This window comes from Bombina bombina, chromosome 1 (genome assembly GCF_027579735.1).
Source record: "Bombina bombina isolate aBomBom1 chromosome 1, aBomBom1.pri, whole genome shotgun sequence".
In the NCBI taxonomy this organism is placed as follows: domain Eukaryota; kingdom Metazoa; phylum Chordata; class Amphibia; order Anura; family Bombinatoridae; genus Bombina; species Bombina bombina.
The window spans coordinates 1,537,735,006-1,537,807,094 of record NC_069499.1 but is presented as its reverse complement, the minus strand read 5'-3'; positions in this window follow the sequence as shown (position 1 = coordinate 1,537,807,094).

Genomic DNA, 72,089 nt, shown 5'->3' with positions numbered 1-72,089 from the left:
TATGAAAATAATGATGAAAAATAGATAATAGAAGTAAATTGGGATGTTGTTTAAAACTGTATTCTCTATCTGAATAATGAAATAAACTCATTTGTGTTTCATGTCCCTTTAATGTTAAATCTCATTGTATATTTTGTTGTTAGTAAGCAAAATACCATGCTCCTCATTGTGTACATGAATGTGTGACAATATAGGATGTTACAACTCAAATACATATAATACTGGTGTGTGGGATGTTACTCACCAGCATGCTGTGCTGATGTTGCAGCCCCTGAGTCACGAGCCCCTGGAAGTCCACGGACTGCTGTGAGGCTCAGGGACCTACGAATGAGCTCCTGCCACTCATTGTATTCCGCCTCATAGTGAGGCCCACCTCCTGTTGCCCTCTGGGACATTGCTTCCTGGCCCATCTTCTCCTTGACTCTCCTCTTACAATCATTCCACCTCTTCTTTAGGCCATCAACATTCCTCCTCTGTTGGGACACACCATCGACGGCCTCCACCACCTTCTGCCAAGCATCTTTACGCCTACGGGCAACTCCTTTGCCCTTCTCTTGTCCAAAGAGGGCATTATGGTTCTCCAGGACAACCTGGACTAGAGCGAGGTTTTCTGCAAAACTGAAATTAGCACACCTCATACGCTCCTCGTCCTGGGCCGCCTGGCTCCCTCCCTGGGATGTCCCTGGTTTGGGTTCCTCCCTATCCTCTCCCTCCTCCCCCCTTCTATCCCCATGTGCACCCTCTATCCCTCTTCTAAGTGTGCCTGGCCTTGGGGCAACCCCACTCCCATCCTCCCTTCTGGCTCTCCCTCTCCCCACTCCGCTCACTCCCTGACGGGGACCCTGCTGCTCCTCCTGTCCATAATCCTCTCCCTGCAACTCCCCTTCCCTCCTCCCCCCAGCCCTAGCTCTCCCTGACATCCTCACACTACACACACTCACACACTCACACACACTCCCACTTCAATCACACACAATCACAACCAGACATGTGAATTTTGTATATGTGTGTATGCAAAATGTGTGCAATATGAAAAAAAGTGTAAGTAAATGTACAGGCTTAACAATCCAACAATCTGACCTAACTAACTTAATGAAATGCTCCTTTCTCTCTACTCTTACCACTAATCTCTCTACTCACTGTAGTGTGCTGTAGCTCCAAGAACCAACCAAACAAACTAAAGAAATGGCGGCTGCGCAGGTGTTTAAGTATGATTTTTGAATCTCGTCATTACGTGGCGCATCTCTTAGAACTGGCGTTATTTTTTACGAGTCGTAGGCTAATTTGCATAAAACTACACTTTATTGAGACTTTACGTGAACAAAATACAGGTGCAAGTACTTGCGACGACTAAAAGGTGTATTTGCGCACATTTTGCCTGCTCGTCGTTTTTTCAGACTTACGCCAGTTTAGCATCTGACAGCGCTGAATATTGGATAGCTCGAGTTGCGAGCTGAAACTGCGGGCGACGCGGGTTACCTCACTTGCGCCGCAAACTACGATCTATATCGGATCGCGCCCCTGAAGCGCGAGCAGGAACGCAAAATAGTGCTGCACTCGTAATCTAGCCAACGTGTTTTAATGAAATAGAGCATTCTATTTTTATGCTAGAAATCAAATCACACTATGTACATAGCTATAATACAATAATCAGAATCAGCTAGATTACAAGTTGTGCTTTCGTGTTTTAACGCTGAAAAAATGGCCATTTCAGCGTTAAAACAGCACTGCAGCCATTACAGGTCTTGTCGGTATAGCTGTACCGCAAGCCTTTTAGTCTGTAACGCAACGTCAGTCCCGCACACATAAAAATTATGTTTATTTCATGGGTCTTCCATAGTGCAGCAATTACGAGTTTTGCGGTGAGGCTAAAAAGCTAGCATTGCAGCCTATACCGACAAGATCTGTTCCGCAATCTAAAAGCAGTAGTTATGAGTTTTACGATACACAACTGTTACATAAAACTCATAACTAAACTGCTACAAAGTACACAAAATACCCATAAACTACCTATTAACCCCTAAACCGAGGCCCCCCCCACATCGCAAATACTATATTAAACGTATTAACCCCTAATCTGCCGCTCCCGACATCACTGCCACTAAAAATAATTATTAACACCTATTCCGCCACTCCCCGACATCGTCACCACTATAATAAAGTTATTAACCCCTAAACCACCGCCCCCCGCATTGCAAAAACTATTTAAATATTAACCCCTAATCTGCCATCCGCCCACATCGCCCCCACTGTACTAAAGTTATTAAGCCCTACACTGCCGTCACTATAATAAACCTATTAACCTCTAAACCGCAAGCCCCCCACAACAAAATGTATTAAAATAAACTATTAACCCTTTAACTCGAAATTAAACCAGTAACCCCTAAACCTAACGCCCCCCTAACTTTATATTTCCCTAGCTTAAAATAAATTAAAACTTACCTGTCAAATTAAAAGAACTAAATTTAAACTAACAATTAAACTAATATAATTCTTAAACTAAAATTAAACTACACATAAAAAAATCCTAACACTACTCTAAAAATTACAAACTATCTAATTACAAAAAATAAAAAATAAAAAATTACAAAAAATAACAAACACTAAATTACGAAAAATAACAAATAAAATTATCCAAAGTAAAAACAATTACACCTAATCTAATAGCCCAATCAAAATAAAAAAGCCCACCCAAAATAAAAATAAAAACCTAGCCTACAATAAACTACCAATAGCCCTTAAAAGGGCCGTTTGTGAGGCATTACCCCAAAGATATCAGCTCTTTTCCCTGAAAAAAAAATTAAAAGACCCCCCCGACAGTAAAACCCACCACCCAACCAACCCCCAAAATAAAAAACCTAATTCTAAAAAAAACCTAATCTACCCATTGCCCTAAAAAAGGACATTTGTATGGGCATTTAGCTCTTTTGCTGCCAAAACCCTAATCTAAAAAAAACCACCCCAAAAAACCTTAAAAAAACCCTTACACTAACCCCCGACGATCCACTTACAGCTTTTGAAGTCCCGCTTGAACAATCTTCATCCAGGCGTCGAGAAGTCTTCATCCAGGTGGCCTCTTCTATCTTCATCCAGGCGGCAAAGTCTTCATCCAGGCGACCTCTTCTATCTTCATCCAGGCGGCATCTTCTATCTTGATCCCGGCGGAGCATCCTCTTCATACGGTCGCCGCCGTACACTGAATCTTCAATGCAAGGAAGCCGTTTCAAAATGGCGTCCCTTGCATTCCTATTGGTTGAAAAACTTGAATCAGCCAATAGGAATTAGAGCTGCTAAAATCCTATTGGCTGTTTAAATCATGGATGGGTTTGTAATGTTAGTGGGTCTTTGTAATTTTTTTTCAGGTAAAAGAGCTGTTTAACTTAGGGCAATGCCCTACAAAAGGCCCTTGTAATTTTTTTTAAATGGGTATCAGAATAGGAATATATATTTTTTTTTTTTTGATAATTTGTTTGTTATTTTGTGTAGGGTGGGTTTTTATTTTTAGATTAGGGCTTGGGCACCAAAAGAGCTAAATGCCTTATTTTTATTTTGTGGGTTTGTATACTGTTAGGGGGTGTTTGTTTTGTTTTGTAGCAAAAGAGCTGTTAACTTTCGGGCAATGCCCTACAAAAGGCCATTTTAAGGGCCCCAAAAGGGTTTATTATAGATTAGGATTTTTTTTTTAGTTTCCTTTTTTTATATATTTTTAAAGGGTATTGGAATAGGAATAATTGTTATTGTTTTGCATAATTTCATTTCTTATTTTTTGTAATTTTAGTGTTTTTTTATTTTTTGTAATGTTACGTTTTAGTGTAAGGCAGCTTAGGTTTTATTTCACAGGGACGTTTGTATTTATTTTAACTAGGTAGTTAGTAAATAGTTAATAACTATTTACTAACTAGTCTACCTAGTTAAAATAAATACAAACTTACCTGTAAAATAAAATAAAACCTAAGTTAGCTACAATATAACTATTAGTTATATTTTAGCTAGCTTAGGTTTTATTTCACAGGTATTTATTTAGTTTTAAATAGATATTACTTAGTTAATAATTGTAACTTTAGTTTAGCTCTATTTTAATTTTGTTAAAGTTAGGGGGTGTTAGGGTTAGGTTTGGGGTTACGGTTAGGGTTACGTTAGGGTTAAGTTTAGGGGTTAATATAGTTTTATTTAGGTTGTTGCAATGTGGGGGGCTGGGGGTTAATAGGGTTATTTAGTGGTAGTGATGTGGGAGGCCAGAGGTTTAGGGGTTAATACCTTTATTTAGTGGCAGCGATGTCGGGGAGCGGCGGAATAGGGGTTAATAACTTTAATATAGTGGCAGCGATGTTGGGGTGCGGCGGAATAAGGGTTAATAACTTTAATATAGTGGCAGCGATATCAGGAGCGGCAGATTAGAGGTTAATAACTTTAGGTGGCAGCAATATCGGGAGCGGCAGATTATTGGTTAATAACATTTTGTAGGTGTCTGTGATGTCGGGGGTGGCAGATTAGTGGTGTTTAGACTCAGTTTTTATGTTAGTGTGTTAGGTTTAAACATAACTTTTATTGTCCCCATAGACATCAATGGGACTGCGTTACTGAGCTTTTCATTCGCGATCGCAGGCTTTTTTCTGACCCGTTCTCCCCATTGATGTCTATGAGGAAAGCGTGCATGAGCACGTCAAAACAGCGCTTGTATTGTGTGGGTTATGGAGCTCAACGCAACCATATTGTACGCACAAGCCGGCTGTTTGAAAACTTGTAATGGCAGCGCTATAGAGGGTTAAATAATGCAACTTTTGTTGCGTTCGTTAATAGCGTGCATAACTCGTAATCTAGCTGAATGTTAGTCTATAACGTATATAAAATAGCAGCAGTTAAATGTGTTAAAAATACTTTTTGTATGAAACAAGATTAAGTGAAAACTGGTTAGTGCATAGTTGTGTAGAAGTTGTGTCCAGTACTCTAATGCTTCTTGGGTGACAGGGACAACTCATGAAGACGATTTTGACTTATGGTGAACAAAAATATCTATTTAAAAGAAGAAAAGTGTTTAGATGGTGCAGAGAACCTTTTTTTTTAAAATTGTGTCTTTTAAAGGGGCACACAAGTAAAAATGTTACTCTTATTGTTCAGACAGAACATGGCATGCAGTTTAAAAAAAAAATACTTTCTAATATATAAAAAAATCCTGTTAGATACAATACAATTGAATTGTAACCATTAGTGGTGCATTGTCTATTTGCATATAATTACAGTGATCAGTCAAGCCATACAAACAATAAATATACGCTTTCAAATAATACACAAAACCTTTGGTAAACACTCCCAAAAATAAATTGAGGTCATATTCGGAAATTGAGCCCTAGTGGAACTCTAGATTGCAGTTTACAGGTCCAAAAGACCTTTTGTTTCTCTCTTTTTTTTTTTTATCTATCACCCTCTTGTATAGGAGGAAGAAAATGTTCAGTAGCCTTCCACATGCCCATCCATAACCTTATTAACCAATCACATCTGGATTTTAATTTTTAAATAGAAGAAGACACTAATAAAAATCAGAAGATGGGAAGGATGAGAAAGATCTGGACTCATAGCAGTTTAATAGAAGAGGCTGAAGAGCGAAGGTTTTGAAACTAACTTCATTTAAACTTTAAGGGTGAATTTTGTTTAATTATTACTTTAGTGTTTTTTTATTTTTTTTTATTTTGGTGGCATGGTTTTAACAAGGGGTTAGATGTTGGTAGAAGGGATTACAGATGAGAGTTTTAGTGTAAAAATTAGATGCACATTTTGTATGCCTTTAAAGGGATGGTAAACAGCCATTGTATTAATGATTGTATCTATGTAATCCCCTTCACATTTCACTTTACGGTTCCCCTGATGTGCCAAGTAAGTATTGTGTCTTTAATAAATGTCATCATTGGGCCATAATTTTGGCTCTGATGAAATTTGTTTCCCTTTTTAAATTATATTAACAAAAGCTAAGTTTGAATTCCCCAGCAGTATTCACACAATTGTGTGCAACTGGATTATTTTATTACTCTATACACATGTCTGGGTGTGATGGAACGTGCGTGCCTGGGTGCCCTAGTGGTAACATTGCCAATGTTGTGTATGGGGAGTTACTGAATGTATACTAGTACGAGAACATAAGGACATATATGTTTAAAATCAAAGGGTTCCCCCTGCAGACACTGGTATCTACACTAGGGAAACCACATTATATAGATTACAGCAGGTGGCTTTTATGTTCACATTAAACCCAATGTACTTTGTCTTTTTGCCATGCACATTTTGGTGTAAATTCAGATTACCCCACCCAAGTGAGTAGGAGCAATTGATATCTATTATATAGCACCAATTTGTTGTTTACAGAATTTAATCATATTATATGGAAGCTTAGAATAAAATATTGGAGAATATTTTTTTTAATTTTTAGGCTCATACTTTGTATATTTATGTGTATCTTCTACAAATTAAATTGAACTTTGTATTTGTTCTATTTTAAATAAAACTGAAAAACTGTCAGCTTCAGTTTGCTTTATTAATTAAAGGGACAGTATACACAAATTTTCATATTACTGCATGTAATAGACACTACAAAGAATAATATGCACAGATAGTGATCTAAAGATCCAGTGTAAAATCTTTTAAAAACTTACTTAGAAGCTCCCAGTTTAGCTCTGTTAAAAAGGTTAGGTTGGGACACCCACTGAAATGGTCTGGAAAGCAAAAAGAGCATACACCCCCACCCCTGCATATGAAAAGACCCTTTACACCAGTATTTCCCAAACCCAGTCCTCAGGACCCTTACTCAGGCCAGATATTTTATATCTTAACTAGAGCACAGGTGAAATATTCAGCAGATGGGTGAGCTGATTGTTTCACCTGTGCTCTAGTTAAGATATAATGAATATCTGGCCTAAGTAAGGGTCCTGAGGACTGGGTTTGGGAAACACTGCTTTATACAAACATGAGCAAGCTGGAGTAGGTAGACAACAGTCTACTTCTAAAACGTTGGGGCTTGGTTAGGAGTCTGAAAATAAGTTCAATATTATTTAAAAACAAGCAAAACTATACATTTTTACAAAAACAAAAAAACTGTACTTGAGGTCACTTGGGTTGAGAAACCCTGTTCTAAGGTCTTTACTGATGCATTGCAGTATTTTTATACCACACTTTCTCCAGTCCTCACTAACTAATAAGATTAAAAGGATTTCCTGAGTTCAGGAGAGTCACTGGCAATGGCTGAGCTATTGAACATTCCAAGAAGGGAAGCACATTGGTCTATAAAAGCCTTTTGTGAAACTAATATCTGCCAGAAAAATAAACTCTCTGCAACTCACAAATTGAGAAATTCATAATGATTTGTACCCATCCCACTCAGAGGGATGCCGGTATAACAAACGCATCTTTAAAGTGTTACAGAACAAACACATTAAATAAAAAACCTCCCTTTTTAAAACAGAATACTTTTATATTTATATAAGTTGAGCATGCCAATGTCCACCAATAGGGCTGTGTGAGTTGTCTTTATTAGCCAATGAATAATCTATCCTCAGGGTTGTTAGTCTAACCATTATTATCAAGGCTTGGTTAATTAATTAAAGGATAAACTAGAGTTGTAAATCCTGGTTAATTGTAGCCAATCCTAATATGTTATAAATGACTAATTAATTGATAAATATAACTTAATGATATTTGACATCAACAAATTAACTGCATTTAGTTTTACTTAGCACAAACAATTTATTGGGACAAGAGTAAAATACATTTGATACTGTGTGTCAATTTGACAAATTGTGTTTTGCAGCTGTCAACAATGCTTAATTTATCACTCTGTAAAATATTTCCCAGCCTTCATATAAGTTGGCTTAGCTTTCTATTATGACAGCCAACATATCTGATCTTTATCAGTCTAGGAACAGAAAGCATGAATTCACAAACGCGCTTGAGGTGACTAAAAATGTGCCTACTGCTTTTGTCCATAATTTACTGTAAAAATCTCTACGTTTACTTTTTTTAAAACTAATTGTAATGTTGTGTAGAAACCAGAACATACTAAAATGACTGAGACATTTCAAAATCATCCTAAAATAATTCACTCTCTTAGAACCCTTCTAAAATTAGCATAAAAGGTAAAATGAAATAATTCACCCTAAGACTTAAAACAAATTTTACTTTAAACTAGATTGATTGTTTTCTTTTGATATAACCCCCAGAAAAGATGCAGGGGTTATAGGGCCTAATGATTTACAGCTCACCAAACTGTATAATTCACCAACACTGCACACCTCATAGGCAGAAGTCAATATTTACTGCTGTATCATCAGTACAAATACACAAAAAACACAGCAACATTTTGGTGCACCTGCTCATTTGTCAAGCTATCATATAACACCTATTCACAGCTAATTAACCCCCAGAGCCAAGTCCAACATTAATCATCGTACAGTAGAGAAGCCAATATAAAGCTCTTCACTCAGATGAGATGATATAAAATGACCCTCCAGTACTGTGAGATCCCTTACAAGATTTTAAAAAGGTACATTTTGCTATACTTCTCCAAAGGGCATTCCCTGAACTTCTTGATGTGAAGGAGACACAAGCTCATTATGCAATACACCACTGCATGACATGCAAGTTTTGCTGAATTTACACTTTGTTCTTTGTGTTTTATATTAATTTAGACTTTAGATTAAGTAATTGTTATTACATTTAAACTTTGCACTTTCTATTTTGTGTTTTAATACATTTAGATTTCATACAAAGCAGTTTATTTAGGAATGTGATTTTTAAAATTCTGATTATGTTTTGACAGTGTCTGTGTAACTTTATCAAATTAGGCTCATACTTTGTATATTTATGTGTATCTGTTACAAATTACATTGCACTTTGTATTTGTTCTATTTAAAATAAAGCTGAAAAACTGACAGCTTCAGTTCACAGAGATCTCCATTACTTTCTATGGGCCTGATGATTAAAGATGATTAAAGATTCTCTAGTTTGGAGATAAATTATAGTGCAGACTTCACAGGGGCTGAACTCACTGAATTCTATAAAAAAAGACTGAACATGGAAGTCCTAGAGAGGTGAAAGATGCCTTCCATAGAAAGTAACTAAGCTCTCTGGGATACAGAATTTACAGGAGAAAGTGAAGTTAATATAAATTAAAGGGACAGACTTTTAAACCACTGCCTATTATAATGGGTTGAGCTTGCAGGTAATATCAGATCTCATTATGTTATCACTTTATGTACACACACACATGCTTCCTTATCTTATATTTGTCTGTAAACCTAAGCTCGATACTTAGAGAGAACAATTGAAAATTAACATTTTATTACTTAACTATCCTGCACCCCATTGAGAGTTTAATTTCTTCTGCTGGCTTTACATAGGCTATTCAATAGCCCAGACTCCAGAACAGAAACTTTCAGTATAGGATACCACAGGCTAAATCAGTTATTTCAAATGCCAAAATAAGGGTAAAGGAGCTACTTATAAACAATTTAATATACTCCGTTTATTACATTTCTGTTAGTTTAGTAAGTATATTGTGACATTTTCTTTTGCAAATTTCTTCTGCATACAGCTGGTGAAATAATTCAGTGAGACCAGCTTGTGTAAAATGCTAAAAGCATTTCATGTGAATTGTGAGAGAACTTCAGACAATGGGCCCAAATTATCAAGCTCTGAATGGATCTTGATGCACCTGTTTTTGCGCGAGCCTTCAGGCTCGCCGGAAACAGCAGTTATGAAGCAGCAGTCTAAGACCGCTGCTCCATAACTGGTCCACCTGCTCTAAAGCCGCGGACATCAATCCGCCCGAACCTATACGATCAGGCTGATTGACACCCCCTGCTAGCGATTGATTGGCCGTAAATCTGCAGGGGGCGGCATTGCACAAGCAGTTTACAAGAACTGCTTGTGTAATGATAAATGCCGACAGCGTATGCTGTCTGCATTTATTGATGAGCGGCAGACACGATACGCTACATCGTATCATGTCCGCTGGCACTTTGATAAATTGACCCCATAGCCTGGGAACTCCACTGTTCAGCCAAGGGAACTCTCCTGTCTTTCACAGTTTCTGAAACTGTGTTTTATTTTACAATAGAACAAATACAAAGTGAAATGTAATTTAAAAAAGACATATACAATGTATGGTCCTAATTTCTTAAAGTAACACAGTAACTTTTCAAAACATAATCAGAATTTGTAAGATCACTGCTGGATCTAAATCTAAATGCATTACCTCTTAGTGACCACTAGTGATGTCGCAAATTGTTCGCCGGCGAATAGTTCCCAGCGAACAAAGAATGTTCGCGTTCGCCTCGGCGGGCGAACATATGCGATGTTTGATCAGCCCCCTATTAATCATCATTGAGTAAACTTTGACCCTGTACCTCACAGTCAGAATACACATTACAGCCAATCAGCAGCAGACCCTCCCTCCCAGACCCTCCCACCTCCTGGACAGCATCCATTTTAGATTCATTTGGAAGCTGCATTCTTAGTGAGAGGAGGGACAGTGTAGCTGCTGCTGATTTAATAGGGAAATCGATAGCTAGGCTAGTGTATTCAGTGTCCACTACAGTCCTGAAGGACTCATCTGATCTCTGCTGTAAGGACAGCACCCCAAAAAGCCCTTTTTAGGGCAAGAACATCAGTCTGCTTTTTTTTTTTCCTGTGTAATCTAATTGCAGTTGCCTGCCTGCCAGCGTGTGTGTCAGGCTCACAGCATATACTGTGCCCACTTGCCCAGTGCCACCACTCATATCTGGTGTAGCAGTAGTGTACATTTAAAAAAAAAAAACTTTTTTGACTGTGAAATAATAGCAGACAGCTGCCAGTACCCAAGATGGCCGCCAATAAGGCAGATGGGGAGGGTTAGAGAGCTGTTTTGGGGGGATCAGGGAGGTTGGGGGCTAAGGGGGGATGCTACACCACAGCATATGTAAATATGCTTAAAATTATTTTTTACAAAAATTAAAAAACCTTTCTCTCATGTAATTAGCAAGAGTCCATGAGCTAGTGACGTATGGGATATACATTCCTACCAGGAGGGGCAAAGTTTCCCAAACCTCAAAATGCCTACAAATACACCCCTCACCACATCCACAAATCAGTTTTACAAACTTTGCCTCCTATGGAGGTGGTGAAGTAAGTTTGTGCTAGATTCTACGTTGATATGCGCTCCGCAGCAGGTTGGAGCCTGGTTTTCCTCTCAGCGTGCAGTGAATGTCAGAGGGATGTGAGGAGAGTATTGCCTGTTTGAATTCAATGATCTCCTTCTACGGGGTCTATTTCATAGGTTCTCTGTTATCGGTCGTAGAGATTCATCTCTTACCTCCCTTTTCAGATCGACGATATACTCTTATATATATACCATTACCTCTGCTGATTTTCGTTTCAGTACTGGTTTGGCTTTCTACAAACATGTAGATGAGTGTCCTGGGGTAAGTAAGTCTTATTTTCTGTGACACTCTAAGCTATGGTTGGGCACTTTTTTAATAAAGTTCTAAATATATGTATTCAAACATTTATTTGCCTTGACTCAGGATGTTCAACATTTTCAGACAGTCAGTTTCATATTTGGGATAATGCACTTGAATCAATTATTTTTCTTACCTTAAAAAAATTTGACTTTTTTCCCTGTGGGCTGTTAGGCTCGCGGGGGCTGAAAATGCTTCATTTTATTGCGTCATTCTTGGCGCAGACTTTTTTGGCGCAAAAAATCTTTTCTGTTTCCGGCGTCATACGTGTCGCCGGAAGTTGCGTCATTTTTGACGTTCCTTTGCGCCAAAAATGTCGGCGTTCCGGACGTGGCGTCATTTTTGGCGCCAAAAGCATTTAGGCGACAAATAATGTGGGCGTCTTATTTGGCGCTAAAAAAATATGGGCGTCGCTTTTGTCTCCACATTATTTAAGTCTCTTTTTTCTTTGCTTCTGGTTGCTAGAAGCTTGTTCCTTGGCATTTTTTCCCATTCCTGAAACTGTCATTTAAGGAATTTGATCAATTTTGCTTTATATGTTGTTTTTTCTCTTACATATTGCAAGATGTCTCACGTTGCATCTGAGTCAGAAGATACTTCAGGAAAATCGCTGTCTGGTGCTGGAACTACCAAAGCTAAGTGTATCTGCTGTAAACTTTTGGTAGCTGTTCCTCCAGCTGTTGTTTGTATTAATTGTCATGACAAACTTATTAATGCAGATAATATTTCCTTTAGTAATGTACCATTACCTGTTGCAGTTCCATCAACATCTAATGTTCAGAATGTTCCTGATAACATAAGAGATTTTGTTTCTGAATCCATCAAGAAGGCTATGTCTGTTATTCCTCCTTCTAGTAAACATAAAAAATCTTTTAAAACTTCTCTTTATACAGATGAATTTTTAAATGAACATCATCATTCTGATTCCAATGACTCTTCTGGTTCAGAGGATTCTGTCTCAGAGGTTGATGCTGATAAATCTTCATATTTATTTAAAATGGAATTTATTCGTTCTTTACTTAAAGAAGTGCTAATTGCTTTAGAAATTGAGGATTCTGGTCCTCTTGATACTAAATCTAAATGTTTAGATAAGGTCTTTAAATCTCCTGTGGTTATTCCAGAAGTTTTTCCTGTTCCTGGTGCTATTTCTGAAGTAATTTCCAGAGAATGGAATAATTTGGGTAATTCATTTACTCCTTCTAAACGTTTTAAGCAATTATATCCTGTGCCGTCTGACAGATTAGAATTTTGGGACAAAATCCCTAAAGTTGATAGGGCTATTTCTACCCTTGCTAAACGTACTACTATTCCTACGTCAGATGGTACTTCGTTTAAGGATCCTTTAGATAGGAAAATTGAATACTTTCTAAGAAAAGCTTATCTGTGTTCAGGTAATCTTCTTGGACCTGCTATATCATTGGCTGATGTTGCTGCAGCTTCAACTTTTTGGTTGGAAACTTTAGCGCAACAAGTAACAGATCATGATTCTCATAATATCATTATTCTTCTTCAACATGCTAATAATTTTATCTGTGATGCCATTTTTGATATCAGAGTTGATGTCAGGTTTATGTCTCTAGCTATTTTAGCTAGAAGAGCTTTATGGCTTAAAACTTGGAATGCTGATATGTCTTCTAAATCGACTCTACTTTCCATTTCTTTCCAGGGTAACAAATTATTTGGTTCTCAGTTGGATTCTATTATCTCAACTGTTACTGGTGGGAAAGGAACTTTTTTACCACAGGATAAAAAATCTAAGGGTAAAAACAGGGCTAATAATAGTTTTCGTTCCTTTCGTTTCAACAAAGAACAAAAACCTGATCCTTCATCCTCAGGAGCAGTTTCAGTTTGGAAACCATCTCCAGTCTGGAATAAATCCAAGCCTTCTAGAAAAGCAAAGCCAGCTTCTAAGTCCACATGAAGGTGCGGCCCTCATTCCAGCTCAGCTGGTAGGGGGCAGGTTACGTTTTTTTCAAAGAAATTTGGATCAATTCTGTTCACAATCTTTGGATTCAGAACATTGTTTCAGAAGGGTACAGAATTGGTTTCAAGATAAGACCTCCTGCAAAGAGATTTTTTCTTTCCCGTGTCCCAGTAAATCCAGTGAAAGCTCAAGCATTTCTGAAATGTGTTTCAGATCTAGAGTTGGCTGGAGTAATTATGCCAGTTCCAGTTCTGGAACAGGGGCTGGGGTTTTATTCGAATCTCTTCATTGTAACAAAGAAGGAGAATTCCTTCAGACCAGTTCTGGATCTAAAAATATTGAATCGTTATGTAAGGATACCAACGTTCAAAATGGTAACTGTAAGGACTATCTTGCCTTTTGTTCAGCAAGGGCATTATATGTCCACAATAGATTTACAGGATGCATATCTGCATATTCCGATTCATCCAGATCATTATCAGTTCCTGAGATTCTCTTTTCTGGACAAGCATTACCAGTTTGTGGCTCTGCCATTTGGCCTAGCTACAGCTCCAAGAATTTTTACAAAGGTTCTCGGTGCCCTTCTGTCTGTAATCAGAGAACAGGGTATTGTGGTATTTCCTTATTTGGACGATATCTTGGTACTTGCTCAGTCTTTACATTTAGCAGAATCTCATACGAATCGACTTGTGTTGTTTCTTCAAGATCATGGTTGGAGGATCAATTCACTAAAAAGTTCATTGATTCCTCAGACAAGGGTAACCTTTCTGGGTTTCCAGATAGATTCAGTGTCAATGACTCTGTCTTTGACAGACAAGAGACGTCTAAAATTGATTTCAGCTTGTCGAAACCTTCAGTCACAATCATTCCCTTCGGTAGCCTTATGCATGGAAATTCTAGGTCTTATGACTGCTGCATCGGACGCGATCCCCTTTGCTCGTTTTCACATGCGACCTCTTCAGCTCTGTATGCTGAATCAATGGTGCAGGGATTACACAAAGATATCTCAATTAATATCTTTAAAACCGATTGTACGACACTCTCTAACGTGGTGGACAGATCACCATTGTTTAATTCAGGGGGCTTCTTTTGTTCTTCCGACCTGGACTGTAATTTCAACAGATGCAAGTCTTACAGGTTGGGGAGCTGTGTGGGGATCTCTGACGGCACAAGGAGTTTGGGAATCTCAGGAGGTGAGATTACCGATCAATATTTTGGAACTCCGTGCAATTTTCAGAGCTCTTCAGTCTTGGCCTCTTCTGAAGAGAGAATCGTTCATTTGTTTTCAGACAGACAATGTCACAACTGTGGCATACATCAATCATCAAGGAGGGACTCACAGTCCTCTGGCTATGAAAGAAGTATCTCGAATTCTGGTTTGGGCAGAATCCAGCTCCTGTCTAATCTCTGCGGTTCATATCCCAGGTATAGACAATTGGGAAGCGGATTATCTCAGTCGCCAAACGTTGCATCCGGGCGAATGGTCTCTTCACCCAGAGGTATTTCTTCAGATTGTTCAAATGTGGGAGCTTCCAGAAATAGATCTGATGGCGTCTCATCTAAACAAGAAACTTCCCAGGTATCTGTCCAGATCCCGGGATCCTCAGGCGGAAGCAGTGGATGCATTATCACTTCCTTGGAAGTATCATCCTGCCTATATCTTTCCGCCTCTAGTTCTTCTTCCAAGAGTAATCTCCAAGATTCTGAAGGAATGCTCGTTTGTTCTGCTGGTAGCTCCGGTATGACCTCACAGGTTTTGGTATGCGGATCTTGTCCGGATGGCCTCTTGCCATCCGTGGACTCTTCCACTAAGACCAGACCTTCTGTCGCAAGGTCCTTTTTTCCATCAGGATCTCAAATCCTTAAATTTAAAGGTATGGAGATTGAACGCTTGATTCTTGGTCAAAGAGGTTTCTCTGACTCTGTGATTAATACTATGTTACAGGCTCGTAAATTTGTATCTAGAGAGATATATTATAGAGTCTGGAAGACTTATATTTCTTGGTGTCTTTCTCATCATTTTTCTTGGCATTCTTTTAGAATTCCGAGAATTTTACAGTTTCTTCAGGATGGTTTAGATAAAGGTTTATCCGCAAGTTCTTTGAAAGGACAAATCTCTGCTCTTTCTGTTCTTTTTCACAGAAAGATTGCTAATCTTCCTGATATTCATTGTTTTGTACAAACTTTGGTTCGTATAAAACCTGTCATTAAGTCAATTTCTCCTCCTTGGAGTTTGAATTTGGTTCTGGGGGCTCTTCAAGCTCCTCCTTTTGAACCCATTAATTGGACATTAAATTACTTTCTTGGAAAGTTTTGTTCCTTTTGGCGATCTCTTCTGCTAGAAGAGTCTCTGAATTATCTGCTCTTTCTTGTGAGTCTCCTTTTCTGATTTTTCATCAGGATAAGGCGGTGTTGCGAACTTCTTTTGAATTTTTACCTAAGGTTGTGAATTCCAACAACATTAGTAGAGAAATTGTGGTTCCCTCATTATGTCCTAATCCTAAGAATTCTAAGGAGAAATCGTTGCATTCTTTGGATGTTGTTAGAGCTTTGAAATATTATGTTGAAGCTACTAAGTCTTTCCGAAAGACTTCTAGTCTATTTGTTATCTTTTCCGGTTCTAGAAAAGGCCAGAAAGCTTCTGCCATTTCTTTGGCATCTTGGTTGAAATCTTTAATTCATCATGCCTATGTCGAGTCGGGTAAAACTCCACCTCAAAGGATTACAGCTCATTCTACTAGGTCAGTTTCTACTTCCTGGGCGTTTAGGAATGAAGCTTCGGTTGATCAGATTTGCAAAGCAGCAACTTGGTCCTCTTTGCATACTTTTACTAAATTCTACCATTTTGATGTATTTTCTTCTTCTGAAGCAGTTTTTGGTAGAAAAGTACTTCAGGCAGCGGTTTCAGTTTGAATCTTCTGTTTATGTTTTTCATTAAACTTTATTTTGGGTGTGGATTATTTTCAGCAGGAATTGGCTGTCTTTATTTTATCCCTCCCTCTCTAGTGACTCTTGCGTGGAAAGATCCACATCTTGGGTAGTCATTATCCCATACGTCACTAGCTCATGGACTCTTGCTAATTACATGAAAGAAAACATAATTTATGTAAGAACTTACCTGATAAATTAATTTCTTTCATATTAGCAAGAGTCCATGAGGCCCGCCCTTTTTTGTGGTGGTTATGATTTTTTTTGTATAAAGCACAATTATTCCAATTCCTTATTTTATATGCTTTCGCACTTTTTTCTTATCACCCCACTTCTTGGCTATTCGTTAAACTGATTTGTGGGTGTGGTGAGGGGTGTATTTGTAGGCATTTTGAGGTTTGGGAAACTTTGCCCCTCCTGGTAGGAATGTATATCCCATACGTCACTAGCTCATGGACTCTTGCTAATATGAAAGAAATGAATTTATCAGGTAAGTTCTTACATAAATTATGTTTTTATTTTAGTACTGGCAGACTTTCTGCCAGTACTTAAGATGGCGGGGACAATTGTGGGGTGGGGGAGGGAAGGGAGCTGTTTGGGAGGGATCAGGGGGTCTGATGTGTCAAGTGGGAGGCTGATCTCTACACTAAAGCTAAAATTAACCCTGCAAGCTCCCTACAAACTACCTAAGTAACCCCTTCACTGCTAGCCATAATACACGTGTGATGCGCAGCAGCATTTAGCGGCCTTCTAATTACCAGAAAGCAATGCCAAAGTCATATATGTCTGCTATTTCTGAACAAAGGGGATCCCAGAGAAGCATTTACAACCATTTATGCCATAATTGCATAAGTTGTTTGTAAATAATTTCTGTGAGAAACCTAAAGTTTGTGAAAAAGTGAACAATTTTTTTTTATTTGATCGCATTTGGCGGTGAAATGGTGGCATGAAATATACCAAAATGGGCCTAGATCAATACTTTGGGTTGTCTACTACACTACACTTAAGCTAAAATTAACTCTACAAGCTGCCTACATGCTCCCTAATTAACCCCTTTCACTGCTGGGCATAAAACACGTGTGGTGCGCAGTGGCATTTAGCAGCCTTCTAATTACCAAAAAGCAACGCCAAAGCCATATAAGTCTGCTATAATGGCATGTCTGGCACACAGTGTTGGGGCAAGGGTCCATCTGACCACTGATACCTGGTCTGCAAAGCATGGTCAGGGCAGGTATATCACCTACACTGCGCACTGTGAAGCGGGCGTAACCCTTACACGTAACCCTTACACTACCTGATCGATACAACTTCATACCTGATGTTTTAAAGCACGTTATTCCAAACAATTTAGGAATGTTAGGTGATTTATGCCCTTTATGGATTAAAACCAGACTCTGCATCAACTATGTATTTTTTTTTGCCATGGATCCCCCTCCGGCATGCCACAGTCCAGGTGTTAGTGCCCTTGAAACAACTTTTCCATCACTATTGTTTCCAGAAAGAGTCCCTGTGGGTTTGAAAATTCGCCTGCCTATTGAAGTCTATGGCGGATCGCCCGGTTTGCCGGTTCGCAAACTTTTGTGGAAGTTCGAGTTCTCCGTTCGCGAACCCAAATTTTTAGGTTCCCGATGTCACTGACCACAGCACTTTTCAATTTTCTGACTGTTTGGAATCAGGGCTATTTTTACATTTCTGCAGTGTTTGTGTTTAGCTGTAATTTTCCTCTTACTCATTTACTTTACCCACAAATATTATATACCATCTTTATCGCCATTAAATTGACTTTCTAAAGATACCATTATTTTCATTATATTTTATAATTTACTATAATTTTTTTTTATAAAATATGATGAAAAAATTGAAAAAAACACACTTTTTCTAACTTTGACCCCCACATCTACAACCACCAAAAAACACCCACGCTAAATAATTTAGAAATACCCAATGTTTACATGTTCTTTGCTTCTTTTACAAGTTATAGGGCAATAAGTACAAGTAGCTATTTCCAAATTTTCAAAATTAGTTGCATTGGAACACTGATATCTGTCAGGAATCCCTGAATAACCCTTCACATGTATATACAGGTGAAACTCGAAAAATTAGAATATTGTGCAAAAGTTCATTTATTTCACTAATGCAACTTAAAAGGTGAAACTAATATATGAGATAGACTCATTACATGCAAAGCAAGATAGTTCAAGCCATGATTTGCCATAATTGTGATTATTATGGCTTACAGCTCATGAAATCCCCAAATCCTTAATCTCAGAAAATTAGAATATTGTGAAAAGGAGCAACATTCTAGGCTCAAAGTGTCCCACTCTAATCAGCTAATTAAGCCATAACACCTGCAAAGGGTTCCTGAGCCTGGTCTCTCAGTCTGGTTCAGTAGGAATCACAATCATGGGAAAGACTGCTGACCTGACAGTTGTGCAGAAAACCATCATTGACACCCTCCATAAGGAGGGAAAGCCTCAAAAGGTAATTGCAAAAGAAGTTGGATGTTCCCAAAGTGCTGTATCAAAGCACATTAATAGAAAGTTATGCGGAAGTGATAAGTGTGGAAGAAAAAGGTGCACAAGCAGCAGGGATAACCGTAGCCTGGAGAGGATTGTCAGGAAAAGGCAATTCAAAAGTGTTGGGGACTTTCACAATGAGTGGACTGAAGCTGGAGTCAGTGCATCAAGAGCCACCACACACAGACGGATCCTGGACATGGGCTTTAAATGTGGTATTCCTCTTGTCAAGCCACAACGTCAGAAGCGTCTTACCTGGGCTAAAGAAAAACAGACCTGGTCTGTTGCTCAGTGGTCCAAAGTCTTCTTTTCTGATGAGAACAAATTTTGCATCTCATTTGGAAACCAAGGACCCAGAGTATGGAGGAAGAATGGAGAGGCACACACTGCAAGATGCTTGAAGTCCAGTGTGAAGTTTCCACAGTCTGTGTTGATTTGGGGAGCCATGTCATCTGCTGGTGTTGGTTCACTGTGCTTCATTAAGTCCAAGGTCAACGCAGCCATCTACCAGGAGATTTTGGAGCACTTCATGCTTCCTTCCGCAGACAAGCTCTTTGGGTCGCTGACTTTATTTTCCAGCAGGACTTGGCACCTGCCCACACTGCCAAAAGCACCAAAACCTGGTTTAATGACCATGGGATTACTGTGCTTGATTGGCAAGCAAACTCGCCTGACCTGAACCCCATAGAGAATTTATGGGGCATTGCCAAGAGAAAGATGAGAGACATGAGACCGAACAATGCAGAATAGCTGAAGGCCGCTATTGAAGCATCCTGGTCTTCCATAACACCTCAGCCACAGGCTGATAGTTTCCATGCCACGCCGCTTTGAGGCAGAAATTGCTGCAAAAGGGGCCCAAAGCAAGTACTGAGTACATACAGTATGCTTGCTTATACTTTTCAGAGGCCCAATGTTGTTCTATGTACAATCCTTCTTTTATTAATTGCATGTAATATTCTAATTTTCTGAGATTGTGGATTTGGGGTTTTCCTGAGCTGTAAGCCATAATCATCACAATTAGACAAATCACGGCTTGAACTGTCTTGTTTTGCATGTAATGAGTCTATCTCATATATTAGTTTCACCTTTTAAGTTGCATTAGTGAAATAAATTAACTTTTGCACGATATTCAAATTTTTCACCTGTATTTGTTAAAAGAAGACAATCTAAGTTCCTGTTATGTGTTGCTGACAAAAAACACCTCAATATGTGTTCAATGTACGGTGATACCACCCATGAATAGGTTTGTCGGGTTCTCAGGGGGCTAAAAGGCCTTATTTTTAGGGTGCGCAATTCCAGTTTTCCAACTTGGAATTTTCACATCTGTCATCATGCACCCATGTCCTATTTGGGACATTTTTGGGACATTTTTGAAGCTGGCCAATGTAATTTACCCCCATCAAACCATATATTTTTGAAATTTAGACACCCTAGGGTATTTGAAATGCTGGTATTTTAACACTTTCCATGCACTTATTCAACCACCAGTCTTTGTCAAGCTTTTGGGTAGTCATTTGTATGTGTTATTTTTCACACACATTGTACTTTAGGCATGGATTCTCAGTTTCTGTTATGTGTTACTGACAAAATACACCTCAATATGTGTTCAACATAATCTCCTGAGTATAGCGATACCACCCATGAATAGGTTTGTCGGGTTCTCAGGGGGCTTAAAGGTCTTATTTTTAGGGGGCGGATTCCAGTTTTCCATCTTGGAATTTTCACATCTGTCATCATGCACCCATGTCCTATTTGGGACATTTCTGAAGCTAGCCAATGTAATTTACCCCCATCAAACCAGGGTGAAATGCGGGTATTTAACGCTTTCTACAAAACTCTAATTCAACCACTAGTCTTTGTCAAACTTTTGGGTAGTCATTTTTATGTGTTATTTTTCACACACGTAATTTATGCATAGATTATCAGTTCCTGTTATGTGTTACTGACAAAAAACACCTCAATATGTGTTCAACATAATCTCCTAAATACAGTGATACCACCCATGAATAGGTTTGTCGGGTTCTCAGGGGACAAAAAGGCCTTATTTTTAGGGGGTGCATTCCAGTTTTCCAACTTGGAATTTTCACATCTGTCATCATGCACCCATGTCCTATTTGGGACATTTCTGAAGCCGGCCAATGCAATTTACCCCCATGCACTGAGCTACGGAAGGACGTGGAATAGAAAGAAGAACTTGACAAGCGTTTAGAAGTTTTGACTTTCTGACTTCTGTCAGGAAAATCCTCATTTCTAAAGAATCTATTATTGTTTCCAAGAAAGGAACTCTTGTCGACGGAGACAGGGAAATTTTTTCTATGTTCACCTTCCATCTGTGAGATCTGAGAAAGGCCAGAACGATGTCTGTGTGAGTCTTTGCCTTTGAAAGAGACGACGCTTGTATTAGAATGTCGTCCAGGTAAGGTACTACTGCAATGCCCCTTGGTCTTAGAACCGCTAGAAGGGACCCGAGTACCTTTGTGAAAATCCTTGGAGCAGTGGCTAACCCGAATGGGAGGGCCACAAACTGGTAATGTTTGTCCAGAAAGGCAAACCTTAGGAACTGATGATGATCTTTGTGGATAGGAATATGTAGATACGCATCCTTTAGATCCACGGTAGTCATAAATTGACCTTCCTGGATTGTAGGTAGAATCGTTCGAATGGTTTCCATTTTGAACGAAGGTACTCTGAGAAATTTGTTTAGGATCTTTAAATCCAGAATTGGTCTGAATGTTCCCTCTTTTTTGGGAACTACAAACAGATTTGAGTAAAATCCCATTCCTTGTTCCGCCATTGGAACTGGGTGTATCACTCCCATTTTTAGCAGGTCTTCTACACAATGTAAGAATGCCTGTCTCTTTATTTGGTTTGAGGATAAGTGAGACATGTGGAACCTTCCCCTTGGGGGTAGTTCCTTGAATTCCAGAAGATAACCCTGAGAAACTATTTCTAGTGCCCAGGGATCCTGAACATCTCTTGCCCAAGCCTGAGCAAAGAGAGAGAGTCTGCCCCCTACTAGATCCGGTCCCGGATCGGGGGCTACTCCTTCATGCTGTTTTGTTAGCAGCAGCAGGCTTCTTGGCCTGCTTACCCTTGTTACAGCCTTGCATCGGTTTCCAGGCTGGTTTGGTTTGTGAAGCATTACCCTCTTGTTTAGAGGATGCGGAGTTGGAGGCCGGTCCGTTCCTGAAATTGCGAAAGGAACGAAAATTAGACTTATTCTTGGCTTTGAAAGTGTCAGGGATTTGGCTTGCTTGCTCTGTACCTTTAATTATCTGCCATGAGTCATCAAGCCCTGCCTACCAAGGTGATAAATCAGCTGTGTGTACAACGATCAGTGCTTAGTATTTTGTTAGCTAAACAGTATAGCAGCAGCACCACTGAGCTTTATTACTAAACCTCTACTTGATTTATTGCCTAAATCTACAACGTGTGAACTTCCTAACTAAGTCTGTTTTTAGAAAACTTGCAACATTGTTTCCATTGAAGGGATTCAGTTTGTTTCAACCACGCTGAGCTATTTCAGCTACTACCAGGAGAAAGCTGATTGAACTGTGACTTTCTAACCTCTTTCTCTGCAATTAACCGTTACCTCCTGCTTCACAATCTCACTGTATATATTTGCACCGCAATGTTATTTGACCTTTGGAAGGTTATCTCAGATCCGTAGAAGCCGATTCAGCCATCTGGAGAACTCCTCCCTCAAATTCCTCTGATTTTCAGCAGCGTGTCATTTTTTCTCTGCAGCAGTGAAAACAGCACAGAAGCATTCAGGGTAAAAGTAACATCACTCGTTCTCTCCTGAATTTCTTAGTTAACATATTTGTGCTCTGACCTCAGTCACCTGTAGCTTGTATAAAACCCTGCTGTGTGTTAATTCCTGCTTACAAGGAATTTGAATTAGCTTTACCTCTCAGCTAAACTTTGCAATTACTAATAATATCATACAAGTGAATCTTTTCAGACACTGATACCTTTACAGAGACATTCTCTCAGTAGCATACTGTCTTCTACATAATTGGTTTCTCAGAATAAATTCACTCTCACAATCCTGATTGTACTTCAACATCTCTGTGCAATCACATACTGAAGTGATACAAGTCAATATCTGCAGTTGAGCTTCGAACAGAAGTCCTATTCCATTACATAATACTAAGCCATCAACCATGGAGCCAGCGGATATACCTCAACTTGTCTACAACCTGACACAGAGAGTTGATCAGATTGCTCAGGCAGTGAGAGATCTACAAGTGGAGAACCAATCACTTAGAGAGATTATAAAAGATTCTATCGCCGTAAAGGCTACTCATGAGACACCACCTGAGCCTCTGGTGTCATTACCTGAACCATTTACCGGGAATAGAAAATTGTATAGGCAATTTAAAAACGCTTGCCATCTACTTTTCAACTTGAAACCCCGCAGTTACCCCACAGATAGAATCAAAGTTCTTACGGTCATCTCTTTCCTTAGAGGAGAACCTAGAGGATGGGCTGATAACCTCTGTGAACATCAGGATCCTATTATATCTTCTTTAGGGATTTTTTTTGATAATATGGATGAGTTATACCTCGATAAGGACATTCAATTATCATCAGAAGCCAAAATGAGAGACCTTAAACAAGGCAAGAGACCGGTAGAGGACTATATTACCGAGTTTAAACTCTATGCAACAGATTCATTATGGAGCCCAATTGCACTCCGAAATCAGTTCCGACTTGGCTTGGCTGAATCGTTGAAGGACGAACTAGCCAGAATCGATCTTCCTCCAACCCTAGAGGCCTTAATGAGAGTTGCCACGCAGATAGATAGAAGACTCCGAGAAAGGAGATCTGAACGTACTCATACTGAATCATTCTCAAGATCTACTACCTATAACCGGAGTCCCTCTACAACTGCTAGTCAACCTACACCTATGGAGATAGGAGTACTTAGAGGTCCCTTAACGGCAGAAGAGCGGTTCAGGAGAAAGGCAAAGAGTTTGTGTATGTACTGCGCAGATCCATCCCATACTGTCTCAGACTGTCCCATCCTCTCAAGGAATAAGAAACGTAAGTGTTCTTTTATTCATTCTACTCATCTATTTCAAGAAACAATAACTTACTGTAAACTATCTCTCTTATTACAGTGGGATCACAAAAGGATACACACTGAAGCCATAATTGACTCAGGAGCTTTCGGGAACTTCATTGATTCTGAAATTGTATCCACCAATAAAATTCCACTTGTGTTGAAAACAAAACCCTTGGTCATTAGAGTTATTGATGGGTCTACCATATCTAATGGACCTATCACACATCATACAGTACCACTTATGGTTGTTTCAGAAAAAGGCCATACTGAGTATATATCTTTTGATGTGTTGCCTTCACCACACTTTTCAGTTGTGCTAGGCATTTCCTGGCTTCAGCAACATGAACCTTCTATTAATTGGTCTACCTCACAGGTATGTTTTAATTCAGCATATTGTCAAAGCACTTGTTTTCCACAGCAGTTTCTACTTCACTCTCTTACAGATTCATTGCCTATACCAGAAACTTATAAGGATTTTGAAGATGTCTTTAGCAAGACCGAAGCAGACTGTCTACCACCACATCGTCCATACGACTGCCCTATCCAGTTACAACCAGGTGCCACTATTCCCGTTGGACATGTTTACCCTCTCAGCCAACCTGAATTGGAACATCTCAAGACCTACTTGGAGGAGAATTTGAAAAAAGGTTTTATCAGGGTATCTACTTCTCCAGCAGGTGCGGGTATGTTCTTTGTGAAGAACAAAGATGATTCTCTCCGTCCCATAATCGACTATAGGGAGCTCAATAAAAGAACTATAAAGAACCGCTACCCTTTACCATTGATACCAGAGATGATAGAACGACTGTCTGATGCAACCATTTATACCAAACTCGATCTCAGAGGGGCGTACAATCTGGTACGTATTCGTGAGGGAGACGAATGGCTCACTGCTTTTCGGACGAGATATGGCTTATTTGAATACCTGGTAATGCCATTTGGGCTATGCAATGCCCCTGCCACCTTCCAACATTTTGTCAATGACATTTTCCGGGACTTGCTTGATATCTGTTTAGTAGTCTATCTTGATGACATCCTTATATACTCCAAAACACTAGAAGAACATGAGAAGCATGTCCGCTGGGTCCTCTCCAGACTACGAGTACATAAACTGTACGCAAAATTGGAAAAATGTCAATTTCATTGTAACCATATATCCTTTCTGGGGTATGAGATCTCTCCAACTGGTATTAGTATGCAACATAAAAAAGTAGAGACTGTTTTGGATTGGCCTGAACCGACTACTAAAAAGGAGCTACAGAGATTCCTTGGTTTCTCGAACTATTACCGGAAGTTTATCAAAGATTTCTCTAAAGTAGCTAAACCCCTTACACAACTCACCAGTGCTTCAAAGCCTTTCTCCTGGACCAAGGAAGCTTCTTCAGCTTTTAACTTCCTAAAGTTCAGCTTTTCTACAGCTCCCATTTTACGTTTTCCTAATCCGGATATCCAATTTATACTTGAAGTCGATTCCTCTGATTTCGCCATCGGAGCTGTTCTTTCACAAAGACAATCCCTTACTGAACCCCTCCATCCGGTTTCGTTCTATTCAAAGATTATGACTTCAGCTGAAATGAACTACAGTATTGGTGACAAGGAGCTTCTGGCCATCCGAAGAGCACTTGAGAACTGGAGACATCTTTTGGAAGGAGCAAAATACCCCATAACTATATATACGGATCATAAAAATCTCCAATACTTGCAGAACAACAAAACCTTATCAGCAAGACAGGTTCGATGGTGTCTCTTCTTTGCCAGATTCGATTTCCATATAATTTATCGTCCCGCTAGCAAAAATGGGAAGGCTGACGCTTTATCAAGGTTATATACAAAACCTCCACAGATGAACCAGTCAACTCCTATAATACCCTCTGATCGATTCATTGGATTCACCTCAAAACTCCTAACCGATATAAAAAGATCTACACTGGATGACAAAGAGATACCCCAAACCCACTTAACAGAGAAAGATGGTATTTACTACCACAACAATCAGATATATATACCGCACAGCCTAAGATCTTTACTTCTTAAATACCATCATGATTCCCCAATGTCAGGACATCCAGGGGTAAATCGCACGATAGAACTCCTACAAAGGAATTACTGGTGGCCTAAAATGAAACAAACGGTTCAGAGATACATAAAATCCTGCATAGTATGCACCACTGCAAAATCAGAAAGACACCGACCATACGGCCTCCTCATGCCACTCCCAATTGCAAACAGACCATGGGAACAAGTCTCGATGGATTTTATCGTTGAATTACCATCATCTCAAAGACATAATACTATTTTGGTTGTAGTTGATACCTTCACCAAAATGGGACATTTCATTCCCTTTCAAAAACTGCCTACTTCCTCAGAGACTGCCAAACTTTTCTTAGACAATGTCGTAAGATTACATGGAACACCAAAACGGATCATCAGTGATAGAGGTACCCAATTTACCTCTCGCTTCTGGACAAAACTTTGCATGCTATTAAAGATTGACCACCGATACAGCACCTCTTTCCACCCTCAGACCAACGGTCAAACCGAGAGGGTAAATCAGTGGTTGGAGGAATATTTACGTTGTTTTTGTAGTCAACAGCAGGATCAGTGGTTAGAATTTCTACCCATGGCAGAATATGCCTACAATAGCTTAGCAAACTCTTCCATCAAAACTTCACCGTTTTATGCAAACTATGGTTATCATCCATCATTTTTTCTAAACTCAGATCTTGCAAGCGACTCTCCACCTTTGGAAGATTTCATTAGGAAGTTAACCGACAATTTCTCCAGGATCAAACAAAACATCCAAAGAGCACAAGACAACCATAAACGGTTTTATGATCTAAGGAGAAGAACTCCTCCATGTTATTCTGTGGGCGATAAGGTCTGGCTCTCTACTAAGAATCTACGGCTACAAGTACCGTCTAAAAAATTCACTCATCGTTACATTGGACCTTTTCCAATCCTTAAAGTGATAAATGATAATGCAATCACTTTGGAACTACCCCCAACCTTACGGGTACATCCAACATTCCACGTTTCTCTCGTAAAACCTTACCTGTTCACTAGGGTAACTGATCCTGTTCTTCCACCTATCTTATCTAGTGGTGATACTGAAGATTACGAAGTGGAATCAATACTGGATTCACGTTGGCGTGCATCTAATCTGGAATATCTAATCAGATGGAAAAATTACCCCCCTGAAGACGATTCATGGGAACCAGCTTCTAACATCACTGCACCCAGACTCATTTCGCTATTTCATCGCCGTAATCCTGAAAGACCTAAGCCTCGAGCTGTGGGACAGCTCGCTTGAGGAGGGGGTTATGTCAGGGATTTGGCTTGCTTGCTCTGTACCTTTAATTATCTGCCATGAGTCATCAAGCCCTGCCTACCAAGGTGATAAATCAGCTGTGTGTACAACGATCAGTGCTTAGTATTTTGTTAGCTAAACAGTATAGCAGCAGCACCACTGAGCTTTATTACTAAACCTCTACTTGATTTATTGCCTAAATCTACAACGTGTGAACTTCCTAACTAAGTCTGTTTTTAGAAAACTTGCAACATTGTTTCCATTGAAGGGATTCAGTTTGTTTCAACCACGCTGAGCTATTTCAGCTACTACCAGGAGAAAGCTGATTGAACTGTGACTTTCTAACCTCTTTCTCTGCAATTAACCGTTACCTCCTGCTTCACAATCTCACTGTATATATTTGCACCGCAATGTTATTTGACCTTTGGAAGGTTATCTCAGATCCGTAGAAGCCGATTCAGCCATCTGGAGAACTCCTCCCTCAAATTCCTCTGATTTTCAGCAGCGTGTCATTTTTTCTCTGCAGCAGTGAAAACAGCACAGAAGCATTCAGGGTAAAAGTAACATCACTCGTTCTCTCCTGAATTTCTTAGTTAACATATTTGTGCTCTGACCTCAGTCACCTGTAGCTTGTATAAAACCCTGCTGTGTGTTAATTCCTGCTTACAAGGAATTTGAATTAGCTTTACCTCTCAGCTAAACTTTGCAATTACTAATAATATCATACAAGTGAATCTTTTCAGACACTGATACCTTTACAGAGACATTCTCTCAGTAGCATACTGTCTTCTACATAATTGGTTTCTCAGAATAAATTCACTCTCACAATCCTGATTGTACTTCAACATCTCTGTGCAATCACATACTGAAGTGATACAAGTCAATATCTGCAGTTGAGCTTCGAACAGAAGTCCTATTCCATTACAGAAAGGCCTATCTTGTGGAAGGGCGTGGCCCTTTCCCCCAGTGATGTCTGAGATAATCTCTGGCCCAAAGAGAGTTTTACCCTTGAAGGGGATATTAAGCAATTTTGTCTTGGAAGATACATCCGCTGACCAAGACTTTAGCCAAAGCGCTCTGCGCGCCACAATTGCAAACCCTGAATTTTTCGCCGCTAATCTAGCTAATTGCAAAGCGGCATCTAAAATAAAAGAATTAGCCAACTTGAGTGCGTGAACTCTGTCCATAACCTCCTCATACGGAGTCTCTCTACCGAGCGACTTTTCTAGTTCCTCGAACCAGAACCACGCTGCTGTAGTGACAGGAACAATGCACGAAATGGGTTGCAGGAGGTAACCTTGCTGTACAAAAATCTTTTTAAGCAAACCCTCCAATTTTTTATCCATAGGATCTTTGAAAGCACAGTTATCCTCGATAGGAATAGTAGTGCGCATGTTTAGAGTAGAAACTGCCCCCTCGACCTTAGGGACTGTCTGCCATAAGTCCTTTCTGGGGTCGACCATAGGAAATAATTTCTTAAATATAGGAGGGGGGACAAAAGGTATGCCGGGCTTCTCCCACTCCTTATTCACTATGTCCGCCACCCGCTTGGGTATAGGAAAAGCGTCGGGGTGCACCGGAACCCCTAGGAACTTGTCCATCTTGCATAATTTTTCTGGAATGACCAGGTTGTCACAATCATCCAGAGTAGATAACACCTCCTTAAGCAGTGCGCGGAGATGCTCTAATTTAAATTTAAATGTCACAACATCAGGTTCTGCCTGTTGAGAAATTCTACCTGAATCTGAAATTTCCCCGTCTGACAAAACCTCCCTCATGACCCCTTCAGATTGGTGTGAGGGTATGACAGAGCAATTATCATCAGCGCCCTCCTGCTCTACATTGTTTAAAACAGAGCAATCGCGCTTTCTCTGATATGCAGGCATTTTGGATAAAATATTTGCTATGGAGTTATCCATTACTTCCGTCAATTGTTGCATAGTAATAAGCATTGACGCGCTAGAAGTACTAGGGGCCTCCTGCGTGGGCAAAACTGGTGTAGACACAGAAGGAGATGATGTAGACCTATGTCTACTCCCTTCATCTGATGAATCATCTTGGGCAACTTTACTATCTGTGGCAGTACTGTCCTTACTTTGTTTGGACGCTATGGCACAATTATCACACAATTTTGAAGGGGGAGACACATTGATCTTAATACATATAGAACATAGCTTATCTGAAGGTGCAGACATGTTAAACAGGCTTAAACTTGTCAATAAAGTACAAAAACCATTTTAAAACAAAAACGTTACTGTCTCTTTAAATTTTAAACAGTGCACACTTTATTACTGAATATGTGAAAAAGTATGAAGGAATTGTTCAAAATTTACCAAATTTTCACCACAGTGTCTTAAAGCATTCAAAGTATTGCACACCAAATTTCAGAGCTTTAACCCTTAAAATAAAGAAACCGGAGCCGGTTACAGTTTTAACCCCTCTACAGTCCCAGCTACAGCCTTTGCTGCGACTTTACCAAACCCAGGGGGGAATACGATACCAAATGAAGCCTTCTAGGAACCTTTCCAACTACTTTCAGATCCACACACATGCATCTGCATGTCTTGCTCTCAAAAGTAACTGCGCAGTAATGGCGCGAAAATGAGGCTCAGCCTACAACTGAGAAGGCCCTTCCTGACTGGAAAGGTGTCTAACTCAGTGCCTGACGTTAAAAAACATTCCCCAAAGTTTATAAGTGTGAATTTCAAACATAAGATGTATAAAATGCCCAAATAAAGCAATCGATTTTGCCCATAAAAGTGTCTACCAGTTTTATAGCCCATATTAAGCCCTTTATTCTGTTTGAGACTAAGAAAATGGCTTACCGGTCCCCATGAGGGGAAATGACAGCCTTCCAGCATTACACAGTCTTGTTAGAAATATGGCTAGTCATACCTTAAGCAGAAAAGTCTGCTAACTGTTTCCCCCAACTGAAGTTACTTCATCTCAACAGTCCTATGTGGAAACAGCAAACGATTTTAGTTACTGCTGCTAAAATCATCTTCCTCTCACAAACAGAACTCTTCATCTTTTTCTGTTTCAGAGTAAATAGTACATACCAGCACTATTTTAAAATAACAAACTCTTGATAGTAGAATAAAAAACTACAACTAAACACCACATACTCTTAACCATCTCCGTGGAGATGTTGCCTGTGCAACGGCAAAGAGAATGACTGGGGTGGGCGGAGCCTAGGAGGGACTATATGGACAGCTTTTGCTGGGCTCTTTGCCATTTCCTGTTGGGGAAGAGATATTCCCACAAGTAAGGATGACGCCGAGGACCGGACACACCAATGTTGAAGAAAAATGATTGGAAACCCAGTACACTTCTTTATCCTTAGGCCTTTTTATAAGAGGTTCCCGGACCCTCAACACAAACGACAGCAGGAAAGAGGACATATGGCATCCTTTTGAACAATTGATTACAGTTAAGGCATTGATTTTAGAATCCCTGAGATAATAATTTATATGAACAGGGAAATAGAAAAAAACATTGATTGGACACCCAGTACACTTCTTTATCCTTAGGCCTTTTATAAGAGTGTCCCGGAGCCTCAACAGAAACAACAGCATGAAAGAGGACATATGGCATCCTTCTGAACAATTGATTACAGTTAAGGCATTGATTTTAGAATCCCTGAGATAATTTATATGAACAGGGAAATAGAAAAAAAATTGATTGGACACCCAGTACACTTCTTTATCCTTAGGCCTTTTTATAAGAGGGTCCCGGAGCCTCAACCGAAACAACAGCATGAAAGAGGACATATGGCATCCTTTTGAACAATTAATTACAGGTAAGTCATTGATTTAAGAATCCCTGAGATAATTTTTATGAACCGGGAAATAGAAAAAAACATTGATTGGACACCCAGTACACTTCTTTATCCTTAGGACTTTTTAGCAGAGGGTCCAGGACCATCAACAGAAACAACTGCAGGAAAGAGGACATATGGCATCCTTTTGAACAATAGATGACAGGTAAGGCATTGATTTTAGAAACTCAGAGATAATTTGTTGCAACTGGCAAATAAAAAAAAAACATTGATTGGACACCCAGTACACTTCTTTATCCTTTTGTCTTGTTATAAGAGGGTCCCGGAACCTCAACAAAAACAAGAGCAGGGAGCTGGGCATAGGAGTACAAGGGAGTGTGACAATAATAATGTGAAGGGGAAGATTGCGGAGTTGTGGCATTTTTAATTTGTTATCGTGGGAAGTACTTGCAATGACCTTGCTCTGGTGAATCCATTTCGCAAATGTCTTTTTTAAGGCACTCTTTGTCTATTTTTTGAATATCAGCATTTGGTAAATGAAGCATGACTTAAGGCTGGTGAGAACCAACCTTTCTTCTGGATGTTTGAAAATGTTGTGGCTCTGGACAAACATGTGAATAAGGGTCCATTGGCCATATTCTGCACGCAACCACTTTGATGATTGACGCTAAAAATGTGTCACCTGCAAGCAGAGATTGTTACTTATGTCTAAATCTTCCTGGTATGGACAGGCCACTGTTTCCCACAGCAAGTCATAAGCTTGAACTACAAGATTGTCTTGAGTATGGTAGGAAATCATAGTTTATTAAAGTCTGTACTATCACCACAAAAGCTGAACTTCTTGAAGCAATGAAAATGCCAGCAATTTCCTGTGCTTATGGATGACAAGGAGGACGACCTGTCGTGCACAGAGATGGAGAGTATTTTTGGTTTCCCTGTACACAACACAGAGATGTCTCCAACATCACCATAAACACAAGACACTGACTCTTGTGTGAAGTTCCTGGAGTGTTCCGGTAGCCATCTCTTTGCACCCCGAAAGGAATACTTTATCAGTCTTTTTGTATACATTTGACATCAGATTTGGAGACTGTGGTGATGCACATTTTATTTACTGTTGTGCAAGCTGTGGAAATTTCAATTGGCATTAAAAAGTAAGATTTGGAGACTGGTGACGCACATTTTATGCACGCTGTGGCAATTGCAATTTGCAGTGAAAAGAATCTGCTAAGTAACAACCACTACCTAGGACCACGCCTGACTCCTGAAGTCATGCTTCAGTTAGTAACTCAAGTTAAATTAAATTATTTATTTTTTTATTATTATTATGCTCAGCAGATTCAAAACATATCATTATAGTTATATCACACGACATGTCAAAATGCTGCATGGAAAATGGCAGTGTGCAAAGTCATAATCTTAGTGAACCTATAAGTGCATTAAATTTTCTAAAATAAACAAAAATACAGAGAAATTTTTTTTTTTAAAAAAAGGAAAGAGGACATATGGCATCCTTTTGAACAATAGATTACATTTAAGGCATTGATTTTAGAAACCCAGAGATAATTTGTTGCAACCGGGAAATCTAAAAAAACATTGATTAGACACCCAGTACACTTATTTATCCGTAGGCCTTTTTAGCAGAGGGTCCAGGACCCTCAACAAAACCAGCAGCAGGAAAGAGGACATATGGCATCCTTTTGAAAAATAGATTACAGGAAAGGCATTGATTTTAGAAACACGGAGATAATTAGTTGCAACCGGGAAATCGAAAAAAACATTGATTAGACACCCAGTACACATATTTATCCTTAGGCCTTTTTATAAGAGGGTCCCGGAGCCTCAACAAAAACAGCAGCAGGAAAGAGGACATATGGCATCCTTTTGAACAATAGATTACATTTAAGGCATTGATTTTAGAAACCCAGAGATAATTTGTTGCAACCAGGAAATCTAAAAAAACATTGATTAGACACCCAGTACACTTATTTATCCTTAGGCCTTTTTAGCAGAGGCTCCAGGACCCTCAACAAAACCAGCAGCAGGAAAGAGGACATATGGCATCCTTTTGAAAATTAGATTACAGGAAAGGCATTGATTTTAGAAACCCAGAGATAATTTGTTGCAACCGGGAATTTGAATCAAACAAATGATTCGATGGACACCTAGTACACTTCTTTCTCCTTAGGCCTTTTTATAAGAGGGTCCAGGACCCTCAAACAAAACACCAGCAGGAAAGAGGACATATGGCATCCTTTTGAACAATAGAGTACAGGTACAGCATTGATTTTACAAACCCAGAGATAATTTTTGGCAAATGGGAAATATAAAAAAACATTGAGTGGACACCCAGTACACTTCTTTCTCCTTAGGCCTTTTTATAAGAGGGTCCAGGACCCTCAAACAAAACACCAGCAGGAAAGAGGACATATGGCATCCTTTTGAACAATAGAGTACAGGTACAGCACTTATTTTACAAACCCAGAGATAATTTTTGGCAAATGGGAAATAGAAAAATACATTGAGTGGACACCCAGTACACTTCTTTCTCCTTAGGCCTTTTTATAAGAGGGTCCAGGACCCTCAAACAAAACACCAGCAGGAAAGAGAACATCCTTTTGAACAATAGAGTACTGCTACGGCATTGATTTTAGAAACCAAGAGATAATTGTTTGGAAACGTGAAATTGCCCAAAAAAACATGCTTGGACACCCACTCCAGGTCGTTCTCATTCAGCCTTTTTATAAGAGGGTCCAGCACCCTCAACAGAAACAACTGCAGGAAACACCACCACATATGCCATCCTTTTGCACAAGCAAGTACAGGTATGGCATCCATTTTAGAAACCCAGAGATAATTGAGAGGAACCGGGAACATTTTTCTAAAAATTTGCTGGGGCACCCATTACAGGTCGTTCTCCTTCAGCCTTTTTATACCATGGGCCACGACCCGCAACAGGCACAACAGCATGAAACACCACATATGCCACCCTTTTGCACAATAGAGTACAGTTATGGCATAGATGGAACACAGAGATAATTTAGAGCAACCAAGAGACGGCTAAAGATGCTCGGTCGGTCCTCCTCCTTCAAATTTGTGGCAATGCGCATTCAATTTAATGGTCCACCACATATGAGTGGTGTGCTAAGTTGTACTATTCGTAACAGTTTAATCACTGTTATGTGCCTTATTTTTTTTATTTGAGTTTGGTACCCACAGAGCAGCAGCAGAGGCCAGAAAAATTAGGAATGTACAAATGACTGAAAAAATTGGGTATTGTTGTAGCAACTGTTGTAGCAGCGGCCAGAAAAATTGATGTTTGTAAAACATTTATAAAGTGCCCCAAAAGCTTGTGGCTTGAACACTAGTTGTTGGCGGATAAGTCAAGCAAGTCCTCTGGCTTTATAACAAAAAAAAAAGGCCAGCCTGTGTACCAGTTGTAGCCCAAGCCAGCTAATCTAATCAACAGGCCTTTTTTATTCAAATGTATCGCCCAATGTCAGTCCCTTCGGGATCCAGCCCTCATTCATTTTTATAAAAGTGAGATAGTCAAGGCTTTTTTGACCTAGGCGACTTCTCTTCTCAGTGACAAAACCTCCTGCTGCACTGAAAGTCCTTTCGGACAGGACACTTGAAGCGGGGCAGGCCAGAAGTTCCATTGCAAATTGGGATAGTTCAGGCCACAAGTCAAGCCTGCACACCCAGTAGTCAAGGGGTCCATCGCTCCTCGAGATCCGCAGTTAAAGCTAGGTAGTCTGCTACCTGTCGGTTGAGTCTTTCTCTAAGGCTGGATCCCGAAAGGCTCTGATGTTGCAAGGGAGTTAAAAAGGTACACATGTCCTCCATCAACAAGACGTCAGGAAAGCGTCCTGTCCTTGCTGCCGTGGTCATGGGAGGAGGAGGATTAATTTCATCTCTTCCCCTGTTACATTCCCGTGGTGCTGTGACATCACCCTTATACGCTGTGTAAAGCATAGTTTTTAATTTATTCTTAAAATGCTCCATCCTTTCCGACTTGCCGGAATTTGGTAACATTTCAGGCACTTTATGCTTATACCAGGGGTCGAGGAGCGTGGACACCCAGTACAGGTCGTTCTCCTTCAGCTTTTTTATACGAGGGTCCCTCAACAGTCACGACAGCATGAAAGAACCCATTTGAACAAGGTTGGATGCTGAGCTAATCATGTCCTGTTCCTCGTCCTCACTGATCTCACTGAGGGTATCTTCTTCCCCCCAGCCATGTACAACACCATGGGTACCAGAGAGGTGACAACAACGAGCACCCTGGGATGCCTGTTGTGCTCTGTCTTCCTCCTCCTCCTCAAAGCCACATTCCTCCTCTGACTCCTCTTCCTCACAATCCTCTTCCTGCGTTGCCGCAGGTCCAGCAAGCGATGCTGATAAGGCTGTTTGTGGGGGTGATGGACACCACAACTCTTCCTCTTCCTCTTCACGCTCATCTACGGCCTGATCCAGCACTCTTCGCAGGGCACGCTCCAGGAAGAAAACAAATGGTAATGTCACTGATGGTGCCTTCGGTGCGACTGACAAGGTTTGTCACCTCCTCAAAAGGATGCATGAGCCTACAGGCATTGCGCATGAGCGTCCAGTAATTTGGCAAAAATATCCCCAGCTCCCCAGAGGCTGTCCTAGCACCCCGGTTATACAAATACTCATTAACAGCTTTTTCTTGTTGGAGCAGGCGGTCAAACATTAGGAGTGTTGAATTCCACCGTGTCGGGCTGCCGCAAATCAAGCGCCTCACTGGCAGGTTGTTTCGACGCTGGATATCGGACAAGTGCGCCATGGCTGTGTAGGAATGCCTGAAATGGCTACACACCTTCCAGGCCTGCTTCAGGACGTCCTGTAAGCCTGGGTACTTATGGACAAATCGCTGTACAATTAGATTACACACATGTGCCATGCACAGCACATGTGTCAACTTGCCCAATTTCAATGCCGCCACCAAATTACTTCCATTGTCAGAAACAACCTTGCCAATCTCCAGTTGGTGCGGAGTCAGCCACTGATCCACCTGTGCGTTCAGGGCGTTTAGGAGTGCTGGTGCGGTGTGACTCTCCGCTTTCAGGCAAGTCAACCCCAAGACGGCATGACACTGCCGTACCCGGGATGTAGCATAGTACCTGGGGAGCTGGGGGGGTGCCATAGATGTGGAGCAAGATGCAGAAGTTGAAGAGGACTCAGCCGAGGAGGAGGTTATGGAAGAGGATGGAGTAAGAGGAATAGAGGAGGTAGCAGCAGGCCTGCCTGCAAGTCGTGGCGGTGTCACCAACTCTTCTGCAGAGCCACGCATTCCATGCTTGTCAGAAGTCAGCAGGTTTACCCAATGTGCAGTGTAGGTGATATACCTGCCCTGACCATGTTTGCAGACCAGCTATCCGTGGCCATATGGACCCTTGCACCAAAGCTGTGTGCCAGACATGCCATAACTTCCTACAGGTTTGGCATTGCCTTTTGTGAAAAGAAATTTCTGCCAGGTACCTTCCACTGCGGTGTCCCAATAGATACAAATTTTTTTAAAGCATCAGACTCCACCAGCTTGTATGGTAAAAGCTTGCGGGCTAAGAGTTCAGACAAGCCAGCTTTCAGACGCCGGGCAAGGGGGTGACTTTGAGAAATTGGCTTCTTACACTCAAACATGTCCTTGACAGACAGCTGACTGTGGGCAGATGACCAGGAACTTCTACGTAAGAGAGACTCAGTGGAGGATGGTTGAGAGGGGGCAAGGAGGACAGCACTGGTTGACGTGGCTGAAGATGCTGGAGCAGGAGGAGGAGGGCGGCTTTGAGTTTGTGTGCTGCTTCTACTCATGTGTTCTTCCCATCGGCCTTTGTGATGGGAGACCATGTGCCTTCGCAAAGCAGTTGTACCTAGGTGGGTGTTGGACTTCCCACGACTCAGTTTCTTTTGGCACAGGTTGCAAATGACATCGCTGTTGTCAGAGGCAGACACACAAAACAAATGCCACACTGCTGAGCTCTGCGATGACGGCATTCTGATGGTGGCAACAGCATGCGTTGATGGGCATCAGCGTGCTGTCTGGCTGACCCCTGGTGCCGATGCATGCTGTCTGACTGTGCCACTAGCTCCTTGCGATGACCTCCCCACAACGAGCACCCTGGGATGGGAGACCATGTGCCTTCGCAAAGCAGTTGTACCTAGGTGGGTGTTGGACTTCCCACGACTCAGTTTCTTTTGGCACAGGTTGCAAATGACATCGCTGTTGTCAGAGGCAGACACACAAAACAAATGCCACACTGCTGAGCTCTGCGATGACGGCATTCTGATGGTGGCAACAGCATGCGTTGATGGGCGTCAGCGTGCTGTCTGGCTGACCCCGGGTGCCGATGCATGCTGTCTGACTGTGCCACTAGCTCCTTGCGATGACCTCCCCATGCTTCAAAATCGTCTCCTACTCTTCTCTGTCTCCCCATCTGAACTTTCCCCCTCTTCTTCTTCTCTTATAGCAGGCACCCACGTGACATCCACCGACACATCATCATCAACCGCTTCACTTGTATCTGACACATCAAGAAAGGAAGCAGCAGCGGGTACAACATCATCAGCATCACACCGTACCTCCATGTCGGTAATGCTGCCTTCCTGAGACTGATCACTATTATCTACATCCTCTTTCAATGAAGGTTGCGCATCACTCATTTCTTCCAACTGATGTGTCAATAACTCCTGTGACAGTTCAAGTGAAGCGGCTGTGGTGCTAGTGTTGGTGGTGGCGACAGGCGGGGGAGTGGCACTGGTCACTTGAGACCTGCCCAAAGCACAGCTGGATGTAGATGGTGCGTCAAGGTTAGGAGGACTAGCAGCGGAAGCTGAAGAAGATTGGGTGTCCTGTGTTAGCCATTCAACTAGGTCTTCCTCAGAACTTTTCGCGTCCCCCCTGGCACCCGGCGTCTGAACAATGTGCATATTTGTAGGGTCTAAAGGAATCACAGCACCACGACCACGACCGCGGAACCTGCGGGGTGGCCTGCCTCTGCCTGTCATTTTTTTTTAAATGGACACTAACAATACTATTACACCAATTATATGAGTGGTGGCACTGTGAAAGTGGGCACAGTATACGCTGTGAGACTGACAACAACAAAAAAGACAGATGTTTTAAAAATCACAAATTGTTAATTTTTTAAAATATTAAAAGTACTGTGACAACAAATATGATTGTTGGCACTATTTGGCAAATGGGCCTGTCTGGCACACATGCTGGGAGAAAGGAAACTGCAATTCAATGGCACTAGGAGACTGAAGAATCACAGTCAAAACAGTTATGATTAACAAAAATTCCAATCCTGTTACAATAAATATGATTGGTGGCACTAATTGGCTAGTTGGGACTGGCACACAGGCAGGCAGGCAGGAGGAAAATGCAATTCAAGGGCACTAGTAGACTGCAGATTGACAGTCAAAACAGTGATGATTGACAAATTTTGCAATACTGTTAAAAGAAATATGATTGCTGGCACTAATTGGATAGTTGGGCCTGGCACACAGGCTGGCAGGCAGGAGAAAAGTGCAATTCAATGGCACGAGCAAACTGAGGATTAAGAACAACAATCAATTTTTTTTTAATTTTAATTAGTAACAATACTGGGACAACAATTATGATTGGTGTAAATAGTTGGCAAGACGGCCTGGCACACAGGCTGCAAGGCAGGAGGTAAATGCAATTCAAGGACACTAGGAGACTGAATACTGACAGTCAAAACAGTGATGATTGACAATTTTTGCAATACTGTTAAAAGAAATATGATTGCTGGGAATAATTGGCTAGGTGGGCCTGGCACACAGGCTGCAAGGCAGGAGGAAAGTGCAATTCAATGGCACAAGCAAACTGAGGATTCAGAACAACACTTACCAAAAATTTTAATTTTTAATTATTAAGAATACTGTGCCAACAAATATGATTGGTGTAAATATTTTTCAAGTAGGCCTGGCACACAGGCTGCCAGGCAGGAGAAAAGTGCAATTCAATGGCAGAAGCAAACTGAGGATTAAGAACAAGAATCAAAAAACTTTTAATTGTAATTAGTAACAATACTGTGACAACAATTATGCTTGGTGTAAATAGTTGGCAAGACGGCCTGGCACAAAAGGCTGGCAGGTCAGGAGGTAAATGCAATTCAAGGACACTAGGAGACTGAATACTGACAGTCAAAACAGTGATGATTGACAATTTTTGCAATACTGTTAAAAGAAATATGATTGCTGGGAATAATTGGCTAGGTGGGCCTGGCACACAGGCTGCAAGGCAGGAGGAAAGTGCAATTCAATGGCACAAGCAAACTGAGGATTCAGAACAACACTTACCAAAAATTTTAATTTTTAATTATTAAGAATACTGTGACAACAAATATGATTGGTGTAAATATTTTTCAAGTAGGCCTGGCACACAGGCTGCCAGGCAGGAGAAAAGTGCAATTCAATGGCACAAGCAAACTGAGGATTAAGAACAAGAATCAAAAAACTTTTAATTGTAATTAGTAACAATACTGTGACAACAATTATGATTGGTGTAAATAGTTGGCAAGACGGCCTGGCACAAAAGGCTGGCAGGCAGGAGGTAAATGCAATTCAAGGACACTAGGAGACTGAATACTGACAGTCAAAACAGTGATGATTGACAATTTTTGCAATACTGTTAAAAGAAATATGATTGCTGGGAATAATTGGCTAGGTGGGCCTGGCACACAGGCTGCAAGGCAGGAGGAAAGTGCAATTCAATGGCACGAGCAAACTGAGGATTCAGAACAACAATTACCAAAAATTTTAATTTTTAATTATTAAGAATACTGTGACAAAAAATATGATTGGTGTAAATATTTTGAAAGTAGGCCTGGCACACAGGCTGGCAGGCAGGAGAAAAGTGCAATTCAATGGCACGAGCAAACTGAGGATTAAGAACAACAATTATCAAAAATTTTAATTTTTAATTATTAAGAATACTGTGACAAAAAATATGATTGGTGTAAATATTTTGAAAGTAGGCCTGGCACACAGGCTGGCAGGCAGGAGAAAAGTGCAATTCAATGGCACGAGCAAACTGAGGATTAAGATCAATTACATTTTTTTTAATTTTAATTAGTAACAATACTGTGACACTAATTATGATTGGTGTGAATAGTTGGCAAGACGGCCTGGCACACAGGCTGGCAGGCAGGAGGTAAATGCAATTCAAGGAGACTAGGAGACTGAATACTGACAGTCAAAAAAGTGATGATTGACAATTTTTGCAATACTGTTAAAAGAAATATGATTGCTGGGAATAATTGGCTAGGTGGGCCTGGCACACAGGCTGCAAGGCAGGAGGAAAGTGCAATTCAATGGCACGAGCAAACTGAGGATTGAGAACAACTATTACCAAAAATTTGAATTTTTAATTATTAAGAATACTGTGACAACATATATGATTGGTGTAAATATTTTTGAAAGTCGGCCTGGTACACAGGCTGCCAGGCAGGAGAAAAGTGCAATTCAATGGCACGAGCAAACTGAGGATTAAGAACAAGAATCAAAAAACTTTTAATTTTAATTAGTAACAATACTGGGACAACAATTATCATTGGTGTAAATAGTTGGCAAGACGGCCTGGCACACAGGCTGCAAGGCAGGAGGTAAATGCAATTCAAGGACACTAGGAGACTGAATACTGACAGTCAAAACAGTCATGATTGACAATTTTTGCAATACTGTTAAAAGAAATATGATTGCTGGGAATAATTGGCTAGGTGGGCCTGGCACACAGGCTGCAAGGCAGGAGGAAAGTGCAATTCAATGGCACGAGCAAACTGAGGATTCTGAACAACACTTACCAAAAATTTTAATTTTTAATTATTAAGAATACTGTGACAACAAATATGATTGGTGTAAATATTTTTCAAGTAGGCCTGGCACACAGGCTGCCAGGCAGGAGTAAAATGCAATTCAATGGCACTGTTACAAGAATTATGATTGGTTCCACTAATTGGCTAGTTGGGCCTGGAAAACACGCTGGCAGGCAGGAGGAAAGTGCAATTCAATGGCACAAGCAAACTGATGAATCACAAGCGATCAATTTGGAATTTTAAAGATTAACAATACTTTTACAACAACTTGGATTGGTGGCACTAATAGGCTAGTTTGTGCCTGGCACACAGGCTGCCAGGCAGGAGGAAACTGCAATTCAATGTAGACTGAATATTTGCAGTCCAAAAAATTATGACTTTTAATTTTTTTGATACTGTAACAAGAATTATGATTGGTGCCACTAATTGGCTAGTTGGGCCTGGCACACAGGCTGCCAGATATGAGTCGTGGATAGTAGGTAGGGCAGCAATTTAACACAGTATGCTGTGTAAGTGACAAAAACACAGGCCTGATAGAAAATTAAGTTAGATTACACTAGCAAAATATTTTAAAATTTTAGATTTTAATATTAAAATTATGTTAAGAAGTGCAATGCACATATGAGTGGTTGCACTGGCTGGCTGCTACGTAGGGCAGCAATTAACAACAGTATGCTGTGTAAGTCAGATAGACAGTTAGACACAGGCCTGATAGAAAATAAAATTAGATTACACTAGCATAATGATTTAAAGACTTTTTTTGGGGAATTTAAAGAAAAAGGTTACATACACATACATGAGTCGTGGCTGATAGCCTTGGAAGGGCAGCTATTAAAAACAGTAGGCTCTGTAAATCAGATACACACACGCCTGATAGAAAATAATATTAGATAGATTACACTAGAAAAATTATTTAAATTATTTTTTTGGGGGGGAAATTAAAAAAAAAGTTAAACACATATGAGTCGTGGCTCATAGTCTAGGGAGGGCAGCAAGTAAACACAGTAGGCTCTGTATGTCAGCAAAAAACACAGGCCTGATAGAAAATGATATTAGATTACACTATCAAAAAATTTTAAACTTTTTTTTTTATATATTTAAATTAAGGTGAAGAAGATATGAATGGTGGCTGCCTGGCACAGACCAATTAACCAAAAGACTGAAAAAATGAGGTATATTAATGCTGTGTGAGCCTGGCAGACACAGGCCTGATAGAAAATGTAATTAGATTACACTAGCAAAATTATTATTATTATTTTTTTTTTTTAATTTAAAATTATGTTATAAACGGATATTAACACTGGTGGCTGGCACAGAGCAATGAAGCAGAGTATATGCTGTGTGACACAGGCCTGATAGAAAATGAAAAAAAAAATACACTAGCAAAATAATTAAAATTTTTGGTTAGTTAAATTTAAACTAATGTTGTTAGGGAGATATCAGTGGTGGCAGTAATCACAGACTATGCTGTGAGCCTTAAACACACAGGCTGAAAGCCAGGCAAATGCTAATAAAAATACGGAAAAAAAGGCACGAAATATAGCCCTAAAAAGGGCTTTTTGGGGTGCTGTCCTTGCAGCAGAGATGAGTGGAGTCCTTCTGGACTTGAGTGGACACTAAATACACTAGCCTAGCTATGTATTTCCTATTAATGTCAGGAGCAAAAACACAACACGTCCTCTCATTAAGAAAGCAAGGTCGTTATGAGTCTAAAATGGCGGATTCCGAGTAGCTGGGAGGGTCTGTGAGGGAGTGTCTGATGTTGATCAATGATTGGCTCTAATGTGTCAGACGGCTGTGACATACAGGGTCAAAGTTTCCTCAATGATGACACATAGGGGCGGATCGAACATCGCCATGTGTTCGCCCGCAGCAGCAAACGCGAACAAGCTATGGTCGCTGGGAACCGTTCGCGGGCGAACAGTTCGGGACATCACTACTTAATATTATTGTAATTTTTTTTTAAAACACTTTTAAATCATTTTGCTAGTGTAATCTAATTTAATTTTCTATCAGGCCTGTGTCTCAGGCTCACACAGCATATACTGTGGTTAATTGCTCTGTGCCAGCCACCACTCATATCTGCTTAACATTATTGTAAATTTAAACAACAAAACTTTTAAATCATTTTGCTAGTGTAATCTAATTTCATTTTCTATCAGGCCTGTGTGTCAGGCTTACACAGCATATACTGTGGTTAATTGCTGTGCCAGCAGCCCCCACTCATATCTGCTTAACATTATTGTAAATTTAAAAAAAAAAAAATTAAAATAATTTTGCTAGTGTAATCTAATTTCATTTTCTATCAGGCCTGTGTCTCAGGCTCACACAGCATATACTGTGGTTAATTGCTCTGTGCCAGCCAGACAGCCACCACTCATTTCTGCTTAACATTAGTGTAAATTTAAACAACAAAAAGTTTAAATCATTTTGCTAGTGTAATCTAATTTCATTTTCTATCAGGCCTGTGTGTCAGGCTTACACAGCATATACTGTGGTTAATTGCTGTGCCAGCAGCCACCACTCATATCTGCTTAACATTATTGTAAATTTAAACAACAAAACTTTTAAATCATTTTGCTAGTGTAATCTAATTTCATTTTCTATCAGGCCTGTGTGTCAAGCTTACACAGCATATACTGTGGTTAATTGTTGTGCCAGCAGACATCACTCATATCTGCTTAACATTATTGTAAATTTAAAAAAAAACCTTTTAAATCATTTTGCTAGTGTAATCTAATTTCATTTTCTATCATGCCTGTGTCTCAGGCTCACACAGCAAATACTGTGGTTAATTGCTCTGTGCCAGCCACCACTCATATCTGCTTAACATTAGTGTAAATTTAAACAACAAAACTTTTAAATCATTTTGCTAGTGTAATCTAATTTCATTTTCTATCAGGCCTGTGTGTTAGGCTTACACAGCATATACTGTGGTTAATTGCGGTGCCAGCAGCCACCACTCATATCTGCTTAACATTATTGTAAATTTAAACAACAAAACTTTTAAATCATTTTGCTAGTGTAATCTAATTTCATTTTCTATCAGGCCTGTGTGTCAAGCTTACACAGCATATACTGTGGTTAATTGTTGTGCCAGCAGACATCACTCATATCTGCTTAACATTATTGTAAATTTAAAAAAAAAACTTTTAAATCATTTTGCTAGTGTAATCTAATTTCATTTTTTATCAGGCCTGTGTCTCAGGCTCACACAGCAAATACTGTGGTTAATTGCTCTGTGCCAGCCACCACTCATATCTGCTTAACATTAGTGTAAATTTAAACAAAAAAACTTTTAAATCATTTTGCTAGTGTAATCTAATTTCATTTTCTATCAGGCCTGTGTGTCAGGCTCACACAGCAGAGACTGTGGTTAATTGCTCTGTGCCACCACTGATATCTGCTTAACAATCATTAGTGTAAATTTTTAAAAAAAACTTTAAAATCATTTTGCTAGTGTAATCTAATTTCATTTTCTATCAGGCCTGTGTCTCAGGCTCACACAGCATATACTGTGGTTAATTGCTCTGTGCCAGCCACCACTCATATCTGCTTAACATTAGTGTAAATTTAAACAACAAAACTTTTAAATCATTTTGCTAGTGTAATCTAATTTCATTTTCTATCAGGCCTGTGTGTTAGGCTTACACAGCATATACTGTGGTTAATTGCTGTGCCAGCAGCCACCACTCATATCTGCTTAACATTTTTGTAATTTTTTTAAAAAAAAACTTTTAAATCATTTTGCTAGTGTAATCTAATTTCATTTTCTATCAGGCCTGTGTCTCAGGCTCACACAGCAAATACTGTGGTTAATTGCTCTGTGCCAGCCACCACTCATATCTGCTTAACATTAGTGTAAATTTAAACAAAAAAACTTTTAAATCATTTTGCTAGTGTAATCTAATTTCATTTTCTATCAGGCCTGTGTGTTAGGCTCACACAGCATATACTGTGGTTAATTGCTCTGTGCCACCACTGATATCTGCTTAACAATCAGTGTAAATTTAAAAAAAAAAACTTTAAAATCATTTTGCTAGTGTAATCTAATTTCATTTTCTATCAGGCTTGTGTGTCAGTCTCACACAGCATATACTGTGATTAATTGCTGTGCCAGCCACCACTCATATCTGCTTAACATTATTGTAATTTTTTTAAAAACACTTTTAAATCATTTTGCTAGTGTAATCTAATTTCATTTTCTATCAGGCCTGTGTCTCAGGCTCACACAGCATATACTGTGGTTAATTGCTCTGTGCCAGCCACCACTCATATCTGCTTAACATTATTGTAAATTTAAACAACAAAACTTTTAAATCATTTTGCTAGTGTTATCTAATTTCATTTTCCATAAGGCCTGTGTGTCAGGCCCACATCATATAGTGTGATTAATAGCTCTTTTTTCCACCACTTATATCTGGTGTAACATTAGTGTAAATTTTGTTAATTTTTTTTTTTTACTTCAGTCCTCTTCTAGTGTTATTTAATTTTAGTTGCCAGGCCAGCCTGGCTGCCATTAGTGCCAGCCTGTGTGTCAGGCTGCCAGCATATTCTGTGCCTACTTCCATCCTCAGTGCCAGTCCACCACTCCTATCTGGTGTAACATTATTTTAATTTTGTAAAAAAAACCTTTTACATCAGTCTTCTAGTGTTATTTAATTTTAGTTGTCAGGCCAGCCTGACACTAGTGCCAGCCTGTGTGTCAGGCTGCCAGCACATACTGTGCCTACTTCTATCCTGAGTGCCATCACTCCTATCTGTTGTAACATTACTGTAACTTTTAAAAAAAAACTTTTACATCAGTCTGCAGTTGTTATTTAATTGCAGTTGCCTGTCTGCCAGCGTGTGTGCCAGACCCACTTTCCAACTAGTGCCACGAATCATATTTGTTATAACAGTAGTGTAAATATTTTAAATAAAAACTTTTTTGACTGTGAATCATCAGTCTGCTAGTGCAATTGAATTGCAGTTGCCTGCCTGCCAGCGTGTGTGCCAGGCCCACTTGCCAACTAGTGCCACCAATCATATTTGTTATAACAGTATTGTAAATATTTAAAATAAAAACTTTTTTGACTGAGAAACATCAGTCATCTAGTGTAATCTAATTGCAGTTGCCTTCCTCCCAGCGTGTGTGCCAGGCCCACTTGCCAACTAGTGCCACCAATCATATTTGTTATAACAGTAGTGTAAATATTTTTAAAAAATATTTTTTGACTGTGAAAGATCAGTCTGCTAGTGTAATCTAATTGAAGTTGCCTGCCTGCCAGCGTGTGTGCCAGGTCCACTTGCTGCCAACTATTGCCACCAATCATATTTGTTATAACAGTTTTGAAAATATTTAAAATCAAAACTTTTTTGACTGTGAATCATCAGTCTGCTAGTGCAATTGAATTGCAGTTGCCTGCCTGCCAGTGTGTGTGCCAGGCCCAATTGCCAAATAGTGCCACCAATCATATTTGTTCTAACAGTATTGTAAATATTTAAAATAAAATTTTTTTAGACTGTGAATCATCAGTCTGCTAGTGCATTTGAATTGCAGTTTCCTGCCTGCCAGCGTGTGTGCCAGGCCCACTAGCCAACTAGTGCCACCAATCATATTTGTTGTAACAGTATTGTAAATATTTTAAATAAAAACCTTTTTTGACTGTGAATCATCAGTCTGCTAGTGCCATTGAATTGCAGTTGCCTGCCTGCCAGTGTGTGTGCCAGGCCCACTTGCCAACTACTGCCACCAATCATATTTGTTATAACAGTATTGTAAATATTTAAAATAAAAACTTTTTTGACTGTGAAACATCAGTCATCTAGTGTAATCTAATTGCAGTTGGCTTCCTCCCAGCGTGTGTGCCAGGCCCACTTGCCAACTAGTGCCACTAATCATATTTGCTATAACAGTTTTGAAAATATTTAAAATAAAAACTTTTTTGACTGTGAATCATCAGTCTGCTAGTGCAATTGAATTGCAGTTGCCTGCCTGCCAGCGTGTGTGCCAGGCTCACTTGCCAACTAGTGCCACCAATCATATTTTTTATAACAGTATTTTAAATATTTAAAAATAAAACTTTTTTGACTGTGAAGCATCAGTCAGCTAGTGTAATCTAATTGCAGTTGCCTTCCTCCCAGCGTGTGTGCCAGGCCCACTTGCCAACTAGTGCCACCAATCATATTTGTTATAACAGTAGTGTAAATATTTTTAAAAAATATTTTTTGACTGTGAAAGATCAGTCTGCTAGTGTAATCTAATTGAAGTTGCCTGCCTGCCAGCGTGTGTGCCAGGCCCACTTGCTGCCAACTATTGCCACCAATCATATTTGTTATAACAGTTTTGAAAATATTTAAAATCAAAACTTTTTTGACTGTGAATCATCAGTCTGCTAGTGCAATTGAATTGCAGTTTCCTGCCTGCCAGCGTGTGTGCCAGGCACACTTGCCAAATAGTGCCACCAATCATATTTGTTCTAACAGTATTGTAAATATTTAAAATAAAAAAATTTTAGACTGTGAATCATCAGTCTGCTAGTGCATTTGAATTGCAGTTTCCTGCCTGCCAGCGTGTGTGCCAGGCCCACTTGCCAACTACTGCCACCAATCATATTTGTTATAACAGTATTGTAAATATTTAAAATAAAAACTTTTTTGACTGTGAAACATCAGTCATCTAGTGTAATCTAATTGCAGTTGCCTTCCTCCCAGCGTGTGTGCCAGGCCCACTTGCCAACTAGTGCCACTAATCATATTTGTTATAACAGTTTTGAAAATATTTAAAATAAAAACTTTTTTGACTGTGAATCATCAGTCTGCTAGTGCAATTGAATTGCAGTTGCCTGCCTGCCAGCGTGTGTGCCAGGCTCACTTGCCAACTAGTGCCACCAATCATATTTTTTACAACAGTATTTTAAATATTTAAAAATAAAACTTTTTTGACTGTGAAGCATCAGTCAGCTTGAGTAATCTAATTGCAGTTGCCTTCCTCCCAGCGTGTGTGCCAGGCCCACTTGCCAACTAGTGCCACCAATCATATCTGTTATAACAGTAGTGTAAATATTTATAATAAAAACATTTTTTACTCTGAATCATCAGTCTGCTAGTGCAATTTAATTGCAGTTTGCCTGCCTGCCAGCGTGTGTGACAGGCCCACTTGCCAACTAGTGCTACCAATCATATTTGTTATTACAGTAGTGTTAATATTTAAAATTAAAACTTTTTTGACTGTGAATCATCAGTCTGCTAGTGCAATTGAATTGCAGTTTCCTGCCTGCCAGCGTGTGTGCCAGGCCCACTTGCCAACAAGTGCCACCAATCATATTTGTTATAACAGTATTTTAAATATTTAAAAAAAACACTTTTTTAACTGTGAAGCATCAGTCAGCTAATGTAATCTAATTGCAGTTGCCTTCCTCCCAGCGTGTGTGCCAGGCCCACTTGCCAACTAGTGCCACCAATCATATTTGTTGTCACAGTACTTTTAATATTTAAAAAATAAACATTTTTGACTTTGAAACATCAGTCTGTATTTTTGTGTCAGGCTCACAGCGTATACTGTGCCCACTTGCCCAGTGCCACCACTCATAATTTGTTTAATAGTATTGTAAGTGTACATTTAAAAAAAAAATGACAGGCAGAGGCAGGCCACCCCGCAGGTGCCGTCGTGGTCGTGGTGCTGTGATTCCTTTAGACCCTATAAATATGCATATTGTTCAGAGGCCAGGTGCCAGGGATGCGAAAAGTTCTGAGGAGGACCTAGTTAAATGGCTAACACAGGACACCCAATTTTCTACAGCTTCCGCTCCTAGTCCTAACCTTGACGCACCATCAACCTCCAGCTGTGCTTTGGGCACCTCTCAAGTGACCAGTGCCACTCGCCCACCTGTCGCCACCACCAACACTAGCACCACAGCCGCTTCACTTGATCTGTCAGAGGAGTTATTGACATATCAGTTGGAAGAAATGAGTGATGCGCAACCATCATTGACAGAGGATGTAGATAACAGTGATATGTCTCAGTCAGGCAGCATTATAGACATGGAGGTACGGTGTGATGATGATGATGTTGTACTCGCTGCTGCTTCCTTTGTTGATGTGTCACATACAAGTGAAGCGGTTGATGATGATGTGTCTGTGGATGTCACGTGGGTGCCTGCTAGAAGAGAAGAAGAAGAGGGGGAAAGTTCAGATGGGGAGACAGAGAGGAGGAAGAGGAGGAGATGAGTTGGAAGCAGGGGGAGGTCGTCGCAAGGAGCTAGTGGCACAGTCAGACAGCATGCATCGGCACCTGGGGTCAGCCAGACAGCACGCCGACGCCAATCAACGCATGCTGTGGACACCACCAGAATGCCATCATCGCAGAGCTCAGCAGTGTGGCATTTTTTTTGTGTATCTGCCTCTGACAACAACGATGCCATTTGCAACCTGTGCCAAAAGAAACTGAGTCGTGGGAGGTTCAACACCCACCTAGGCTCCTGTCCTCGCACCAGTCGGGTGAAAGCTTGACGTCATCACGACGCATCGGAGGGGTGTGACTCACTACGTGAAGGCCACTGCAGGGTTCCTGGTAACTAGTTCCGCATCGGGTACTGTGTCTGAGCGCTTCCTGGAGGTTCTGACTGTTTGTTTTCCATCGCATTGGAGGGTAAGCTGCACGGACACTATTTTGACCTTAAGGCATTAATTTGACTGCATGTGCTGTAAGTCGTAGAACACCCTGAAGATTACTACTGTTTTCTATTGATATTCACATTGTGTTAGGCATTTAACATTTTTTTATGATCGGTATGGCAGCAGGGGGATTTGTTTTACAGCAGTTTGCTGATGAAGTAAGTGACAGTGAGGATTTGTTTAACACTGATATCATGGAACAGGAGGCTAATACAAATTTGGACAATCTGTTTTTTAAGATGGATGCTTTACTAAAGCGGGATACCAGAATTGAACTGGATATTAAGAGTTTTCAGATGTACCAAAAAGCCCAGCGCATACCACGTGGGCTGCGTATCAGAAAGTTTCCTTCCTTCCAAGTAACAAATCAGATTCTCATTGAAAAAACAGAATTTATGTTTACCTGATAAATTTCTTTCTCCTACGGTGTGTCCGGTCCACGGCTTCATCCTTACTTGTGGGATATTCTCTTCCCCAACAGGAAATGGCAAAGAGAGCACACAGCAAAAGCTGTCCATATAGCCCCCCCTCTGGCTCCGCCCCCCAGTCATTCGACCGACGGTTAGGAGAAAAAGGAGAAACTATAGGGTGCCGTGGTGACTGTAGTGTACAGAAATACATTTTTTTAAACCTGACTAAAAGCCAGGGCGGGCCGTGGACCGGACACACCGTAGGAGAAACACCTTTCTCCCAAAAACAGCCGAAGAAGCATAAGTATCGAATTTGTAAAATTTGGCAAAAGTATGCAGAGAAGACCAAGTCGCTGCCTTACAGATCTGATCAACAGAAGCCTCGTTCTTGAAGGCCCATGTGGAAGCCACAGCTCTAGTAGAGTGAGCTGTAATTCGTTCAGGAGGCTGCCGTCCGGCAGTCTCATAAGCCAATCGGATGATGCTTTTCAGCAAAAAGGAAAGAGAGGTAGCAGTAGCTTTCTGCCCTCTCCTCTTACCAGAATAAACGACAAACAAGGATGATGTTTGTCTGAAATCCTTTGTTACTTCTAAATAGAATTTTAAAGCACGGACCACATCTAGGTTGTGTAACAAACGTTCCTTCTTGAAACTGGATTCGGACATAGAGAAAAAACTATTTCCTGGCTAATATTCCTGTTGGAAACTACTTTTGGAAGAAAACCAGGATTGGTACGTAAAACTACCTTATCTGTATGGAATACCAGATAGGGAGAAGTACACTGCAAAGCAGATAATTCAGAAACTCTTACAGCAGAAGAAATAGCAACCAAAAACAGAACTTTCCAAGATAGTAACTTAATATCTATGGAATGTAAGGGTTCAAACGGAACCCCTGGAAGAACTGAGAGAACTAAGTTTAGACTCCATGGAGGAGTCAAAGGTCTGTAGACAGGCTTGATTCTGACTAACGCCTGTACAAACGCTTGTACATCTGGCACGGCTGCCAGACGTTTGTGCAACAAAACAGACAGAGCAGATATCTGTTCTTTTAGAGAACTAGCTGACAAACCTTTATCCAAACCCTCTTGGAGAAAGGAAAGAATCCTAGGAATTTTAATTTTATTACAAGAGAATCCCTTGGATTCGCACCAACGGATATATTTGTGCCATATCTTATGGTAAATTTTCCTAGTCACAGGTTTTCTGGCTTGAACCAGAGTATCTATAACTGAATCAGAAAACCCACGCTTAGATAAAATTAAGCGTTCAATTTCCAAGCAGTCAGTTGTAGAGAGACTAGATTTGGATGTTCGAATGGACCTTGTACTAGAAGATCCTGTCTCAAAGGTAGCTTCCATGGTGGAGCCGATGACATATTCACCAGGTCTGCATACCAAGTCCTGCGTGGCCACGCAGGAGCTATTAGAATCACTGAGGCCTTCTACTGTTTGATCCTGGCTACAAGCCTGGGAAGGAGAGGGAACGGTGGAAACACATAAGCTAGATTGAACGACCAAGGCGCCACAAATGCATCCACTAGTATCGCCTTGGGATCCCTGGATCTGGACCCGTAGCGAGGAACCTTGGAGTTCTGATGAGACGCCATCAGATCCATATCTGGAATGCCCCATAGTTGAGTTAACTGGGCAAAGACCTCCGGATGGAGTTCCCACTCCCCCGGATGGAAGGTCTGTCGACTCAAATAATCCGCCTCCCAGTTGTCTACTCCTGGGATGTGAATTGCAGATAGATGGGAGGAGTGATCCTCCGCCCATTTGATAATCTTGGATACTTCTCTCATCGCCAAGGAACTCTTTGTTCCCCCCTGATAATTGATGTACGCTACAGTCGTCATGTTGTCCGACTGAAATCTTATGAATCTGGCCTTCGCTTGTTGAGGCCAAGCCAGGAGCGCATTGAATATCGCTCTCAGTTCCAAAATGTTTATCGGGAGAAGAGACTCTTCCCGAGACCATAGACCCTGAGCTTTCAGGGAGTCCCAGTCCGTGCCCCAGCCTAAGAGACTGGCGTCGGTTGTGACAATGACCCACTTTGGTCTGCGGAAACTCATTTCCTGAGACAGGTGATCTTGAGTCAACCCCCAGCGAAGTGAGTCTCTGGTTACCTGGTCTACTTGAATCTGGGGAGATAAGTCTGCATAATCCCCATTCCACTGTTTGAGCATGCACATTTGCAATGGTCTTAGATGAATTCGAGCAAAAGGAACCACGTCCATTGCTGCAACCATTAATCCTATTACCTCCATGCACTGAGCTATGGAAGGTTGAGGAATAGATTGATAGAACTTGACAAGCGTTTAGAAGCTTTAACTTTCTGATCTCTGTCAGAAAAATCTTCATTTCTACAGAATCTATTATGGTTCCTAGAAAAGGAACCCTTGTGGACGGGGACAGGGAACTCTTTTCTATGTTCACCTTCCACCCGTGAGACCTGAGAAAGGCTAAAACAATGTCTGTATGAGCCCTTGCTTTGGAAAGGGATGACGCTTGGATTAGAATGTCGTCTAGGTAAGGTGCTACAGCAATGCCCCTCGGCCTTAGAACCGCTAGAAGGGACCCTAGCACCTATGTGAAAATTCTGGGAGCAGTGGCTAAACCGAATGGAAGAGCCACGAACTGGTAATGTTTGTCCAGACAGGCGAACCTCAGGAACTGATGATGATCTTTTTGGATAGGAATATGCAGGTACGCATCCTTTAAGTCCACGGTAGTCATATATTGACCCTCCTGGATTGTTGGTAAAATCGTCCAAATGGTTTCCATTTTGAATGATGGAACTCTGAGGAATTTGTTTAGAATTTTTAAATCCAGAATTGGCCTGAAAGTTCCCTCTTTTTTGGGAACTACAAACAGGTTTGAGTAAAAACCCAGGCCTTGTTCCGCTGTTGGAACTGGGTGTATCACTCCCATCTTTAATAGGTCTCCTACGCAATGTAAGAATGCCTGTCTCTTTATCTAGTCTGAAGATAAGCGAGACATGTGGAACCTTCCCCTTGGAGAAAGTTCCTTGAACTCTAGAAGATACCTCTGAGAGACTATTTCTAGTGCCCAGGGATCTGGAACATCTCTTGCCCAAGCCTGAGCAAAGAGAGAAAGTCTGTCCCCTACTAGATCCGGTCCCGGATCGGGGGCTACCCCTTCATGCTGTCTTGGTAGCAGCAGCAGGCTTCTTGGCCTGTTTACCCTTGTTCCAGCCTTGCAATGGTTTCCATGCTGGTTTAGGCTGGGAAGCATTACCCTCTTGTCTAGAGGCTGCAGAGTTAGGAGCCGGTCCGTTCCTGAAATTGCAAAAGGAACGAAAATTAGATTTGTTCTTAGCCTTGAAAGGCCTATCCTGTGGGAGGGCATGGCCCTTTCCCACAGTGATGTCTGAAATAATCTCCTTCAATTCAGACCCGAAAAGGGTCTTACCTTTGAAAGGAATATTAAGCAATTTTGTTTTGGACGACACATCCGCCGACCAAGATTTTAGCCAAAGCGCCCTGCGCGCCACTATTGCAAAACCTGAATTTTTCGCCGCTAATTTTGCCAATTGAAAAGCGGCATCCAAAATAAAGGAATTAGCCAACTTTAGTGCGTGAATTCTGTCCATGACTTCATCATATGGAGTCTCCATTTGGAGCGAATTTTCTAGTTCCTCGAACCAAAAAGACGCTGCCGTTGTAACAGGAATAATGCACGAAATTGGTTGAAGAAGGAAACCTTGCTGAACAAATATCTTTTTAAGCAAACCTTCCAATTTTTTATCCATAGGATCTTTGAAAGCGCAACTGTCCTCAATAGGAATAGTTGTGCGCTTGGCTAATTTTGAAACTGCCCCCTCTACCTTAGGGACCGTTTCCTATGCCTCCCTTCTGGGGTCGACAATGGGGAACATTTTCTTAAATATAGGAGGGGGAACAAAAGGCACACCAGGCTTCTCCCACTCCTTAGTCACTATGTCCGCCACCCTCTTGGGTATCGGAAAAGCATCAGCGTGCACTGGGACCTCTAAGAATTTGTCCATTTTGCACAACTTCTCAGGAATCACCAAAGAATCACAATCATCAAGAGTAGCTAGCACCTCCTTAAGCAGGGCGCGGAGATGTTCTAGCTTAAATTTAAATGCCACGATATCAGGCTCTGCCTGCTGAGAAATTTTTCCTGAATCAGAAATTTCTCCCTCAGACAGACCCTCCCTCACTGCCAACTCAGATTGATGTGAGGGTATAACAGATAAATTATCGTCAGCGCCTACTTGCTCATCCTCTGTATTTAAAACTGAGCAATCACGCTTACTGGGAAATGCTGGCAGTTTGGATAAAAGATTTGCTATAGAATTATCCATTGCTGCTGTTAATTGCTGCATAGTAACCAGCATTGGCACGCTAGATGTACTAGGTATCGCCTGCGCGGGCAAAACTGGTGTTGACACAGAAGGAGAGGATGATGAGCTATCCGCACTACCTTCATTTGAAGAATCATCTTGGGCAACCTTATTAAATGTGACAGTACTGTCCTTACTTTGTTTGGACGCCATGGCACAATTTGCACATACATTTAAAGGGGGAACCACCTTGGCTTCCATACACACAGAACATATGCTATCTGAAGGTACAGACATGTTAGACAGATTTAGGCAGGCTATTAATGCAATAAAGACGATTTTAAACAAAACCGTTACTGTCTCTTTAAATAATAAAAAGAGCACACTTTATTTCTGAATGTTTGAAAAACTATCAAGGAAATATCCGATCTTTATAAAATTTACACCCCAGTGTCTTAATGCTTTAACAGTATTGCACACCAAATTTCAAGTCTCTAACCCCTTAAATGAGCAAACCGGAGCTAATAGTTCAATTTACCGGTTTAAAACACACTACAGTCCCTGCCACAGACTTTGCTGCAGCTTTTACCTTCCTGAGGGGTTATTCAAGAATATAAGCCTTCCTGAGTCCGTTTCTCATCCATAGGACCCTCTCACATGAAGCTGCATGCACTGCCTTGAGAAGTAACTGCGCAACTGAGGCGCGAAAATGAGGCCTCCTCCCTCTGCATACCAGAGTGAAGGGGCCTTTCTGACTAGATTAGGCGTCTAAACAAGTGCCAGGCGTAATAAAAACGTTCCCAAATGTGTTTCAAAGTTTACAAAACACTCCAAATGTCATATAAATACGATATAAACCAATCGATTTAGCCCACAATAGTGTCAACCAGCATAGAGCCCAATTTATAAGCCTTAATTCTGTTACTGAGTCTAAGAAAATGGCTTACCGATCCCTTAAGGGAAACTAACAGTCTTCTAGCATTACTATGTCTTGTTAGAAAAGAGACTGGTCATACCTGGGGCAGATAAGTCTGCAAACTGTTCCCCCCAACTGAAGTTCTCTGGTTTCAACAGTCCTGCGTGGGAACAGCAATGGATTTTAGTTACTGGTGCTAAAATCATACTCCTCTTAACAGAACTCTTCATCACTTTCTGTTGTAGAGTAAATAGTACAAACCGGCACTATTTTAAAATAACAAACTCTTGATAGAAGAAATAAAACTACAACTAACACCACATACTCTTTACCATCCCCGTGGAGATGCTACTTGTTCAGAGCGGCAAAGAGAATGACTAGGGGGGCGGAGACAGAGGGGGGGCTATATGGACAGCTTTTGCTGTGTGTTCTCTTTGCCATTTCCTGTTGGGGAAGAGAATATCCCACAAGTAAGGATGAAGCCGTGGACCGGACACACCAATGTAGGAGAAATGGAACAATGTTTTGACTAACTGCTCTCTGGCATTAATTGATCTCATAATAGAATTTAAAAAGACATTACGTCAGGAGCTGACTGATGAGAAGTTAAAGTTGCAGTCCTATTTACGCCCACTTAGTGAAAACCCTGAGTTTAATAAATATGACAACAAACTCAAGAAAGTGATTACTGATTTTAAAAAAGATCTCTGGCACTTTAAGAAACAAAAAATACTTAGAGACAAACAAGATTATGAGCTAAAGAAAGTCTATAAATGGACTGTGTCAGATACTAGGAGACGGTATAGGAGAACTCCTAGAAAATTGAATACAGAAAATAAGCAAGTGAGGTTCGCAGACACTGACACAGAATATGACTATGGCTCTTCTGATCTTGAGACTACAAGCTCAACTCAAGTTTCTACTGCAGGAACCGGATCTTTTTCCCTAGGCACTAATGTTGTGACACCCACTCTTTCACAGTCAAAAAACGAGCAGGGCCAACAGAAATCCCATGTACGCAGAAAAAAGTATGCAGAGGGGGCCGAGGAAGGTTTGGTAGATCAACAACAAGACTCAGAGACATTAATACCGAAGTCTCGTCGATATCCACAGAGGAGGAGGGCCACTCAATTTAAAAAATATGCTTAGATACTAACAATGTCATTAATCTTTCTTCCGTAGTACTTACACAAACACAGATAGAGGTATTGTCCTTATGTCTTGGTTTCTCCCCCACCTCACATTTCAAATTATTTGACACAATAGTTGATTTAAATAGATTTGTTAGATCTATTGTTCTAAAAAAGCACTTTTTGGGCTCAACCAATCAAAGTATAGATGTGGGGGAAAAACATGGTCAAATAAAGCTTGGTTTTGATTTTTCAGATGAATGTTCAGCATTGGATCTTATTGCACCTGATAGAGAGAATTTAGATTCTTGTGGTGTCCAGGTATCTGGTGAGGTACAAGACATAACCAGACTTAAGAGAAAATCTAAATTTTATCCTGTACAGGCACGATCCAGTGCCATTGAAGTTTTCCAAAAAACTGTTGAACAAGAATTAAAGAAACTGTCTGGTAAGGAACTCAACCCTCACAAAGACAATTTGTCTAAGGCACAACATGTTGCCATTAAACAATTACAGGCGAATTGTGAGTTAGTCATACGCAACTCTGATAAAGGGGGCAAGGTGGTTGTTTTGGATCGTCAGGCATATTTAACGGAGGCCTATAGACAGTTGTTGGATGCTACGGTGTATGAAAAGCTCAAATTTAATCCCATTTTCTTTTATCAATCTGAGTTGCGTACCATTTTGGCTACAGCATTACATGAAGGGATAATTAAACAATCTAATTTTGACTTTCTATACACTGAGCATCCAGTCATGGCCATCTTTCATTATTTGCCTAAGGTTCATAAGCAAGGCACCAACCCCCCTGGTAGACCCATAGTGGCAGGGATTGGATCACTTAATGAACCACCCTCGGAACTCATTGATGGGTATCTACAACCATTTGAGTTGAATCTTACAAGTTACAGATGTTATTAGACAGGTTGAAAGCATTCAATGGCGTAAAGAATTTACCTTTGTCACCATTGACGTGGTCTCATTGTATACTTGTATTTCCCATCAACAGGGCATCCAAGCAATTTAATTTTTTTTGAATACTTTTTCCAACTACGATGAGGCTTTGAAACTGTTCATTAAGATTGCTGTGGAATATTTGTTGACACACAATTTTTTCTTGTTTGAGGGGGAGTTCTATCTCCAGAGGCATGGGACGGCTATGGGGGCTAAGTTTGCCCCCTCCTATGCCAACCTGTATATGGGTTGGTGGGAGCTGTCCCACGTCTATGGAGATAGGAACCCCTTCAAGCAACATATACAGTATTACGGTCAGTACATTGACGACATCCTTCTCATTTGGAAGGGTCCAATTGATCTTCTTGAACAGTTTCAACTCTATTTCCAGGACAATTTGCTGAATCTTAAATTCACTATGGAGGTTAATACATCTTTGATCTCATTTTTGGATATCGAAATATGTGCTAATCTGAATACCTCCTCTATAGAAACACAAATGTTTCGCAAATCCAGTGCTGGAAATACCATTTTGAATGCCCGGTCATGTCATCCCAGACACACTATAAATTCCATACCCAAGTCCCAATACATCAGGGTTAAACACAATTGTAGCAACTCACAGAGCTATTTGAAATATTCTTCAGAATTAACAGCTAGACTTATTGAGAGAGGTTATTCTAAGGATCTTTTAGAATGGACCAAGCAGGAAGTTGATCAGTTTGATAGAGAAGTTTTCTTTCAGTCTGATAAATCTACCAAAACGAGTAGATCCAAGAAACTCAAATTCATCACTACATATAGTGTTGAATTTGGGCAAATCTGTGACATAGTACGGAAAGCACTCCCTATTTTAGATACTGAGTCTTAAAGGTATTCTAAAGGATGGCACATGTTTTGTGTCGAGTAAAGCATCAACCTTAGGGAATCTCCTTTCTCCCTCTATGTTGCCAAGGGTACCACACACAAAAAATTGGCTTTCAATTAAGCCAGGGTTTTTCAAATGTGGTAGCAGGAGGTGCAATTCTTGTTCCTATGCTTCTTTTGGAACGAGTTTTGCATCCTCTGCTAACCACAGGAGTTTTCAGATCTGGGAACATATGACCTGTAACTCTTGTTACGTCATTTACCTTTTGACATGCAGGGGATGTTTGAGGCAGTACATAGGTCAAACTACACTACACTACACGAGCCTTGAAAGACCGCTTCCTTGAACACCTACGCTCTATAGAGGACCCTGAGTCTACTACCCCAATATCTTTGCATTTCAAAAAATGTCATAACTCTGATACTTCTCTCTTGACATTCCAGGCTATCTAATTGATCCCCAGACACCCCAGGGGGGGTAATAGAGGGATAACTCTCCGTAAAAGAGTTTTTTTGGATATTCCATTTGGATACTCGAATGCCAATTGGTCTTAATTCAGAGTGGGATGTTAAATTATATGTGGATCAATAGTAAGCCAGATTTGGTTATTCATTATTTGTTCATCATTATTAATTTTATAAAACAGAAAAATCATTTCAATTGCTGTCCCTTTAAATCTTCATGACAATCTGCTTTCAAAAATACCAGCAAGCTTTCATGTTTGATTGTTTATTGTTTATAATTGCACGCATGCTAATAGTCCTTAGTTAACATATATTTTAGTTATTATTGCTAGTATATTATTAGAATATGTATTTTTGTTATATTATTATTTTAGGACTTTAGCTTTTTGCGTGATATTTCATACACATCCCCCTAGTGTGCACCCATTTTTCCAATACATTTAATGTGTTGCTAACTCACAATAGGTTAGGCAATTAAATAGGAGAAGTTTTCCTGTGAATATAATGCCTGGAATCATGGGTACACACTATGGTCACTGAGGAGCTAATGAAGTTAATGTGCTTTATGCACTAGGAAATGCGTCTGACCTTTTCATGTTTTTCCTGACCTGAGCTGCCAGCCGTATCATTTCTTTTGCCTATACACTTGTAATGTGATTTGGAAAATTACAATAAAGGAGTTGGATCAAATTACAAGTTTATTGTATTCTTTTTGCCTACCTGGGTGCGCTGACTACTATGTTTGCTGTTTGAATTTGCAGCGCAGGTGGAACGCTCCTGTCCTCGCACCAGTCGGGTGAAAGCTTGACGTCATCACAACTGCTTTGCAAAGGCACATGGTCTCACATCACAAACGCCGATGGGAAGAACACATGAGTAGAAGCAGCACACAAACTCAAAGCCGCCCTCTTCCTCCTGGTCCAGCATCTTCAGCCACGTCAACCCCTGCTGTCCTCCTTGCCCCCTCTCAACCATCCTCCGCTCAGTCTCTCTTACGTAGCAGTTCCTGGTCATCTTCCCACAGTCAGGTGTCTGTCAAGGACATGTTTGAGCGTAAGAAGCCAATTTCCCAAAGTCACCCCCTTGCCCGGCGTCTGACAGCTGGCTTGTCTGAACTCTTAGCCCACCAGCTTTTATCATACAAGCTGGTGGAGTCTGAGGCTTTCAAAAAATTTGTATGTATTGGGACACTGCAGTGGAAGGTACCTGGCCGAAATTTCTTTTCACAAAAGGCAATCCCAAACCTGTACTCTATTGTGCGAAAGGTAGTAATGGCATGTCTGGCACACAGTGTTGGGGCAAGGGTCCATATGACCACTGATAGCTGGTCTGCAAAGCATGGTCAGGGCAGGTATATCACCTACACTGCGCATTGGGTAAACCTGCTGATGGCTGACAAGCATGGAATGCATGGCTCTGCAGAGGAGTTGGTGACACCGCCACGACTTGCAGGCAGGCCTACTGCTACCTCCTCTACTCCTCCTACTCCATCCTCTTCCATAACCTCTTCCTCGGCTGAGTCCTCTTCTGCTGCTGCGTCTTGCTCCACATCAACGGCATCCCCCCAGCTCCCCAGGTACTATTCAACATCCCGGATACGGCAGTGTCACGCCATCTTGGGGTTGACTTGCCTGAAAGCCGAGAGTCACACCGCACCAGCACTCCTGTCCGCCCTGAACGCACAGGTGGATCAGTGGCTGACTACGCACCAGCTGGAGATTGGCAAGGTTGTTTCTGACAATGGAAGTAATTTGGTGGCGGCATTGAAATTGGGCAAGTTGACACATGTGCCGTGCATGGCACATGTGTGTAATCTGATTGTACAACGCTTTGTGCATAAGTACCCAGGCTTACAGGACATCCTGAAGCAGGCCAGGAAGGTGTGTGGCCATTTCAGGCGTTCCTACACGGCCATGGCGCACTTGTCCGATATCCAGCATCGAAAAACAACCTGCCAGTGAGGCGCTTGATTTGCAACAGCCCGACACAGTGGAATTCAACACTCCTAATGTTCGACCGCCTTCTCCAACAAGAAAAAGCTGTTAATGAGTATTTGTATGACCGGGGTGCTAGGACAGCCTCTGGGGAGCTGGGGATTTTTTTGCTAAATTACTGGACGCTTATGCGCAATGCCTGTAGGCTCATGCGTCCTTTTGAGGAGGTGACAAACCTTGTCAGTCGCACCGAAGGCACCATCAGCGACATCATACCACTTGTTTTCTTCCTGGAGCGTGCCCTGCGAAGAGTGCTGGATCAGGCCGTAGATGAGCGTGAAGAGGAAGAGTTGTGGTGTCCATCACCACCAGAAACAGCCTTATCAGCATCGCTTGCTGGACCTGCAGCAACACAGGAAGAGGATTGTGAGGAAGAGGAGTCAGAGGAGGAATGTGGCTTTGAGGAGGAGGAGGAGGAGGAGGAGGAGGAAGACCAAGAACAACAGGCATTCCAGGGTGCTCGTTTGTTGTCACCTATCTGGTACCTGTGGTGTTGTATGTGGCTGGGGGAAGAAGATACCTTCAGTGACATCAGTGAGGACGAGGAACGGGACATTATTAGCTCGGCATCCAACCTTGTGCAAATGGGGTCTTTCATGCTGTCGTGCCTGTTGAAGGACCCTCGTATAAAAAAGCTGAAGGAGAATGACCTGTACTGGGTGTCCACACTATTAGACCCCCGGTATAAGCATAAAGTGACTGAAATGTTACCAAATTCCCGCAAGTCGGAAAGGATGGAGCAGTTAAAAAATAAATTAAAAACTATGCTTTGCACAGCGTATAAGGGTGATGTCACAGCACAACGGGAATCTAACAGTGGAAGAGATGAAAGTAATCCTCCTCCTCCCACGACCACGGCGGCAAGGACAGGATGCTTTCCTGACGTGTTGTTGATGGAGGACATGCAGACCTTTTTAACTCCTATGCATTGCCAGAGCCTTTCAGGATCCAGCCTCAGAGAAAGACTCAACCGACAGGTAGCAGATTACCTAGCATTAACTGCGGATCTCGACACTCTGAGGAGCGATGGACCCCTTGACTACTGGGTGTGCATGCTTGACCTGTGGCCTGAGCTATCCCAATTTGCAATCAAACTTCTGGCCTGCCCCGCTTCAAGTGTCCTGTCAGAAAGGACCTTCAGTGCAGCAGGAGGTTTTGTCACTGAGAAGAGAAGTCGCCTAGGTCAAAAAAGTCTTGATTATCTCACCTTTATTAAAATGAATGAGGGATGGATCCCGAAGGGACTGACATTGGGCGATACATTTGAGTAAAAAAGGCCTGATGATGAGATGAGCTGCTTTGGGTTACAAATGGTACACACGTTGGCGTATTTTTTCTTAGAATGCAGGATGACTTGTGTAACTTATCCGCCAACAACTAGTGTTCAAGCCACAAGGTTTTAGGGTACTTTCTAACTTTTTTACAAACATCAATTTTTCTGGCCGCTGCTACAGCAGCGGCTGCAACAATACCGAATTTTTCAGGCATTTGGAAATGCCTAATTTTTCTGGCCTCTGGTGCTGCACTGTGGTTACAAAACCCAAACCAAAAAATGGCACATAACAGTGATGAAACTGTTAAGAATAGTACTCAGTCATTAACACACCACTCATATCTGGTGGCACAGTAGATTGCACTCGCAGTGCCCCAAATTTGAAGTAGGAGGACCGACCAAGCATCTTTTTCCATCTCATGGTTCCGAAAAATTATCTATGGGTTCCTAAAAACGATGCCATACCTGAACTCGATTGTGCAAAAGATGTCATATGTGGTGTTTCATGCTGTTGTGCCTGTTGAGGGTCGTGGACCATCGTATAAAAAGGCTGAAGGAGAATGACCTGTACTGGGTGTCCAAGCATGGTTTTTTGTCCAATTTCCCGGTTCCTAAAAATGATCTCCGGGTTACTAAAATCAATGCATATCTGTAATCTACTGTGCAAAAGGATGGCATATGTGGTGTTTCATGCTGTTGTTTCTGTTGAGGGTCCTGGACCCTCGTCTAAAAAGGCTGAAAGAGAAAGACCTGTACTGGGTGTCCAAGCATCTTTTTCCATCTCCCGGTTCCTAAAAATTATCTCCAGGTTCCTAAAATGGATGCCATACCTGTACTCTATTGTTCAAAAGGATGGCATATGTGGTGTTTCATGCTGTTGTTTCTTTTGAGGGTCCTGGACCCTCGTATAAAAAGGCTGAAGGAGAACGACCTGTACTGCTTGTCCAAGCATCTTTTTCCATCTCCTGGTTCCTAAAAATTATCTCCAGGTTCCTAAAATCTATGCCATACCTGTACTGGATTGTGCAAAAGGATGGCATCTGTGGTGTTTTATGCTGTTGTTTCTGTTGAGGGTCCGGGACCCTCGTATAAAAAGGCTGAAGGAGAAAGAAGTGTACTGGGTGTCCAAGCATGTTTTTTGTTCAATTTCCTGGTTCCTAAAAATTATCTCTGGGTTCCTAAAATTGATGCCATACCTGTACTCTATTGTTCAAAAGGATGGCATATGTGGTGTTTCATGCTGTTGTTTCTGTTGAGGGTCCTGGACCCTTGTATAAAAAGGCTGAAGGAGAACGACCTCTACTGGTTGTCCAAGCATCTTTTTCCATCTCCCGGTTCCTACAAATTATCTCCGGGTTCCTACAATCGATGCCATACCTGTACTGCATTGTTCAAAAGGATGGCATATGTGGTGTTTCATGCTGTTGTGTCTGTTGAGGGTCGTGGACCCTCGTATAAAAAGGCTGAAGGAGAACGACCTGTACTGGGTGTCCAAGCATGGTTTTTTGTTCAATTTCCCGGTTCTTAAAAATTATCTCCGGGTTACTAAAATCAATGCCATATCTGTACTCTATTGTTCAAAAGGATGGCATATGTGGTGTTTCATGCTGTTGTTTCAGTTGAGGGTCCTGGACCCTCATATAAAAAGGCTGAAGGAGAACGACCTGTACTGGTTGTCCAAGCATCTTTTTCCATCTCCCGGTTCCTAAAAATTATCTCCGGGTTCCTAAAATGGATGCCATACCTGTACTCTATTGTTCAAAAGGATGGCATATGTGGTGTTCATGCTGTTGTTTCTTTTGAGGGTCCTGGACCCTCGTATAAAAAGGCTGAAGGAGAACAACCTGTACTAGTTGTCCAAGCATCTTTTTCCATCTCCCGGTTCCTAAAAATTATCTCCGGGTTCCTAAAATCGATGCCATACCTGTACTGGATTGTGCAAAAGGATGTCATATGTGGTGTTTCATGCTGTTGTTTCCGTTGAGGGTCCTGGACCCTCGTCTAATAAGGCTGAAGGAGAACGACCTGTACTGGGTGTCCAAGCACCTTTTTCCATCTCCCGGTTCCTAAAAATTATCTCTGGGTTCCTAAAATGGATGCCATACATTTACTCTATTGTTCAAAAGGATGGCATATGTGGTGTTTCATGCTGTTGTTTCTGTTGAGGGTCCTGGACCCTCGTATAAAAAGGCTGAAGGAGAATGACCTGTACTGGTTGTCCAAGCATCTTTTTCCATCTCCCGGTTCCTAAAAATTATCTCCGGGTTCCTAAAATCGATGCCATACCTGTACTGGATTGTTCAAAAGGATGGCATATGTGGTGTTTCATGCTGTTGTTTCTGTTGAGGGCCCGGGACCCTCGTATAAAAAGGCTGAAGGAGAACGAAGTGTACTGGGTGTCCAAGTATGTTTTTTGTTCAATTTCCCGGTTCCTAAAAATTATCTTCGGGTTTCTAAAATCGATGCCATACCTGTACTAGGTTATTCAAAAGGATGGCATATAAGGTGTTTCATGCTGTTGTTTCTGTTGAGGGTCCGGGACCCTTGTATAGAAAGGCTGAAGGAGAAAGAAGTGTACTGGGTGTCCAAGCATGTTTTTTGTTCAATTTCCCGGTTCCTAAAAATTATCTCCGGGTTTCTAAAATCGATGCCATACCTGTACTGGATTATTCAAAAGGATGGCATATGTAGTGTTTCATGCTGTTGTTTCTGTTGAGGGTCCGGGACCCTCGTATAAAAAGGCTGAAGGAGAAAGAAGTGTACTGGGTGTCCAAGCATGTTTTTTGTTCAATTTCCCGGTTCCTAAAAATTATCTCTGGGTTCCTAAAATCGATGACATACCTGTACTCTATTGTTCAAAAGGATGGCATATGTGGTGTTTCATGCTGTTGTTTCTATTGAGGGTCCTGGACCCTCGTATAAAAAGGCTGAAGGAGAATGACCTGTACTGGTTGTCCACTGGTTGTCCTGTACTGGGTGTCGTCGGCATACAAGTGATATTGGAAACCGTTGGACTTTATTAGGCAACCTAGTGATGACGTGTAGATTGAGAAGAGAAGGGGACCGAGAACAGAGCCTTGCGGTACTCCAACAGAAAGTGGTGACAGGGCAGAGGAGGCCCCAGAGAAGGCTACACTAAAGGTACAGTTTGACAGGTAGGAAGAGAGCCACGAAAGGGCTGTGTCACAGATGCCGAAGGATTGGAGGGTTTGGAGCAAAAGAGGGTGGTCAACAGTGTAAAATGCTACAGACAGATCAAGGAGGATAAGCAGAGAGAAGTGGCCTTTTGATTTTGTTGTAAGTAGGTCGTTGATAACCTTAACAATTGCTGTCTCTGTGGAGTGATGGGGATGAATTCCAGATTGCATTGGGTCAAGAAGGGAGTTTAACATAAGGAAATGGGATAGGAGTGCATATACTAGTTTTTCAAGAAACTTTGAGGCAAGAGGGAGGAGGGAAATAGGGCGGTAGTTGGATGGGGAGGTAGGATCAAGGGAAGGTTTTTTGAGGATAGGTGTGACCAGTGCATGTTTCAACGATGAGGGAAATATACCGGTGCTGAGGTAGAGGTTACAAATGTGTGTTAGTATAGGGGTAAGGGTAGCAGAGAGGGAGGGGAGTAGCTGTGAGGGGATAGGGTCAAGGGGACAGGTAGTGAGTTGAGAGCGCAGTATAAGTGCCGAAACTTCTTCCTCAGTAACAGGGGAGAATGAGCTAAGTTTAAGGTTATGTGGGTTGTGGTTGATTGAGAGCATTTGAGGGGGGAGAGAATGGAATTATGTTGAGAGCTGATTTAATTTCTGATGGAGTTGATTTTGTTATTGAAGTGGCTGGCAAAGTCTTGAGCTGACAGAGAAGTTGTATTAGGAGGTGGGGGAGGGCAGAGGAGAGTATTGAAAGTGGAGAACAGACGTTTTGGGTTTGAAGAAAGATTAGAGATAAGAGTAGAGAAGTGGTGTTGCTTATGGAGATTAAGGGCAGAATAGTTGGAGTTCAAGATGAATTTGTAGTGAAGAAAATCAGCTGAACTCCGAGATTTTCTCCACTGCCGCTCAGCAGTACAGGAACACCTGCGTAGGTACCGTGTCAGAGGAGTATGCCAGGGCTGAGGATAAGTGTGTGATATCTGAGCTATGGTAAGAGGGGCGAGATTGTCAAGGACGGATGTAAGGGTGAAATTATAGTGGCAGATAGATTGTTCAGGGCAGGAAAAGGAGGAGAAGGATGAGAGGAGAAGTTTGAGGGAATTAGCAAGCTGTTGCTGATCGAATGACATAATGCTTCTGTGAAGTTTTGTGTGAGGAGTAGAAGGAGGGAGAGTTTTAGGGAGGGATGATATGTTGTAAGTAAGGAGATGGTGGTCAGAAAGAGGAAAGGGGGAGTTTGTGAAGTTTGAGAAAGTGCATTGATAGCTAAAGATCAGGTCAAGAGAGTGACCGTCTTTGTGAGTGGGAGAATCAGTCCATTGGGACAAACCGAAAGAGGAAGTGAGTTGCAGAAGGGATGTGTGAGGAAAAGAAATAAGGTAGCCAGGCAGTCAAGTGATTTAGAAATTGAGTTGAGGAGCCAGGGGGTCTGTATATGACTGCAACACGTATAGAGAGAGGAGAGAATAAGCGAATCATGTGGGTTTCGAATGAGGAAAACGTAAGGGAAGAGATGGGATGTATTTGTTGAAAGGTGCAACAAGAGGAAAGTAAAATACCTACACCACTGACAATGTAGTTTTTGGCGAAATTTGGAAAGGTCACTTTAATATTTGTATATTAATAAATGGGATAATAACATATCCCGTAATCTAAATCAATTTCACATAACAAACAATGCACCAGCATTTAACTTGAACTTGGGCCCACGCAACAGGGGACAGACCACTTGTGACGGAGTAAGAGAGGGGAGGAGAGAACCAGCTGCATAGACCACCCTGCTAGTTAGACCACTAAATCACGACTTAGGATGAGGTATGCCACAGGATCCTCCCCACCCCTCAAATACCCTGCCCACATGCCAAAACCCAATTTCACCGCAATCATATTAAAAACTATTATGAATTATATATATAGCTGCATCTCTTCTTAATGCCTTTGGCTAGCTTAGACCACTCGAGTCACCAGCTAGCTTCTGGCTGCGACTGTTCTTTATTCCCTTATGGGGAAGTACGGGCGGTCTTACTGGGATTTGCCCAAGTAGGCAACATCCTTCCCCAACCACACTGTTCTTTTGATCTCCTTCCGTGACCTCTCCGAGTTGTTCTGAATTGGCTTTACTGCATCTAGGGAGGGAGGGAGGGAAACAAAATTTGGTAAGTATGATGTACTTGCTGTCCTGCCCTGCCTTTATACCTCTCCCCACCCCCCCAAACCCCCATACAGCCAGTCAGGTAATGCTATCTTTCTTATCTTCCACTACCCCCACCCCTTACTGTAGCCTTACAGCTTAGGAGCCCATCCCTTATGACGCTCCTGTCACAATTGATCCCTCTGCTTGCTAAAGGTCTTAGAGGCTCCATGTAGCTTTCATAATTATAACCTATTACTTCAATAAACACCACCTTGCGTCTTATGCATTGTTAACCATATCTTGCAATGTCGGCAACCCTTGAATAAAGACACTGACAACGTAGTTTTTGGCAAAATTTGGAAATGTCACTTTAATATTTGTATATTAATAAATGGGATAATAACATATCCCGTAATCTGAATCAATTTCACATAACAAACAATGCACCAGCATTAAACTTGAATTTGGGCCCACGCAGCAGGGGGCAGACCACAATAGCCCCCTGTGGCGGAGTAAGAGAGGGGAGGAGAGAACCCACGGCATAGACCACCCTCTAGTTAGACCACCGAATCATGACTTAGGATAAGGTATGCCCACCCCTCAAAATACCCGCCCACGTGTCAAACTCCAATTTCACCGCCAACAAAGAGAACTTCTTTTTGACAAATACCTAAGTAGCTACCCTTAGTGACCTTTCCCTACCTTTATCAGATCCTCCAGCATCGCTCTGATGTCCTGCAGGAACTGATCGTTACCCGTGTGGTTCAGATGCACTCCATCCGGTCTAAATAATTCCTCCTTCTTTGCTGCTATCAACGGGTGTTCCATTACTAGACCCCCAATACTTCTAATTGCTTTAGCTTCTATTTGATTTATCTTTCTTCTGGACCTGTATCCTGCTCTTTGTATATCTGTGTTTCTCCAAAACATCCTTGAAATCATGTTTGACCAAATTACTTTTACGTTTTGCCATGCTATGCCTAACCAGCTCATTACCTCTTTTATCTTTTCTTCTAGCTCTCTCAAAGGGTATGATCCTATGTCATTACCTCTCAGATGAATAATTAGTACATCTGGCTGCCCCCATCTCTGTCTCGCCTGCTGTATCGTGCCAACTAACTCGTCCCATCTCATCCTTCTTTTCCCAATCAGGGCCATTTCTAGATAATCTGGCTCCCAAGGCAAAATTCCAAAATGCGCCCCCTTCACAGATGCTAAAGTCCCCCTCCTAGACCTTGTATGTCACTCTGTCATTTAGAGGTCAGCTCCAAAGCAGCAGTGCACTACTGGGACCTAGCTGAACACATCTGGTGATCAAATAACAAGAGACAAATGTGTGTTGCGGCCAACCACCAGTTAGCTCCTAGTAGTGCATTTCTGCTGCTAAGGATATGTACATATGCTTTTCAACAATGGATACCAAGAGGACAAGAATAATAGAATTGTCTTAAATTTTTTTGGTGTATCCTGAATTAGTTTAATTTTGACTTTCCTATCCCTTTAAATATGTCCTTTTTCTACTACAATGTTTTTTCCAAATATATTGATATTATCTAAAAATATCTTTATATCTTTTACTAATTGCCATTATATTTATACTTTTCTCATAGCTATGCATATTTATTTATTTAATGCACATCAATCCCTTTAAATTCTTATCCAAAATGTATCTACAAAATGTCCAATAGACTTTAAAGTTGAACTTTGCAAAAAAGTCATCAGGTAAGATTTTCTAAAGGATTGCAATATGTCACTGGGTGTATTTGTAACATATTTAGGGGTCTATTAAAATTATTTAGAAAAGTTATAACAATTTTTTTTTACAAAATTCACTATTAAAGTCTATGAGATTTTTGCACATAAATAATTTGATAAAGAACTGTAATAGCTGTTTATTTTTCAAATATACTATACACACAGACAGTAATAGACAGATACATGCACACACAGACAGTAATAGACAGAGATATGCACACACAGGCAGTAATAGACAGATACATGCACACACAGGCAGTAATAGACAGAGATATGCACTCACAGACAGTAATAGACTGAGACTTGTACTCACAGACAGTAATAGTTAGAGACATACACACACAGGCAGTAATAGACAGCGACATGCGCTCACAGACAGTAATAGAAAGAGATATGCACAAACAGACATTAATAGACAGAGACATGCACTCACAGGCAGTAATAGACAGAGATATGCACACACAGACAGTAATAGACAGACACGTGCAAACACAGACAGTAATAGACAGAGACAAGCATTCACAGACAGTAATAGACAGAGACATGCACTCACAGGCAGTAATATACAGAGACATGCACACACAGGCAGTAATAGACAGAGACAAGCATTCACAGACAGTAATAGACAGAGACATGCACTCACAGGCAGTAATATACAGAGACATGCACACACAGGCAGTAACAGACAGAGACATGCACACACAGACAGTAATAGACAAAAACATTCACACACAGACAGTAATAAACAGAGACATGCACACACAGGCAGTAATAGACAGAGACATGCACACACAGGCAGGGATAGATAGGCATACACACACACACACACAAGCAGTAATAGACAGAGACATGCACACACAGGCAGTAATAGACAGTGACATGCACACACAGGCCGGGATAGATAGGCATACACACACAGGCATGGGTAGATAGGCATACACACACACACACTCAGGCAGTAATAGGAATATACACACACACAGGCAGGGATAGATAGGCATACACACACTCAGGCAGTAATAGCAGACACACACACACAGGCAGGGATAGATAGGCACACACACACACTCAGGCAGTAATAGCAGACACAAGCACTCACATGTGAGTTTGTGAAAACTTGCCATTGTCATTATGGAGTAAATGACACATACACACACCCATCACTATTAAAGGGACATTATACACTAATGTTTTCTTTGCATAAATGTTTTGTAGATGATCTATTTATATAGCCCATAAAGTTTTTTGTTTTTTTTAAATGTATAGTTTTGTTTATTTTTAAATAACATTGCTCTGATTTTCAGACTCCTAACCAAGCCCCAAAGTTTTATGAGAATACCGTCAGATATTTTCATATGCAAAAGAAGGGGGAGGGGTTAGTGTCTTATTTTCCAGCAACCTTTTCAACAGAGCTAAACTGAGAGCTTCTAAGTAAGTTTTTAAACTGTTTTATACTGGATTTTTATATCAGTATCTGTGCATCCTATTCTCTATAGTAGTGTCTATTACACGCAGTTATATGAAAATGAGTGTATACTGTCCCTTTAACCTTTATTAAATAATAAGTAAATAAATACAAAAAAAAAGCATAATGTCAAAAAGATTTTTTTTTTTTTATTCAACAATCCTTAACAGAAAACCTGCTCTTTAGTATGTGGAAACCCAAGTTTTATAAAGCACCTTTTTTAATTAGCTCAGTAAAACAAAAAATATGTACATATCATTATGTAAAGACCATGTATAATTTGTCATATACATAAAACATCACCTCTTTAGTGACACAGATCAGTGGGATAGGAGACTGCTTTCCTCATGGTGATTCCTTTACTTTCAGTTTTAGCTCTAAGTAGTTATCCGGTCTCAACACCCCCCCTTTGTGATCTTGTTGCTCCATTAGTATGATTGACATTCAATGCAGCCAATTATAACAGCTTCCTTTAAAAAAAAATAATATAAAAATATATATATATATATATATATTTAATGTATATGCTTGTGATCTGTGTTTTGTAACATTTGCTATATCAGTAGTTTATTAAACAAGCAGTGCCACTTTAACACAATAATTTTTTTTTTTTTTTAAAGTGCTCCCCACTGCTCCCTATTGCACCCCGGGCCACTGCCCGGTCTGCCCGCCCCTAGAAACGGCCCTGACAAGTTTACAAAAAGCAGGCTTGTACGGGCGATATGGTGGCGTAGAGCTCCATACCGCACCCAAATACAAATGCTGCTTTGACGTGCTTTTGCACGATTTCCCCATAGACATCAATAGGGAGAGCCAGCAAATAAAAAGCCTAACACCTGCGATCGCGGAAACAAAAGCTCAGTAACACAGCCCCATTGATGTCTATGGGGAAAAAAAAAGTTATGTTTAAACCTAACACTCTAACATAAAAACCACGTCTAAACACCAATAATCTACTGCCCCCAACATCGCCGCAACCTACATAATGTTATTAACCCCTAATCTACCGCTCTTAACATCGCCACCACCTAAATAAAACTATTAACCCCTAATCTGCCGCTCCCGATATCGCCACCACCTACATTACAGTTATTAACCCCTAATCTGCCGCCCCCAATGTCGCCACCACTATACTAAAGTTATTTACCCCTAAACCTCTAGCCTCCAACATCACTAACACTAAATAAATATAATAACCCCTAAACCTAACCCTAACCCTAACGTAACCCTAATCCTAACGTAACCCTAACCCCGTTACCCTAATACCCTCTAATTTAAATATAATTAAAATAAATCTAAATAAAATTTACAATTATTACCTAAATAATACCTATTTAAAAATAAATACATACTTACCTGTAAAATAAAACCTAAGCTAGCTACAATATAACTAATAGTTATATTGTATCTATCTTAGGTTTTATTTTTATTTCGCAGGTAAGTTTGTATTTATTTTAACTTGGTAGACTAGTTAGTAAATAGTTATTAACTATTTACTAAGTACCTAGTTAAAATAAATACAAACGGCCAGATTTAGAGTTTTGTCGGTAACGACCCGCTTAGCTAATGCTGGCTTTTTTCCCCCCGCACCTTTTAAATATCGCTGGTATTTAGAGTTCACAGAAGGGCTGCGTTAGGCTCCAAAAAGGGAGCGTACAGCATATTTACCACCACTGCAACTCTCAATACCAGCGGTGCTTACGGACGCGGCCAGCTTAAAAAACGTGCT